A 59,642-nucleotide genomic window follows, 5' to 3' on the forward strand; every position below is an offset into this window, starting at 1 on the left:
TTCGACGCGCCTGAGCCAGGCGAACACGACGGTGCCAAAATCGCTGCTCTGCGGCCATTTTTTGCGAAATTATTTACCAAAAACCAAACCCTACCTTGGGCTTTTTGACTTGACCTTAGAGGTTACCGGTTGACCTGGGACCTTAAAATCGGGTATCAATCGTTCCGTCTTGCAACGGCGCACACGCTTGTTTTTTTCCGCGAGGCTCTAGCTCCATTAGGGGCGAAACGGCGAAAAGGGGTCGTACCAACCCCCCCCCCCTCGGCCGGCCGAGGGGGGGGGGGGTCCGACAATAGGCCCGTCGAGGGTTAAGCAGCCCCACTTCTTTTTTAGCATGTTTGCTTGTCACTGAGATCAACAATTCAATCACAAATAATTTTTAGCGCTTTTCCGGGTCGCTGGCCCAGTGTGCGCCGCCTCGCATCTCAGTGCGGCTATCTACGCGAAGCGGCGCCCCCTGACCACCGGCCAGTCCCGCGGGCCACCGGCGCGGCGGTTCGCGGGACGGGCCGGCGGCCCCCATATGGCGGCCCGGCCCGCCCACTGCACAGCAGATGCTGGGGGGCCGGGCACGGGTTAGCCCGGATAGGGTAGGGCGGGGGCCAGAAATCGCACGTAACGACCCCGCTCACGACACACACAGCCCAAGAGGGGCGAGACAGGCAGACGTGCGGGTGGGGGTGGGGGGAGACGATTACAACCAGGCACTGAAGGTAAGGCCATTTGCCGTTCACAAACGTTCCGGATGTTTGTTAAGTTTTCGTCACATTCGTCTGCACGTTGCAGAAGCATGCATTAAAAAGCTGCCAAATGCGCTTCAAATGAAGGAAGAAACAAGGTAAAAAAAGCATGCGAATTGGAAATGATACCTTCTGTACAGAATGCTTGCTTATAATAAATAGTAGTTTAGCTTAGTTTAGTTATGTATTGTTGGATTGGAGCTCATTTTCTTTGGAGAACTGTAAACCGGAGCATCCCCACGAGGTCAGTCGACAGGGGCCCATCATCGGCTGTTGCCTGTTCCTCGGGCCCGATGGCCTGAGCAAGGCCTTCTCAGCGGGCCCTTCCGTTTCTGGGGCCCGGCCAGGACAAGCTGTTCCTGAGACTGAGCCGGAAGTGAATATCTGGGCCCGCTTTCTTGATACATTGTCGAGGCCGAGGACCCATTACTCAAGCTCAAAAGCCTGGTCCAAGGCCTTCTAAGCGGGCCCTTCCGCTTTCGGAGACCTCCCGGGCCCCAGATTGTCATTGGCTTGACCCGTTCCGCTTTTGGGGCCCGGCCAGGGAGCACCGGCAAGGCCTCATGGGGCCCTTTTTGGACCCGAAAGCCTGGGCAAGACTTTCCCAGCGGGCCCTTCCACTTCTAGGGCCCGGACAGTCCCTGTGACTGGGCCTGGAAGAGGAGTTTTCGGATCCGCTTTTCATAGCCTCTCGAGGGCCAATTAGCTCAAAAGCGGGACCTTCGCGCCCGGTAAGGGACCCGTTTGGGGCCCGGCAGGCGGCAGGGCCATAGGAGCCCTTCCTCAAGCCTGAAGGCTCGAACAAATTCTTCTGAACAGGCCCTTCCATTTGGCCCTGCCGGCCCAAAACTGTCCCTGGTTTGGCCCAAAGCTCACGGGCTGCCTAGCGGGCCCGCTTTTGGGGCCCGGCAGGGCCCAGGGGGGGGGGGCGACCGCCCCCGTCGCCCCCCCCCCTTGGATACGTCCCTGATCTGCCTCCACAAAGAGATATAAAATTACACCTCTGATTGTCATACCATCAACCATGTTTGTCGGCATTATGACTGAAACAAACTCTTTCGGCAGCCAGGAAATCGTATGCGAGAGCCAATTCAAATTCACACATCGGTCTTTACACGCACCAGTCGCATGCGGTGGCATGCAGGTACGGGATCTGGCATACGATTTCCAGACAATCGAAAGCCTGTTTGGGCCGAAAGAATGAAGGAATAAATTTGTCAAGCTGAAAATAGAAATCTGTGTCAGAATGATGTTATTAGCTTAGTTATATGAATGTAGGTAAGTATCTTTTCAAAAGAGTGATTGACATTTAATCTAAGATATGCAATGTAGGTATTTCATTGAGAACAGATAATATAATGCGGTCGAATGCCTTCAATTTAGTAGTCGCCTTTTACTGAGAACGCGGCATACACGCCGCATATCACCACCAATGCCGCAACGCAGCTAAGATTCTAAAGTTGGCATTTATTATCACCCGTCCAATCGCAGCCTAGAGATCAAGACAGAAAAACGGCGATACTTTTGCATCCACTCCTCCAGTTCAACAAGAAACTTCCCAACTGCACCGGCTGAACCCAAGGCCATATATAGGATATATAGGGCTGCACCTACTATTTTTAGGGCCTTGGATGTACTGGTGCCGCAGCAATCTTGAAGTGTATTTTTTTGGCATCGCTGAAAAGAGACTTTTGCAATAGTTTGAGACATATTTCTCGCAAGGCGTGGCGTGGTGTTGCGTTATGCGCGTTAAACGGACTGCATACAAATATACACCCCACACGGACTGGCCGCGGCGATGATGCAGGAATAATACGTGGATTTTTGTCATACAGTGGATTTGTTCTTGGATTTATTCAGAAATCTGTCGTCTTGCGGAGGCCAGTGCAGGTATTTGTCATAATGTGTCTTCAATAATTGATTGAATTAGTGATTTATAATTGTGAAATGTGGGGAATGATATAGTGGGACCAGGGGTGGGACTGAGTTGACCAATACTAGCTGTGTTCAGAGGAAAAATAGCCGTCTGCTGAAATTTTTTTGCCTAATGACCGCTTCACATACGGAATGTAAACGGTAATGCCCTATCCACTAACGTGCCCATCACTTTTACGCTCCGTATGTGGAGTGGTCTTACAGCAAAAAATTCCGGCAGGCGGCTAAAAAAAATGGTAAAAGTATACATTGAGTCCAAGTGACTGTTCAAAGATAAAGTTTTCATATTCTTACATTATTTGACATTCTGAATCGAAAAATTATACTTATATGTCTTGGAAATAAAAGAGAAAACATAATCAAACCTGACCTAACCTTACCTATTTACCTACAACCTACCAACCTACAACCTACAAACCTACAACCTAACAACCTAAAACATACAAACCTACCAACCTAAAACCTACAAACCTACAACCTAACCTAACCTAGGCTAAAACCTAAATTTTTTGCTGTTACATATTTGTATCAACAGCGTCACAATTGTCCACTCTGACCTAACATATACTAATACCCAAAAAATTAATAACGCACCCCAGTGGGCATGTATGTATGTATTATGTATGTATTGCTGATCAGATTGGTGGCATACGTCCAGCCAGGGCCTTGGCCCTTGACTAACATGTTAACTACTGGGGCAAATGCCCCATTAGATTCAAGGAATGCTCCAGTAGTGATAACGACTGCCCAACTTCCACAAAAGGAACAGCTTCCTCGAAATGAACGCACATTGTTCATCTCGGGCGCGATTGAAAACGTTTGTGGCAAGAAATCAGGGCCGGCAGGAGAGGAGGTGGCAGGGTGTGCAGCTGCAAGCACAAGGTGGGAAAACTTGTCTCTCCACAAAAAACAATAAATAAGTGAAAAATCTATAAGCTCCCCTCAAATAACCGTGGATCCACTCAGTTCATTTGGATATTTTTGAATAAATACGTGAAATATTGATTGGGTCTGGGGAAACAAGAGCCGATGTGAAACTATCGTAAGTCCATTTGCAGATGCGCCCCACGCCATGACCAGTCTCTGGGGCCCCGGCACAGGCTTTTAGGGCCTCGCACCAGGTTGGTGCCCCATGCTGGCCCAGAAGGCAGGGCCTCCACAATGGACTATGAAGCTCATGCAGGCTCCTGGGACCCACTATTGCCTACAAATGAGGGCTGTCAAGAGTCGTCCAGGCTCACCTCAGATAGCCACATGAAGGCCTCTGAGAGCCCTCAGCACGACGACCTCTGAGGGCCTTCAGGACGCTTTCTAAGGGCATCATGACAGCTTCTGAGGACACTCACGACGGACACTAGTGCTTATTGCAGTCTCCAAAGGTCCACAATGGCCTCTGACTTCTGAGGGCTCCCTTGATGGCCTTTAAGTTCTTCAACCCAGGCAGACTCCAGGAGCCATGCTAGCCTTTGAGGTCTCTGCGATGGTCTTTGAGGGCCCTCATGACGACCGCTGAGGGCCCATGCAGACCCCCATGACAGCCTGAGGGCTCGACAGCTTCTGAGGGCCCTCGCCGACGGCCTCTAAGGCCCGACACAGACTCCATGGGCCCACAATGGCCTCTGGGCTCTGAAGATCCCAATGCAGCCAGGCTCCATCGACCATGCTGGTGTCTGAGGGTCCGCAACTGTCTCCGAGGGCTTTATAAGGCCTCTGATGGCCCTGCAAAAGCCTCTGAGAGCCTCTTACAAAAGCCTCTTTTTAGGCCTTATGAGGGCTCATCGAGGCAATATAAAGGGGTCCCGAAATTGATGCGCGGTTGTTTTATCCTCAATAACTTGTAAAGTACTTCAATTTGTTTCACAATTTATATGTTATCATAGTCCCCATTCAGTCGCATACCTATGTATGTGCTGTGCATAGATGTCGCAACTGTAGCGACACATGCAGTGCAAATGGTAGCAGACAGCAGTAGTTTCCCCTACCAAAGTAGTGGTTTTCTACTACAGACGCTCGTCGAGGTCGGAATTTCCAAATACGCGTCGCATACACGGCCTATTGCAATCTAGCGTGTACGTTTCAGGTTGTCAAGAGTCTCTTCTTTGAAACTACGCCATGCCGTTTATAACTTCTGAAACAGCTTCTTCTCTGAGCTAGCCGGTGGAAGCTTGCCGAGCTCTTTTCTGACGATCGTCCAGATATTTTGGATCGGGGACAGGTCTAGACTGCATTGCCAGTCCCAGTCCCCCATGTCCCCGTCTTCCAGAGGCCTGGGAGTCTCGCTCGGCGCCAGTCCTGGGTCTTCCTGGCGTGTTAAGCTCGAGCACTTTCTTGCTTGAAAATGGCCCTGGACATCTCCGACAAAAGTTTGACTCTGGTTTTTGAACCATTTTCCTTTTTCCTTTTGTGGCAGCAGTCTTCTTCAACACCTCGCTGACATACCTAGTAACCAGCAGTCACGGTCTGTCCCCGCGGCACCTCGTGAAGCTCAGAGAACCTCTGTTGCTCATCATGCTCCAAATGAGATTCTTCAGCAGATGTTTCACCGTCTCGACAGCAGACTCCTCAGAGCTGCTGTTGGCCCACATTTCGATCGTTCTGGCAGTTAGGCACTTAGAGAGCACAAAGGGCGCCTCGTCACTGAAAAGGACGCATCTCCAGTCCTGATTGGTCCAGTTTTTGTGGGTCTTGGCGAAATCCAGCTGCTTACACTTCTGGACCACGGTAAGCCAGGTCTGCATCCTGAGGCAGAGCAACTTCAGCTTCAAGGTAGTCTTCAAATACTGGTGGTGGAGGTTCGATTTGGATGCTGGGCCATGCATCTCGTTCAGTTTTCTTGTCAGTGCTTATGTTGCATGGTGTTTTTTAAAGGTCGACTTTAAATCACGATCTTCGCCACTCGGCTCAAGGTAGTCTTCCGCCCTCGAACTGTGCCGTTCTTGATTGTCTCTCCTGATCGTTTGCGGTCCATCCAGCGTTTAATCGTTGCAGAGTTGACGCCCAATTCTCTGGCATCCTGGACCTGGGTCACACCGTCCTTGACCATCCCCACCGCGCGGCAGCGGATCGGTAGCTTGTGGCTTTTCCCTTTTGGTGATATGCAGTTTCTCCACGTTGCCTGTCTGGACGAGAGTGGCCTCTCATGCCCACTACCGGCCGAGGTCGGGTTAGCCGCTTGGTTCACGTGATCGTATAACCAGCAAGGTGTCAGTGGTGCCAGAGACAGTAAAATTGCATTTGTTCAGCATTCGGGAGGGACAACAATAACATAACATGCGGCACCAACCGCGCATCAATTTTGGGACACCCTGTAGGCTGGTATCGAGGCCGTATCCTCTCTAGGCATCGCCGGCCTCTTGTGGGTCCCAACGCCGCAATTTTAGGGCTCCGCACCGGCTTTCAGAGCCTTCACACCATTTCTTCGGGCCCACAAAGTACGAACTGGCTCTTACTGACACCGCGCAGGCTTTTGAGGCCCATACACCGTCTCATGGGCCCTGGGCTCCTGGGGCCTCTACCTCAGCTTTTGAGGGCTCTTCGAGAACGATGGCGGTCTCCGAGGGCCTCCAAAAGACTTTCGGGCCCACACCGATTTCTTGGACCACTCACCAACTTCAAAGGGACTTTCCAAAAAGGTGGCTAAAAGCTCGTACAGTTCGAATTAGAATGCTAACACTGACGTGGTTGTAAATTTTCACCACATTCGTCGATTTTCTTTTGTCACAATTTTACATATAACTGAACGAAATATGCGTCTTTCGCAAACGGTGTTTTCACTTCGGTTGCCTTTGTCATTCCTGGGCAACTTCGACGTTTTGATTATTTACTCCAGTAGCCAAAATGCCTTAGCCGAGGCCCTGATACGTCAACAATTATACCCTTATAGAAGACCAGGGGCTTTGCTTCAACCGTGTTAAAATTTAAATTGAATCGGACTTCAGATGTGTAACTGTCATGGATGAAGCATTCCTAACCCATGGTACTGTCACGGAATATATAGTTTACGACATGTCGTAGACTATATATTCCGTGGTACTGTGCAGGAATTCCGTCTTTAACCATTAGCCCGCGCCCCACTGGGGGGGGGGGGGGGCTATTCGTAGCCCCCCTCCCGTTTTTCTGCAATAACTTCCAAACCACTTGACGTATCGACGCCAAACTTTCAGTACCTTCGGCTGCATCAATTTGACACCTTGTGTTAAAATTTGAACTTCGTAGCTACCATAGGTCGGCCGGAAATGACGTCAGAGTGACGTCATGTTCGGCCGATTTCGACGCAAAACATTGAACCACGGCAATCGCTCCCAAGAGCTCAGTTTTTAAGCTAGATCCAATTTCTTTGCATGAAAGGACTCAGAATTGACCGCGCTATCAAACTGCTATCTCGGATTTTCAAAATTTTGAAAATTTCGAAACTTTTATATAATAATATTCAAAATTTATGTATTTATATTTTTTCAAAAAGTTTTTGACTTTTCGAAAAAACCGGAATATATGTGACAGAGCGCATGCTTATGACTAACTCTAGCAAATTTTAGCTAAATATCTTCAAAAATGGCCAAGTTATACGCATTATTGCAAAAAACAAATCAGGATTATTAATTTTTCAAATCAATTTTTCAGTACGTATTTGACATTGTACACCAATATAAATAGCACCATCGTGTTCCTGAGCTCAAACTGCATCCAATAGACACCTTTTTTGTTGAAAAATTTAACTTCAAAATTTGACTTCTTTTGACCTGAAAGTGACCTGACCTAAGCTAAATTCGACTCAAAATGACCTCGAATGACACAGACGACATCACATTCGAAATCTATGGCCTAAATGGACCATAAAACATGTGTCACGTGACCGACGCATGATATAATATTTCCGTGACCTGTGATGACATGACCCTGACCTGAAAATCAAAGTACAAGTTTGGTACCCTCAAGGTATCTAGAGCATCTATTCAAGAGTGTGTAAACCAAAAATGAGCCTGATCTGACTTGTAAGACGGCGGCCAGAGCCCAAAATGTGAACAAGCCGAAATGCTAATTTTTACTTTGACCTGACCCGTGACGTCATCGGTGACCTCGAGGTCAATGAAATTACGTTTCGCTCGACAGTTTTTCCGGGGCTATCAGACGCCGTTTGAATTTTGACGATCGGCCCAGTAGTTTTGGAGTTAGGAGGGGGGGGGGCTATGGAGAGCCCCCCCCCCCAGTAGGGCGTGTTATACGCAGACCCCAGTGGGGCGCGGGTTAAGTATACCTACAGATAATCAGACATGTGCATGGATCCGAGAAAATGGATTTGGGATCTGGATTTGGGATCTGATCCCACGGATCCTGATCTCGGATCCAATGGGATCATAGATCCAGCTCTGTAATTTATCGAGAGATCCATAGGAATCACATATCCGAGTTTCGTTTTTTGCTTGAGATCCAGTGAGATCATAGATCCTCACTTATTTTTTGTCAACACATATATCCCAGAAAAACACTATCAGCTCACAGACGTTCTATTTTAGTGATTTTATGTGATCGCACGTCATAATCCATAGTTTTGTGTCACTTATTAGTTATTGGCATAGAAACCCTTTAGCCCTCGCCGGCCGAGGTGGGGGGGGGGGGGAGCGGGTGCCGCCCCCCCCCCCCATAGGGTTTTTTTCGCGATAGCTCCGAACACGCTGGCGATAGAGAGCTGAAACTTGGCATACCTGACCTTTGATTCAAGCCGGATCTTTTGACACCAACCGCATTTTTGGGTCAGGTCAGGTCACTGACCTATGACATCATAAGTGAACCTCTGCACGGTCTTCAGATGTCGCAACATCGCAACGCCCTCACTGCCAGAGGAGATGTCACAGGGAAATGAAACTTGCAGGATCTAGTATCCATTATGAGTCTCACAACTTGTATATCTCGGATTTTTCCTAAAGGTCATATGAGGTCAGGTCATTTTCGTGACCTCACAATTATAAGTCAATGGGGAAAAATGAAAACTGCTATTCTGGCGCCGGGAACGATCTCCAACTATCTCAAGCACACATAATCGTGATTTGATGCACTCCTTGCAAGGTTAGATGCGTCACTTTTGCAATGTTGACCTTGCGTGACGTCATTTATGACGTCATCAAGGTCATTCTAGTTTTTCGTCAATAACTCTTGATCAAATTGAGCTAGCGAGTCGGAAAAGCCACCAATGGACTCAGGAAGACCTGCCGAATCGAATGATATGCGACATGACCTCTTTCGACCAACTTCGTGACCTGGGGGTGCTGACCTGACCTTGACCTGAGGTCAACACCCCAAGTTGACCTGACCCGAACAAAAAGTATATCATTCGACGCGCCTGAGCGAGGCGAACACGATGCTGCCAAAATCGCGGCTCTGCGGCCGTTTTTTTGCGAAGTTATTCACCAAAAACTGAACCGTACCTTGGGGCACTTGACCTGACCTCAGAGGTCACCGGTTGACCTAGGACCTTTAAATCGTGTACCAATCTCTGCGTCTCGTAACGGCGCACACGCTCGTTTTTTTCCGCGACGCGCTAGCTCCACCAGGGGCGAAACGGCGAGGGGTGGTCCGTACCCGCCCCGCCCCCCCCCCCCCTCGGCCGGCGCGTATGTAGAAAACCAATCGGTCCGGCGAGGGTTAACCCTCGCCCGCACATGGGGGGGGGGGGTGGTTGCCACCCCCCAGGTAGTCTTTCTGCTCTGCACTCAACATTTTTAGAGCAAGAAGTCTGATTTTTGGTATAGCTGCTCCTCTATCCTTTCTTGATGTCCACTGAAAATTTCAAGTTTCTGTGGTTTTTGGTTTCGGAGATATGACCGTATTTTTCAGGTCATGTCATGACCCAAATGACTAATTCTCAACATCTTCCGTTGGCTATGGACCTTGTGAGCTTTTGATACCTTGATTTCGGCCTTTTTTGCCAGTCTTACCTCCCACTCATCATGGAACATGTTGTTCGACGATGTACAGATGTCAAGGTCAGGGTCAAGGTCAACCTAGGTCATCTAAAATAATTGCGTTTTAGGCAAGCGTAATTTACTTTTCGTGAAGTTTTTTGACTGCATTTTTGGTAAAAGTTTCTCAGATCATGATTTCATGTAATATGGACACATAAACACTCGGTAGTCGGTGCACACATCAGTATACACACAGACACACACAAACATACAAACACATATCATTGACCTTGACCTAACTTGACCTGAAATGACTTCAGCAGCAAAAATCTGGTCGCGTAGTGTTACAAAGAGGTTCTAGCTGGCTTGGCACCAGAAAACGGCATCGTCATCGGTATATGCTAAGCAGCGCACTTGATATCCAACGGTGACCCAAAACAGCAACATTTTTTAGTTTGACCTGACCTGGAAGGTCAATGACTGACCTGAGAAGGTAAAACTGGGTATCATTGGATTCGTCTCTTCCCAAAGAATCTTTTTGGTCTGTACCGCGTCTATCTCCAACAGGAACGAAATGGCGCGGGGGGTGGCAAGTGGCAACCCTCCCCCCCCCCCATGTGCGTTCTAGGATGGGAAAATGGCATGTGCGGGCGAGGGTTAAAACATGGTTTCAAATGTGGTGCATGGTGGGATCCTCTCAGATCATAGATCCATGTTCTTAATTTATCGTCAGATCATATGAGATCATAGATCCAATATGTATTTTTTACGCCGGATCCGGTGGGGTCATATATCCCAACCTGTACTTTGCTTCGAGATCTACTCAGATCATAGATCCATCACTCGGATCCATGCACATGTCTGCAGATAATGCATCGGCCTGAAAAATTACGAAAACAGCTACCCACCTACTTTTGTGTTTTTAGTTGCCCATATCACCCCCTCCCCCTCCTTCCACATAAAGAATCCGTGGCGACGCCCCTGGTAATGTACTTTTGCTACCTCGTCTCTCTACACCTATCCAAGGACTTTCGGGGGAATGTTGAAGACCTAATTCAATATACCTTGTGTTAACCCGCGCCCCGGTGGGGGTCCTGGATTTCCACGCCCTGCTGGGGGGGGGGGGGGGGGTTTGAACACCACCCCCTTCTAACTCGGCCCCTGGGCCACGTAGCGGTTATACGCGGAAGGCGGCGTTCGAAAGAGCGCCAAAAATAACGACGAAATCACTTCGGTTTTTTGTCAGGTCAAAGGTCAGGTCATCAGAGGTCATTGAAGGCAGAATTTCACGGATTTTCAGGCCGAATGTCATCAATTTCCAAGAAGCCAATGCATAACTCGGGAACCAATAGAGCTACAGCGCCGCGGAAAAGCGCATTCGATAGCACTATTAACACCCTTTCTGAGTAATTCTCTCAGATTTGACCTAACAACCGTTTTGCCTGCAGGGGACAAAAACTGCCAAAATAGCCGATTTTTTCGTTTTTTTTCTGCATTTACTTTTGACCCAAGCCTTGCACGAGTTTACTTTTACCGGCATCGTGTTCCTCTCGTCAAGACGAATCGAATGAACTGTAACTTGACCTTGAAAGGTCAACATGAAAATTTGACCTCAGGTCAAGGTCATGACCTGATCGGAAATGGTCATTTTGCATATCAGTCGATCCGTATCGTCGAGCTGAACACATCTAAGGCGTTTTCATCGCTCTAGCATGCCTCTATCAAAAGCTATTTGTGAAAAACATATACCACTCGTGACCTGAGATGACCTCAGGGGCCAAACAGGGGTCACGGACACCATTTTCATGTTAAGTGTGTCGAAGTTACTTGTAATTCAGTGTTTGGGCTTGGGAGTGTTTATAATGGCTTTCGTCCAAAAGCGGCGCATTTCAGTTTTCTCCCATTTTATAATGGGGAGGTCACAAAATTGACCTGACCGTAGGTCATTGATATCAAAATTCTGAGATATACATTTTTTACATGCTACTGCTCTTAGCAATCGCTGAAAGTTTCACGGCGATCGGTTACTCGGTGTAGCTATGGCAGCCATGAAACTTTTTATGAGGTGAGGTCACTTCAAGTGACCTGGTGACCTGGCCTTGAATGGCCTTGGTCAGAAATTTTCACAACATGTGTAGAATTGATGTTTGATAAGGTGTGCCAAAAACGGCTTTTGAGATATTCGTGAAAAGCCACAGGGGGTGTTCAAACACCCCCCCCCCCCCCCCCCAGCAGGGCGCGGGCGGGAAAGAAGTGTGACTGTTGGGTGAGCCGTGAGGTGACTGTTGGGTAAGGTAGGGGAGAGTGGGGCAAAGCGGCCACCCTAACGCTTCTTACGATGCCGACGCTTGATTTTTAAACTTGGAAACATTCTTTCTATACAAATATGATCCCTATTAAATTGTCTTTTATTTCAACTGCGTTTCATTCCCAAAGGCGTTCACATATGGGAGATATTGACAAACCTTTTAACCTATGCATATTGGCCGCTTTGCCCCATACCCTGGGGCAAAGCGGCCACCGGCAACTACTCAAGTCCCGATGTGAGAAACAGAATAGTTGCCTCATGTACGACTAGGGTATTTGATGGTGACAAGGTTTAAGCAAGAATGGATGTTTACTTTGTCATCATCCCACCTGTAGGTAAACAAAGAAAGGATTTTCATGGAAAAACATTTAGTTGCATTATTTGGTAACTTATGTAACCGAAAAGTGGCCAAGATGAATGCATGACGACACATTTGAACATAAATAATATTTTTATCCAGATGGAAACAACTTATGGCTAATTGGGGGCTGGCCACTTTGCCCCGGCCACTTTGCCCCGTGCATACCGTCCGAGACAAAAATATTCCAGCTCAGGTACTAGTGGGACAAAATTGGTTGAAGATATGTACGATGACCACGTAATGCATGGACAAGAACGCCTATAAAAATTCCAAACGGTTATGGAATAAAATAACATTTAAAAAATGTAAACATTGTTGGTAACCTGGCAAGAAATGCTTTTCCGTGTGTCACCGAACAATGGCGATGGGCTGGAAACCCCGGTCGGGCTCATTCGAACGACCACGAAGAGAAGTATAATCGGAAACCATAAATTGGAACTGACGCCAGCTGTGGACGGCTAAAACAATGGGTGACCGCTTTGCCCCGGGTGGCCGCTTTGCCCCACTCTCCCCTATTCTCCAAGGAACGGTCGGCGATCAGCTGACGTCACCAGCAGGCAGTGGCGGCGCCACGAATTTTCGCCAGTGGGGGCAAGCTTGAGGTGACCCGACTGTTGTCTGATACGCCGATCTGCAAAATCCATGAACACCTTGCCCCTAGATGTTGCCATTCAAGTTATTATGGTTTCAGGTTTCATGCATGCGTATTGAGCTGAACCATTAACCCTCGCGGGCCCGCGCTGAAAGGGGGGGGGGGGAGCGTTTTTCGCCTCCCATTGGCGAATATTTGCGATACCTCACGAACGCTTAGGAATAGAAAGACGAAACTTGTCTTATCCCCACTTGTCTTAGACGAAACCTTATCCCCCATTAACTTGACATCTTTTGAAGCAAAAAATTTGGACCTAGCATCCTTGATAACGTCTCAGGGCCGATTTCTCTAGGCAAACTTCGACGCCACAGACGTGAACTTCAACCAGCTGCCAAAAATAGAGTTTTAGAGATAAAGACAAATTACGAGCACGGTTGTGTAGCATTTCACCCAGAAAAAAATACGCAAGTAACTTTGGTGAACTGAGGTCAGAGATCAGGTCAACGACTCCGAGCTGGGACTTGAGTTTTTTTCGCAAATAACTTCAACAAAAATGATGGTCCTAGAGCTACGACAGTGGTACCTTCGCATCCGTCTCGTCGAGTCGCGTCGAATGACATATATATTGTTTGGAAAAAGTCAAGTTTTATGTTGACCTCATGTGACCTCGAATGAACTTTTGTTTACTTTGGCACATGAAAGGTCGTTTGTGATTATTTCGTAGCCGCTGATTACGATTCTGGCATCCATTTTGCTCAAAGCATTTGCTTAGAGCCTCAGGATGGCAAAACGTGTCTTAATTATTATGCCTGTCTTGAATAAGTGAAAGAGAAAAAGTATAAGAAAAAGTGCAAAGTTTGTGGTCAATTTTGAGCAGGACCGTGACCTTGAATTTTAATGTTATGCACATCATGGGAATTCCAGACTCGCTTCTTTCGTTTAACATCTGCATTTTAGCCGGTTTTATGCACCATGCCGTCCTCTGGAACACGTACTTTGAGACCACTACAAAAGGACCGGTTTTTGCCTTTGACCTTGACTTCTGACCTTGAAAATTGACGTGAGGTCAAAAGGTTTAGGTGCTTTAAGAATCTTCTCGTAGATATCTTTCGTCTGTTACCATTTTTGTTTCCGTAACTGCCTTATTTACGGAGTTAGACAGGTGGGGGAGAGGGGCTACCCCCGGGCTGCGCACTGCGGTGCGGTGGTCGGGATTACCCCCGGGCCCGGCCGGGTTAAGGTCGCGAGCAAATAAAACTAAAAAACAAGATGTAAAATGGTGTATTCTTCAAAACAATAGTCAGTACCTAGTTCTCTTTTTTCCCGTAGTACGTATGTACATGTGCGATTCTCTCACACACGATTGATATACCAGAATAAGCTCCATTAGTGCGACCCACATACATTTCCAGGTAACCCGCGGATATAACTACATACCTATCACATTTTGTCATACCTCCCTGAGCTCAGTCTCAGTCTAAGGGTTCCCAAAAGAGGGTGATCTCTTCTCTGGCCGACTTTTGACAAGCTGCCTCTCAACCTCCTCGAGGTCAAGCTCGAGGACAGCCTTCTGGTGCAAATGAAAAAGAGTAGGAGGAGCATGAGTGGGAGTAGGAGATATGCGACAGACGGTCCGAGAACGAACGTTCTGCTGATGCACTTGATACGGGGACCGTCAAAAACAGGCGTACTATTATGTTATTAACCGTCTATCATGAATGTTGCACCGGTCTTCTGTTCCCTTTTCAACATCAGCCAAATTTTGTGGGGGCAAAAACATAGTCTTACCCCCACGGCCTCCTGCCAGTGGGGGCAGTTTTCCCCCACTGCCCCCACGGTGGCGCCGCCCTTGCCAGCAGGGCGTTTTTTACGTATTGTAATTATTAAAGTTCTCCGCTTTTCCGGAAAAGCCGAGTACTTTAATTGTATTTCTATATTCTTTGCTGATAACTATATTGTAATTATAATACATTATTGCCTTATTGAAATAATTTTCGGATTGTATCTGACCTAAAAAATGGTATGTTATGTGCAGGTCACGGTTCGTCGTTAAGTCATTTCATCCACAAAAGAAACGAAATATACCATTCGAAAGCTGACGGTGAGCTGAATCCAAAAATGTAATTTTTATCAAAATCGTACGTTGGCCTTTTTCAAAAATTTCGTTTTTATAAAAACGTCATAATTTTTTAATCGAATTTTAGTCAAGGACATTCTTGGAATCATAGGCATGTTTTTCCCAGTGGAAGCTGAATGCCAAAGGAACAATATGCAGCAATAAAATATTCTCAAATATTAACATGCGCCTCTCACAGCCGGCAACAAGGCGCAATGACACAACTGAGCGTCACGATGGATCAATTTCAGCCACACAGAAGCGTGAAATGACCCTTATCGGCTCGCAGACCCGGCTCTTGGCCCGTCTGACCGGCCACGGAAGAAACGTTCGAGTCTCGTCCTGCTCAACAAGTGTCATATTTGTTTGTTTAACGATCCATATCGCTATCAAAGCCATTCAGGATACCTGCGCATAAAGTCCATTGTTCTGCTAGACCTATAACATGGAGGAGAGAATACTGGAGTGGCAACTTCACGCTTTTTTTGCGACAGACACCTTCCAGCTAGTACCGTTCATAGGTTCTTATCGAAAGCAGAACTACACCATTCAGCCAATCAGCGTTGCCAACCGTCCGTAATTCAACCAATGAGCGCGCTCGTAACCAGCTGACGAATAAAATGAACAGACTACATCGAGCAATATTTCAGATTGTTTGCGCGGCGTGGTGCGGCGATGATGGTTGATGTCGATTGAGTTGAAGTATTTTGTTTTATGAATATACAGTGAGGTATTTCAATTTTAGTATAAGAATTTGGTTATATCAAGTACATAGCGAAATCGAAATGGAAAAAAGGAAAGGAAGTCGTTCATGGTGTGGCGCGATCAACTGCACCAACTCGTCTCAAAGAAATCCCGAGAAGTCCTTCCACCGCTTTCCGCGTGACACAAAGAGGTAAATAGTTTGATAAAGACACTGATCATAACCATATATTGTGTAATCTGTAAGTTTTAAAGGGACCCTCCCACCTTTAAAAAAGTTTATGAATTGGCATGAAAGTGATGTCGCTCGGTTCAGAAAGAGCGAAAACGAATATCTACCAAATTTCACCGAAAAATATTCACCGGTTTTCAAGATATTAGACTTTTACTTTTGTTTACTTTTTGGGATCTCCGCTGTTCCTAGCGACTTTATTTAAAAGTGCGGCATTTGTTGCGCGCAACGCAGCATATACCACCGCGTGCTACAAAACGTTTTAGTCAAACATTTAACGGACGTTCGAAAGCCTGATGACGTCATCAGATTTAAGTGCCTATACCAATACATTGTGGCACTTATTTGCACAGATGTCAAAATCAAACTCAAATTTCTTTGCGATGAAGTAATTGCTGGAGAAACGGTTTTCACGGCACTGATTTTCAAAGAACGTCCATCAAGATGGCTATCTCAACTCAAATCTAATGTTAAGGTGGGACAGTCCCTTTAATGTCAATTTCAACGAGCCGGCGCCTGCCCGTTCTTCCCGTCCTCGTCTCCACTTCCAGCTGTAGATGTACCGCCCTTCGCGCACCGGATTTGAGATTAATCTGTGAAAGTCGCTAGAACTTGAATGTAACCATTGTCTTCTCCGTTTAATTTCCTGCTCATTGATGTACAAAAATCACACGTAGCGCCCAAAATAATCCTCCTACGCCCTTTTCTCTAAACCGCTGCACGCCATAGCCCGCCATTATAAGCCGACCGCCGCGACCCGCCGATACTAGCTGGGGCGTTTCGACCCGCTCCCGCTAGGTGGCCCGTGTCTGTCGCTAACGGCCCATGCTAAAGGCATGGAGTTGCCACTCCAGTATTCTCTCCTCCATGCCTATAACATGCTTTAACTTACATTTTCTTATACATGTTTTGCTCCGTATCGCTGCGCTCAATGTCCGCGCAGGGAATCTTAATCGTAATCGTAATCGTATGTACCTATTCATAAAAATCTCCACATCGTGGCTCTTTCGATTTTAGAGTCATTACAGTAGTTAAACACAGTGGACATGTTCATAAAACACGGAAAATGATGGTTTAAAAAAATCACTATAAATTGCTCAATGCGATAGAACTGAGCACATCTACTCCCCCATGTCTCGTGATTCACCTCCGTGGGTGACCCAATAAACGACTCCTCCTGAGCTCGGTTGGCAGGCGGTTCCTGAGCCCTGTTCGGGTCCGCGCAAAATATTTTGCTGAGTGTGAAGTCACACATGCGATGATGTCAGCCGCCTGGCTCCGCCCATGCTCCGCCCCGTCTCCGCCGGTTCGCAAAGCCGAGGGCCAAGCGACACGCGGCGAACCGTGGCGCGGATGGACTGGTGTGTTTCGTTCAGTTACTAAGTAAACTGCGTTCAAATGTGGTTAATAGCAATGTGCCACTGAAAAGAAAGATAATGATATCAAAACAACACCATACTAACCACTTACAATAAGAAATATATGAGGGTAAACTTAAATCCGCGCCACTTTCGCCTCCTGCAGCTACTATTTTCTTCTTGCGCAAAACTGAAAGATTTTGCGCGAGCCTACGTCACACGTGTGACGTCATACGCCGAAGGGCGGAGCTTGGCACCCGAGAGACCCCAACTGCGCATGCGTGGTGCAAAATTTTACAATAGGATGCGCTGCCCGAACAGGGCTCAGGCACGCGTGGAGTTTGCAGCACCATACTCTCCGATCCCCGCGTGGTCCTGTCTGACACCTCCGAACGGGACATAATCATTGCGCGCAGGTGCTCAGGCGACTCAGGTTACCCCAGAATCCGACAGAGTGCCGCTAAGTCACATTTAGACCTCTTTAGTCCGGTGATGATCCTGGCACCAAAATTTAGAACTTTCTGGATCCTATCACGGTGACTGATCCTATACTTTTGGGCTTTGGTGCAGCCGCCCCAAACGGTCAGACAGTATGTGGACAGTGATGTGGGGATAAACAAGCCCTTCGATGATAACTTTTTTTCTTTTGGTCTCGTGTGGTAGTCGCCAGTCGGTGGCTCAGCTTTGCAAGTCCCACCAACATACCATAAAAGTTTGCGGGTTTCACTGTCAGAGGCTGTACCAGTGACAGCTGTTCGGCTTTGCGACCGGTCAAAAGCTAGCCCCGCCCCGCCGGGCGCTACCCCCACTCCAGCCCAGCTGAGGCCGGTACAACCTCTGACAGCTCAGCGCGGCCAACTTTCCTTGTCTGGGCATAATGCCTAGCTGAATTGAGCAAAGAAGACATAAACTAATGCAAATTCATGCATGATGTGAAAATGAAAGAGCAATGAATCTTCCTCTCAGGTATCCTGTACAACTTTAGTACCGACTTGAAGCGTTTAACGAACAAATAGGTATGACGTCCGTTTAGTAGGGCGACAGCCAAACGTCCCTTCCGTGCCCCGTCAGACAGCCGAGAGCGCCGGGTCTGCGAGTCGATAAGGATGATTTTACGCTTTTGTGTGGCTTACTTTGATCCATCGTGACACTGAGTTGTGTGATTGCGCCTTGTTGCTGGCTGTGAGAGACGCATATTAATATTTGACATTATTTTTTCGCTACATATTGTTCTTTTGACACTCAGCTTTCACTGGAAAACGAAAAACACGCTAATGATTTCAAGAATGTTCTTGACAGCTCGATGAATAAAAATTAGTACGTTTTTACAAAAACGCATTTTTTTTTTAAGGCCATCGAACGATTTCAATAAAAAGTTACATTTTTGGAATCAGGTCACTGTAAGGTTTCGAGTGGTCATTTCGTTTCTTTTGTGAGTGAAATGATTTTCCGACGAACCGTGAGGCAGTAAGCATTTAGCTGTACTGCTGTCCAGCCATTAGTTGTAGCGTTTAGTTATCATTTATGATGATTGTGTCTCTCTTTCTTGCAGTGGTTGGTTCAGAAGTGACTAAAAGAAAGGGCTGCAAGTCTTCTCAATGGCTAGCGGATCAGAACCGAGAAATGTGGAAGACCAAAGCGCAAATCAAGTGGCTATATCAGTTACAGTAAAGACTCCAAAGGAAAAACAAACATTTACTGTGGCGCCTGACTGTCTCATAGCAGACTTCAAGAAACAAATAGCGGAGGGCTTCAAGGCCGTCTCTGCACAACTCTGCCTTATCTATGCCGGGAAGATTATGAAAGACCATGAGACATTGGCAACTCACAAGGTCAAAGACGGGCAGACTGTGCATCTCGTTATCAAGAACCCCAAGCCTGCGGAAACGCCGGCGACAGCGGGGGATTCGCCTGCGGCCAGTGAGTCAGCGGCCGGCCCACCGCCAGCCACCAGTAGCGCTGCGGGGGGACTAGGTCTCGGCACATTTGGTGGGCTGCCTGGCCTCTCCAATTTGGGCATGGGCTCGGCCAGCTTCCAAGAGCTGCAAAGAAGCATGCAGCAGGAGATGCTTCGTAATCCAGAGATGCTTCAGCAAATGATGGATAATCCTATGGTGCAAAACATGATGAGCAATCCCGACGTTATGCGCCAGTTGATGCAGTCGAATCCGCAAATGCAGCAGCTGATGGAGCGTAACCCGGAGATCACGCATATGCTCAACAATCCGGAGTTGCTGCGGCAGACGATGGAGCTGGCTCGCAATCCAGCCATGATGCAGGAGCTGGTGAGGCAGCAGGACCGAGCCATGTCAAATTTAGAGTCTATCCCCGGTGGTTTCAGCGCACTGCAACGCGTCTATAGAGACATTCAAGAGCCCATGCTAGACGCCGCCCAGGAGATGACAAGCAATCCCTTCAACAACCCGGCATCGACCGATGCTGGTTCTGGCTCAGGAACTGGTTCGACGCCAGCTGGCGCCCCCAGCAGCGAGCCACTGCCGAACCCGTGGGCTCCGCCGACTACATCTGCGCCTTCGGCGGCCCCTCGTCCTGCTGACGGCACGACGACGCCGTCAGCAGGCCTCGGCGCGTCCGGAATGCAAGGACTAATGCGGCAGATGGCAGGGAATCCCCAGGCACTTCAGAACATGCTGAATGCTCCTTACATGCAGCCGATGCTACAGTCTCTGGCGTCCGATCCACAGCTGGCGAGATCGGTTATCGCCAACAACCCGCTGCTCGCCGGAAATGAGCAACTCCAGCGTCAGGTGACCTCCATGCTGCCCACTTTCCTTCAGCAGATGCAGAACCCAGAAATGCAGCAACTATTGACAAATCCAGAGGCACTTCAAGCTATCCAGCAGGTGCAACAGGGTCTGAGCACTCTGCAGCAGACCTCGCCAGGGCTTTTCAGTTCGATGGGTATGGGCACAACACCCCCATCAACCACGACAACCACACAGGCATCTCCGACGTCGCCTGCCTCACAGAATACCCAGGCGCCTCCAACCGGCAGCGATCAACTCTCCCAATTCATGGCTCGCATGATGGGTCAGGTGGGACTTGGTGGAGCTGGGGCGCCGCCTCCCGAGGAACGTTTCCGATCTCAGTTGCAGCAGCTAGCTGCGATGGGCTTTGTTAACCGTGAAGCCAACGTCCGTGCCCTGGTTGCCACTTTTGGCGATGTGAACGCAGCCGTGGAGCGGCTATTGGGCGGAGGCAGCGGAGGGAACGGCGGTGGCGGTGCCCCGCCGTCCCAGTCGAGCTGAAAACACGTTGTCGTCATCCGTCATCGTCTCGCAGACCACTCGGCGGGCCGATGCCGACCAGTGGTGTAATTTTGGACGATGACAAGAGTCGGCGAGGAGCCTTCTACCGAAACGGGATCCACTGTTCAGTTCCGCGGTCGGTAACCAATGTGTGATTATTCGGATTAATTTTAATCGTTTGATTCAGGCGTGATCTAGCGACAGTGTATCGTCGGTGGCATTGGTTATCCATGTGGTATCGGATTTGTGCTTTAGATAGCTCCGATGTACCCTGTCAACGGGCAGGAACAGAATACGGCTTTCCACACTTCTTCAGTAAACATTGTTGAAGCGTTCATAGTAGTAAAGCATGGAGCGCAGGTACCCATTTAACGGACAACTGAGGATCGTTTAAACATATGAGCGACATAAACTGGAAAATAAAAGGATTTGTAGGTGCGACGCAATATCTTTATACCCCAACTGATAGCGGCGATCCTGTATGCTTAACTCTGTCACGTGACATAGCTCACGCTCTTTGAATTTAAATGCTTCTTGGCCATTGAAGTGCGAAAATGATGCATTCGTTAACATTTTCGGTATAGTTGATAATCAAGACAGCTAGAATACATTCATGGCTTATCTTTCGCATTTATTCCTTGTTTGTTTATGAATATCAGTAGGCAGGTAAAGTTATATCTATGTGGTGTGTGTCGTTTATGGTTCTGGTTAGTGTGTTCGGCTTCTTACTGGTGTCAATGTGTTGGTGTTCTGAAATATGGAATGCGAGCATTTGCTCACAGGAAATTGATGCAAAGTTTTTGATGAACGGGTGTTATTGATCTGTGGTTGAAATTGCGAGGCTGCATTTTTCCTTTCTTGGCGCGCATTATCTTCTAACTGACACTGGCACTGTATCTTGTCGCCTACGTACGCGCTACAACATGCGCCGATGTGATTGAGACGTAAAGCCACTGGTTGAATGGTGAACCGTGAATATGCCGTGAACTGTTACACTTCAGCGGTCCTCTGAAGTGTGTCTTTACACGCTGGCTCCTGTACGTAAGTTCTTAGTGCCGATGACGGCTGACCGCTAGTGGCCCCAATCGGGTCGGCGAGCGGTTCTGAGGGGCACCGGCCACCGACAGTACAGGTTCGCCTTGTATGGACGACGAACGACAGTTCCGTGTCTTTGGTCAATACAAATGGCATACATACAGAGATCTGGTGTTACAATTCTTCATGGGAATGGGATCGTTGGCGGATCCGCCGATCCGGAAACGAGGGTGGGCGGCGCTACATCTGGGGAATGCACAATGTACACAGCACTGACTGCTAGTAATTGTTTCCTTTTGGCGATTGCGATAGAGCTTAAAATTTTCTTGAGCTGAAAGTAACTTGACTTCTGCCTTGTGACCGGCACGTGACATACGGGATGAAAATTTCCACGTCCCTCGAAATAGTTGCTACAGTTATGTGAATTTTATGCTTAAAATGATCAGAAAAGAAAGTAAATTAAGTTTACTGAATTATTTATTTTTTTGAATATTTCGTATAGGAAGAACTACTTTCCGTCTTTGGTTGAGACTAATTAGTGTTTGCAGAGGTGAAGCTTATAACGCGTTGACAAATCATATCCCGCGCCGGGCCGGGAGGGGGGGATATGGTTTGAGCATTGCCCCCCTGCGGTTTTTGGCACACCTGTTCCTGCATCTTTTCCGCACATGTGAGAATTTTACACATAGGTCATGGTCAGGTCACCACGTCACTTTGAGTGACCTCAACTAAAAGGTTTCAATGTCTGTCTGAGGAACACCGAGTGGCTGATCACTTTGAAACTTTCGCCGATTGATCAGGCCAGCAGTCTGTACAAAATGTATATCTCGGAATTTCAATATCGGTGACCTAAGGTCAAGTCAATTTTGCGACCTCCCAATTCTAAGTCAGTGGAGGAAAACTGAAATACGTCTCTTCTGGACGGACGCCATTCTAAACACTTCAAAGCACCTTATAACAAGTCAGCATGACACACTGAACTGGAAAATTGCATTTGTTTGTTTGTTTTGTTGGGTTAGGCCCTTTCGGTCCAATTAGACCATTTCAGAGCCGGAAGGATGATAGGAATTAGGGGGAGACATTGGTCTGGGCAGGTACCCTAGTGAGTCACCGGGGCTGAGCCCATCCCGAAGGACAGGCCGACCAGCCCCAAGGTACTCACTACACCCGGCTACGGGGTGCGCTCCCTCGGGAGCAGCGGTGCCGCTCCAAGGGAGCAGCCCGCATGAGATAAAGTTGCCTGTCCAGCCCGGAGGGCCGAGGGGCTTGCGGCGCCGGCGTGGAGAAGGATTTCCGTACATAGGCGCGGGAGCCGGGGGGGCAGTGGGGGCAGCTTGCCCCCCCCCCAACTCTGGGGCCGTGGGGGCGGTGCCCCCACAGCTTTGAGACGGAATACCACACTTTTTTTGCAAATGTTTTCTTTTTTTGTTGAAAAAGCCGAGGGGTGAAAAATAAGTGGCCTAAAACCGGTGAGAAAACTAGATTTGGGGGTACCCTAGGTTAATCTCTATTATGGTGTGCCCCCCAGTCGGAAAGTAGTTCCCGCGCCCCTGTTTCCGTATCCTGAGGATAGAAGCATGGGAACGGTGGGAAAATGGCAACACGTCACTTCCTTATATCTGAGGTCATCTCAGGTCACAACTGGGGGTCGCCTTTCGCTAATAACTTCTAATGGACGCATGTTAGAGCGATGAAACACCTCAGATGTGTTCAGGTCGACTATACGGATCAACTGTATGCAACATGACCGTTTCCGGCCAGGTCATGACCTTGACCTAAGGTCAACTTTTCAAAATGTCTGTTTAATGTCAATTTATAGTTCATCCGACGCGTCTCGGCGTCTGAGTCGACGAGAGAAACACGACGCTGCCAAAATCAATATCGTTGCTCTCTTGAGTCAAAAGTTATGACAAAAACATTTTTCCCGGGTATTTTTAGTTTTTGCCCTCTGGACTACACTTTTCCATTTTCTTTTATGCATAAAAGTTGTCAGGTGAAGTTGCACAATGCACACGCAGGGTTATACGTTTAGAATGACGCGGGATAAGGAAAATGCTGCAAAATAGGCAATTCTAGCTACTCTAGCTATTCTAGCTAAGGAACATCTGCACCGGAAATGGGGAGTGTCTAAAAAGCAGACGAGATTAGCAGACGAGCCCGGCATGCAGACGAGCATGCCGGGCATGGGCTCGTCTGCTTTTAAAGGGACACTCCCACAGGAAACAGTCCACTTTCCTGAAATCAGTATTTTGCTATTGATTTATGATTTTTTATGCTCAAAATAATCATGAAATAAAATAAAACCTTTTTGTAAAAACAATTATTTTCTTTATTTTAATATAGGGCGAACTATATTCTATGTAAAATAATGTTTGACGCGGAAGCTTATTACGCATTGACCAATCATATTGCGTAGCTCAAACCTACGAATACTGCATTGGCTGTAAGCAGCACGCTGATTGGCTGACGATGACGTGGCTGCATTCCTGTGCAAGGCACGCATTCCTCTACAAGGCACTCTTTTCGGAACGAGAAATGGAATTTCTTCGTCTAGGGTGATCGCTGAGCCGTAAAAGCTCCTGATTTGTGCTAGTCTCAGCTCAAGCTACGAAACTGCTATTCCAGCTCAAAACCCCATGTTAACCCGCGCCCGGCTGGGGGTCCTGGATTTCCACGCCCTGCTGGGGGGGGGGGGGGTGTTTGAACACCCCCCCTTCTAACTCGGCTCCTGGGCCACGTAGCGATACGCGGAAGGCGGCGTTCGAAAGAGCGTCAAAAATAATGAGGAAATCACTTCGGTCAATTTTTTGGTCAGGTCAAAGGTCAGGTCACCAGAGGTCATTGAAGGCAAATTTTCGCCGATTTCCAGGTCGAATGTCGAAAATTTCCAAGAAGCCAACGCATAACTCGGGAACCAATAGAGCTACAGCGCCGCGGAAAAGCGCATTCGATAGCCCTATTAACGCCCTTTCTGAGTAATTTTCTCAGATTTGACCTAACGTCAACGGTTTTGCCTGCAGGGGGCAAAAACTGCAAAAATAGCCGATTTTTTCGGAAACAGTTTTCTGCAATAACTTTTGACCCAAGCATTGTACGAGCTTACTTTTACCGGCATCGTGTTCCTCTCGTCAAGACGCATCGAACGAACTATAATTTGACCTTGAAAGGTCAACTTGAAAATTTGACCTCAGGTCAAGGTCATGACCTGACCGGAAAGGGTCATGTTGCATATCAGTCGATCCGTATCGTCGAGCTGAACACATCTAAGGCGTTTTCATCGCTCTAGCATGCCTCTATCAAAAGTTATTTGCGAAAAACTGTTAGATACCATTCGTGACCTAAGATGACCTCAGGGCATAAACAGGGGTCACAGACACCATTTTCATGTTCAGTGTGTCTAAACCACTTGTAATTCAGTGTTTGGGAGTGTTTATAATGTCTTTCGTCCAAAACAGGCGCATTTCAATTTTCTCCCATTGACTTATAATGGTGAGGTCGCAAAATTGACCTGACCTTAGGTCATCGATATCAAAATTCTGAGATATACATTTTGTACATGCTAATGCTCTTAGCAATCGCTGAAAGTTTCAAAGCGATCGGTCACTCGGTGTAGCTATGACAGACATTGAAACTTTTTATGAGGTGAGGTCACTTCGAGTGACCTGGTGACCTGACCTTGAATGACCTTGGTCTGAAATTTTCACAACATGTGTAGAATTGATGTATGATAAGGTGTACCAAAAACGGCGGCGCTCCGCGCCGCCGTTTTTGAGATATTCGCGAAAAACCACAGGGGGGGGGTGTTCAAACACCCCCCCCAGCAGGGCGCGGGTTAAAAGTGAACTATTTCCTTTAACATTAGTTTTGAGTTGAGATAGCCAAATTGGTGGCCATGGCCTGCAAATACCGGTTTGGGCACTCACAACATCGACAAATGCTTTAATTCGGAGATATGGAATTTCAAACTTGCAGTTTTCGGATTCTAAGGGGCTAGTGCATTGGTATGCCCCCTTAGAATTTGTGACGTCAGCGGAGATCTAACGATTTTTAAATCTTTTACTAAAACGTTTGGTAGCACGCGGTGGTATATGCTGCTTTGCGCGCAACAAATGCCGGCGCCGCACTTTTAAATAAAGTCGCTAGGAACAGCGGAGATCCCAAAAAGTAAACAAAAGTAAAAGTCTAATATCTTGAAAACCGGTGAATATTTTTCGATGAAATTTGGTAGATATTCGTTTTCGCTCTTTCTGAACCGAGCGACATCACTTTCGTGCCAATTCATTAACTTTTTTGAAGGTGGGAGGGTCCCTTTAAGGGGGTGTATGGTTCTGGACCATTTTGGTCCGATTGGTCCAGTCAGAGTGAACCAATCGCCAAAAAACGAAAAACGGCACCTATATAATTTCCCTGCTATTAAATGATGAAAGAATTATCAAAATCGGTCCAGTAGTTACTGAGCATGGGCTCGTCTGCTAATCTCGTCTGCTTTTTAGACACTCCCCCGGAAATGTCTACCTGAATGAGAGAGCTCGGCTCAGAGCCCTGATCGGCGGCCGGAGCGCTGTTCGGCGGCCGGCTAGCGCGCTAGCCCGCGCACACATACGTGCACGTTGCCCCGGCAACGGGCTATTGACCAATGAGAAGCGCGCTACGGGGGGCACAGGTATATGAAAAATCGCAGTGACGTTGCACTTTCCTCGCTTCTCATTGGTCAATAGCCCGTTGCCGGGGCAACCAGCACGTATGTGAGCGCCGGCAAGAGTACTAGCCGGCCGCCGATCAGAGCCCAGCTAGTACTCTTGCCGGCGCTCACATACGTGCACGTTTCCCCGGCAACGGGCTATTGACCAATGAGAAGCGAGAAAAGTGTTACGTCACTGCGATTTTTCATATACCTGTGCCCCCCGGACGTGACGTAGTGTGCTCGCGCGCGTGCAGGGTCTCTGCGATCGAAAAAGAGCGCTAGCAGCGCGCCACTCGACGCCGCAATCGTCTAAAGCGGCGTGTTAGTATGCTTTATTATGAATGATGTATGTAAAAGTGAGTTTTTATGTTGTTAATGTGGAGGAAATGGTTGGAATAAAATAAGTTATTTTTATTTCTATTGGTTGGAGTTTTTATTCAAAAGATTTCGGTCTATAGCATTGATATTTACTGAAAATGCCTTCGTTTGAATAAATTGCAGATATTTGGCAACTTAAGTGTTAGGTAAGCCTAAATGATACCTAAAAAGGTAAGAGATACCCTGATTATCATTTGAGAAACGAAAATATATGAATTTCCCTTATAAGGCTCGCTCAACACGCTACTCCGCGGTTTATGCCCCGAGGGTGTCCGAGGGTTCCCGTTAGTTTGTCGTTGGCGCTCGGCTCGCGCGCGAGCCGACGTCATCGCCCGTGACGTCGGCTCGCGGAATGCGTCATACCCTGCACACAAAATAGCCGGCTGCCGAACAGCGCTCAGGAGCCCTGATCGGCGGCCGGCTAGTACTCTTGCCCGCGCTCACATACGTGCACGTTACCCCGGCAACGGGCTATTGACCAATGAGAAGCGAGAAAAGTGTTACGTCACTGCGATTTTTCATATACCTGTGCCCCCCGGACGTGACGTAGTGTGCTCGCGCGCGTGCAGGGTCTCTGCGATCGAAAAAGAGCGCTAGCAGCGCGCCACTCGACGCCGCAATTGTCAAAAGCGGCGTGTTAGTATGCTTTATTATGAATGATGTGTGTTAAAGTCAGTTTTGATGTTGTGAATTTGGAGGAAATGGTTGGAATAAAATAAGTTATTTTTATTTCTATTGGTTGGAATTTTTATTCAAAAGATTTCGGTCTATAGCATTGATATTTACTGAAAATACCTTCGTTTGAATAAGTTGCAGATATTAGGCAACTGAAGTGTGAGGTAAGCCTAAATGATACGTAAAAAGGTAAGAGACATCCGGGCCCTGATCGGCGGCCGGCTAGTACTCTTGCCGGCGCTCACATACGTGCTGGTTGCCCCGGCAACGGGCTATTGACCAATGAGAAGCGAGGAAATTGCAACGTCACTGCGATTTTTCATATACCTGTGCCCCCCGTAGCGCGCTTCTCATTGGTCAATAGCCCGTTGCCGGGGCAACGTGCACGTATGTGTGCGCGGGCTAGCGCTCTAGCCGACCGCCGAACAGCGCTCCTGATTATCATTTGAGAAACGAAAATACATGAATTTCCCTTGTAAGACTCGCCCAATATGCTACTCCGCGGTTTATGCCCCGAGGGTGTCCTAGGGTTCCCGTTAGTTCGTCGTTGGCGCTCGGCTCGCGCGCGAGCCGACGTCATCGCCCGTGACGTCGGCTCGCGGAATGCGTCATACCCTGCACACAAAATAGCCGGCTGCCGAACAGCGCTAGGGTATTCTGCTGATCTGCTGCTGAAGTTTTCGCCCATTCAAAATTGACAGAGGGGCGGAAGGTTGAAGGGGAGGAGGGGAGTGTCAGTGACTGGAGACATGATGATGCATTTTACAGGCGGTTTGTGAGCATAGATATAAAGACTTTATTTCTATCTTCAGGGTTTGTTTTTCATTAGTGTTTGAAACTGTTTTTTTATTTCTATGTTTGTGAAGCTATTGACGTCATGTTATTTGACCTTGACTTTGGCAGCAGGATTGAAGGGGTTTACTGAACAGCTCTCAGCATGGCCGAAAACATTCGCCTTGTACTACGTTTTAATTTCTAATTTGAGTTTTGAGCACGTTTTGAGCCTCGGAATGAGGAGTGGATTAATGCCGTGTAATAATTAGTATTCTATGACCGTGATAATTAGTGTCCACGGCTAAACAGATTGAGGTGTTGAGGGCTGCGATCAAGTAATTTTGGATTGTGGTTTAATCTCAATCTTCGAGGGGATAGCAATAGGTAGGTAGGTTGGGGAAGTTGAGATCACTGGCGGATCCGGAACAAGAAATGTGGTCTTGGACGCTGCGGGGGGGGGGGAGGGTGGTATACCATCCAAGAGTCCAAATTCCAAAAAAGAACACTGGATTTTGATACCTTATGTACTGCTGTGCACTTAAAAACACTTCCAAATAAACGTTTATTTTATCCATTCTTGAAAAGCCACACCTTTTGTTGATGCCGGTCCCGTAGCTCAGTTGGTTAGAGCGTTGGACTCCGCGTGGTGAGAGCACGCGTTCCCGGATGCGACAGTCCGGGTTCGAAGCGCGACGGGCGCTCGACATTTATGGGCCTCCTGACAGGTATGGTTGCGGTTGGTGGCAGGCCGTAGCCAGGCGAAGTCAGCGAGGGGACCGGCCGTGCGCGGCTTTGTGCGCACGTTAAACTTTGGACTCTAAATTCTGCCATAGAATCGGAATTGCGCGATCGGAGGGTAGAGGGCAGGGTCATCGCAACAAGCTGCGCTTAGCGGTGGCTCTGTCCTTGTGAATCCTTCCCATCAAAAGGTTCGGACTAAATTTCTAAAAAAAAAGATTTTGGGTGCCGCGGAGGGCATTTCCCTCTAAGCCCATGCCGCCTGGATCTGCCGGTGATTTGAGATAGCTGCTTAGGTAAATGTATTTGATTTTTTGTTGGGTTATGACTTCTATATTTTGCAGCATCATTTTTATTTTTTGAGCATATAGCTAAATTGATTTTTTATTAACTTTTTGATGCAGGGAACATGAAACTTTCCCAGTACCTATTGAAAGCCACAGGATGCAACATGGATCAAGGTTCTTTAATTTTGGTCAAGGTTCTTTAAATTCACCTTTGCAGGCCTCGTTACCATTGTGACCAAGATTCCAACTTGGCCCGTGGAAGGCATTGGGAAAACTAGTTAGTTGTCACGTGACTAGATATGGCAGTGTGCCATATCTCATGTCCTCTTTCACCCTGCTTTCACCGTCCACAAGAGAATGAACTCTTGGGGGCATTAAACTCTGTTGGGTTCAAGCTTGCAGCCGAAGTGCCCTGCTGAAAGCAGTGAGTGATTTCTGTATATACAGCTCTTACATTTTAAGAAGCAAATTCTTGAGCGGAGGAGTGATCTGCTGAAGAAACTCTGACTGCAAGCTTGATATGGAACAAACTATAGCTGCTTCTTGATTTCTGAAATCTGTGGCTTGTTTGGAAAATATTTTGTGGAATGTAATGATGACTGCTGCTTGACCTTTTTGCAAATTATTTGTCAAAATTGCAAGATAGTCAGTGCCTATATATTAATTAAGAGGACTGGCGTAGTGAAATGATGTATTGCTACCTTCTTAAACATTGAAAGTATAGAGTAGGCAGAAGGCACCCATTTTATATGATTCACCTGTGGAATGTCTGTTTAGCATTTATCATCATCATGGTTACGAGCGAGCAAGCGCAGCGAGCGAAGCGAATCTTTTCAATATAACAGAAAAATCTCAGTATGAGCGGCCCGGCCCGGCCCGGCCTGCAACGCTTTTGAGAGGCTTATATCTCAGCAACCGCTGGACCGATTAGCCTGCGGTCTTTTTTGCTGGGTAGCCCCATCCCTTCTACCCCGTCATTGACTACTTTTGATGCACCTCAGTGACCGTCGTGGCACGTGCCACGTGAAAAGTCAAGGGTGTTCAAGCTGTTTTGCAAAAGTAGTGATTTTGAGAGGCTCATATCTCAGCAGCCGCTTGGGCGATTGACTTGCGGTAATTTTCGTAGGGTAGCAGCATCCCTTCTACCAAAAATAGGATACTCTCGATGCATGTGGGTCACCCCCAGTGCACGTGCAAAATACAACAATAAGAGGTGTCAAATTTGTTCCCATTTTAATAACTCGGTAATTACTGGGGCGATTTCGCTGAAACTTGGCATACAGGTAGGCACCCACCAGGCAATGCATTCCCATGTGTTGCGGTTAAGGTGCTACTGCACGTGCGCACGTGCAGGGGGCGCTTCCAGATCTCGAGAACGGCTGGACCGATTGCGCTCAAATTTGGTACACGGTTGGGGACCAGTTAGTAGGGTGCCGTGCAAAAGCCAGTTTGGACCCCGTTTGCACGTGCGCACGTGCAGAATGCCGCTTCCAGATCTCAGGAACGGCTGGGCTGATTGCGTTCAAATTTGGCACACGGCTATCGACCGGTTAGAAGGGTGCTTTGCGCAAGTCCGTTGGAAGTACCCTCTCGCCCTTCCGCACGTGCAGGGCTCACTATCTCGCTCGCTCGTTCTTCGCCCAAAAGGCGTTTTACTGGTAGGTAGGCACCTACTTTTTAAGATAGACGTAAGAGCTCAGAACGGTATAAGCATGACACATTTACATCAGCATGACATTTTTTAATCACCCACGTCATCCCAATATTAATGAAGTCATTAGCATTATCTACAGTGGTACTTGGTAGGCTTTTGTGGTTAAATGTGACTGAAAATACCTCTGTGTCTCAGAAGTTACAAGTTCATGCTGATGCCCCCTAATGGAACTTTGTGCCTACAGGTGCTCCATTATCTGAGTCCTGTTTTGTCTCTTCATAGGCTTGAAAGTCTGAGGTGAGGCTGAAAAACTTCAAGCAGCATGCTCTTCTGACTGTCACATGCCTTATTACTATTCGTCTTCTGGATTCTGAAGAAATACATTTTAATATCATTGTTAGTTGTTACGAGCCGGAGCGAGCGAGCGCAGCGAGCGAAGCGAGTCTTTTCATTATAACGGAAAAATCTCAGTATGAGCGGCCCGGCCTGTAACGCTTTTGAGAGGCTTATATCTCAGCAACCGCTAGACCGATTGGCCTGCGGTCTTTTTTGCTGGGTAGCCCCATCCCTTCTACCCCGTAATTGACTACTTTTGATACATCTCAGTGACCGTCGTGGCACGTGCCACGTGAAAAGTCGAGGGTGTTCAAGCTGTTTTGCAAAAGTAGTGATTTTGAGAGCCTCATATCTCAGCAGCCGCTTGGGCGATTGTCTTGCGGTAATTTTTGTAGGGTAGCTGCATCCCTTCTACCAAAGGTCGGATACTCTTGATCTATGTGAGTGACCCCCACTGCGCGTGCAAAATACAAAAAGAAGAGGTGCCAATTTTTTTCCCATTTCAGTAACTCGGTAATTACTGGGGCGAATTCGCTGAAACTTGGCATACAGGTAGGCACCCCCCAGGCAATGCATTCCCATGTGTTACTGTTAGGGTGCTACTGCACGTGCGCACGTGCAGGGGGCGTTTCCAGATCTCGAGAACGGCTGGGCCGATTGCGCTAAAATTTGGTACACGGTTGGGGACCGGTTAGTAGGGTGCCGTGCAAAAGTCATTTTGGACCCCGTTTGCACGTGCGCACGTGCAGAATGCCGCTTCCAGATCTCAGGAATGGCTGGGCCGATTGCGTTCAAATTTGGCACACCGCTAGCGACCGGTTAGAAGGGTGCTTTGCACAAGCCCGTTGGAAGTACCCTTTCGCACTTCCGCACGTGCAGGGCTCACTATCTCGCTCGCTCGTTCTTCGCCCAAAAGGCGTTTTACTGGTTGTTGAGTTGCAGTGGTGTGGCCAGTAGGTAAGTGGCATATAAGGGGCACATGCCCTCTCCATTGGGTTCAGTGATGGAGGAGTGGGCACATAACAATCCAATAGGCCAGTTGATATTGTGAGGGCATTGATCTGCTTTGGGGTTCATGCTTTCCTCCAAAGGCCCTGTTCCAGATCTTGAGGCCCAGCAAGGAGTCTTGAGGACCCAATGCAGGTTGTTGAGAGTCCTTTGCAAGCTTCTGATGAGACACACTTGTTCTTTCCCACACAGGCCTATGAGAGCCACACACTGGCCCATGTTGACCTTCAAGGACCACTTCCAATGAAGTCTGAAAATCTGCCTAGATCTATGAGTGCTTCTAAGCTGGCCTCCAAAAACCCTTATCCACCTCTAATTACATCACTCTGGCCTTTGATGGTCCAGCCAGGTTCCTCAGGCCCCACATGGACCAGTGAGGGTCAACATTCTGCATCTGAGTGGCTGGTATTCCTCCAAGGGAGGGTGCCAAGCAGCATGTGATGACCACAAGAGAGCTTCTGAGGGATTTATACTCAGGTACCTGAGTATTTTATATTTTGGTCTCTAGCTGGGGTCCACATAATTGATCTCTGAGGGCCCTTGCTCTTTTTATATGGCTGTATTGTTAATTATTATAGTTATGGGATCTCTGCTTTTCACTTCTGCTCCTTATATAATGTTGATGTTTTCCAGCCATGATCTTTTTAAAGATGATAATTTATCAAATAATCAAATTTTTACGTGACACATATCAGAACGAATAATGCATATGCATGATATTTTCATTATTTTAGCAGACAAACTGCTTGTTGGACTTACTCTTACCTTTGTTGTTTTTGGTTTAGGTTGTGATTTAGTTTCGGCGATTGTGGGCGGTTTTTTCTCTGAGTTAATCTGATATTGTCTGATAAATTAGAGGGAACAAAATATGTATTTTGAGCGTCCTCCTGGTAGAGCCTCCTGAGGTCAGAACCTTGGCCAAGCTAGTTCGACGCTCGCTTTCTTTTTCTGGTTGAGACGACGCGCGTAATCGTTAGCTTATACATAAATTCAATGTACGCATGAACTTTCAGAATGTGTCGATAACAGTCCACGTTACGTCGTTGACAAATGCCCACCTTCCAATCTCCGCTCATCCGTAACACAAATTCTGACCTTTTGAACTATGCTCGTAGAAAACTGATGAAGGCAAAGGACATGCTCCCATTTCACAAAATCCGTTCTGTTTCCTAGGTGTCATGCTGATTGGGTCAAAATGTTCGCGATCCGCCACTGCGCTTCCACACAGACGGCATAAATGCCGAAAGGCTGAAATTATTGGACGTCGACTCCTATGAAATCATTGATCATTCGTTATGTTAGAACGCTCATATTATTGTAATATTATTGTAATTGTCTTTTTGAGCTATTTCTGTATTTCAATTCTGTTCCAGGCTGCTGTTAAAACTTGGTTCGTCTTCAGCTACAATATGCCCTCAAAGCTGCGAAAGGTGGCGGTTCTTGGTTTTCGTTCGGTCGGTAAGTATTTTAACCCGCGACCTGCTGGAGGGTATTTGAACACCACCCCCCCCCCCCCCGAGGTTTTTCGAATGTCTAAAAACGGCGTATTTTTCGGTCCTTTATGTTGTTTTGGGCATAACGCTGTGTTTAACCATCGTATTTGGCACACCTTATCATGATTTTTTTTTTCTGCATATGTGAAACTTTCAGACCAAGGTCTCTCATGGTCAGGTCAGGTCAAGTGACCTCACCTCATAAAAAAGTTTAATTGCCTGTCATAGCTACAACGAGTGATGGATCGCTTTGAAACATTCAGCGGTTGGTAAGAGCAACAGTAGGTAATGTACAAAATGTATATCTCGGAAATTTGATATTCGTGGCCTAAGGTCAAGTCAATTTTGCGATCTGTCCATTGTAAGTCAATGGGATGAAATTGAAAGGCGCCTCTTTTGGAAGAAAGTCATTCTAAACACTTTTTATAGTCAATGTGACACAATGAACGAGAAAATGGCACCCGTGTACCCTGGTCAATGGTCTTCTCACTGAGGTAATGTCGGGTCACAAAAGGTATGCAACAGTTTTTCGCTAATAACTTTTGATAGGGGCATGCTAGAGCGATGGCAAAAAGCTATTATAGTGTTGAGCTCGACGATACGGATCGACTGATATGCAACACAAGCTTTTCCGATCAGGTCATGACATTTACCTGAGGTCAAATTTTCAAGTTTATCTTTCAAGGTCAAAGCATCGTTCATTCGACACGTCTTGACGAGAACACGATGCCGGTAAAAATAAGATCCTGCAAGGTTTGAGTCAAAATTTATTGCAGGAAAATCGTCTCCGCAAAAATCGCCTATTTTGGCAGTTTTTTACCCCCTGCAAGCAAAATCGTTGATCTTAGGATAATCGGAGAGAATACTCAGAAAGAGCGTCAATAGAGCTATCAAGTGCGCCTTTCCACGGTGCTGTAGCTCTATAAGTTTCCGCGTTATGCTACGCTTTGTTGATAATTGTTGAGATTTGGTCTGAAAATCGGCGAAATTCGGCCTTTGATGACCTCTGGTGACCTGACCTTTGACGTGACTAAAACGTGACTAAAGTGATATCGTCATTATTTTTTAACAGATCTTGACTATACTTAGACAACTTATCGACTAACGACGACCAACGAATATTTCACATCATGATCAAGCGGAACCATTCGTTTTGGTGAAAGGAACTATTATATGCGATCACATGATGTGTTTGCTTTTCAGGTAAATCGTCTCTGTCTATTCAGTTTGTAGACAACCAGTTCGTCGACTCCTATGATCCAACTATTGAAAACAGTAAGTGTCACCACTCATCAGTCGTCAGTTATATCTTTTTCTTCTCGATGCGAACACAATAGCAGCAATTTATTTTACACAGTGGTGAATTGTTTTATTAATCTTTGGTCATAAATTTAGGATCTTGTTGAAAACGCCTGCTGAGGTTTCAGCCAAGGCGATTAGTCCAATAAATTATAATCATAGTGCCTAAGAAAATTGATTTTTCTTGTGAGGGAACTCAGTCGGCTTCATAATAAAAGACCTTACATGGTTTATGGTAGGACAATCATCTTCCTGGACTGGTGGATTTATTCATAACTTTTTACCTATGGTCCTTACCCTCTAGGGGAGACCTGGGAGGTATGGGCCGGTTTTGTAAAAAGGCAATTTTCTTCCAGTTGGCAGTGGCTAGACCCGGTTTTTCACTCTGTGCACGTGAAATTGCCTTTCGCCTGCAAAGTGTGCCTGCTGTTAGGCATCTCGGATCAACTATTTTGTCTCGAGATAACTTTCAATAAATAATGTGCCTTTTCGATCCACCAAAATACACCGGGAGGTATGGGCCATGGCCCGGGAGGTATGGGCCGGTGCCATGTTTCATATTCTTTTCTCGACAATGAGAACAATACTCGTAGCTGGTATCTACTTTGATCTCTCTTAGAGCCCAGGAACCGCATAATCGGCCAACAGCTTACTTCATGGAGGTCACTTGGGCACATATTTGTTTTGGTAAACTCAATCATGCACCATGAAATAAAATAAATAATGTTTTTCTGTTCGAATGAAATTTGAAGTTAAATTTTTAACCCTGCACGACAAAAATAAAACTTATTGAAGATGACACTCAATGAAAGTATCTTTTTATTGATTTAGGATCAACGGGGGTGGGTGGCCCGAACCTCCCGGTTAGGATGCCAGCATTTGCGTAGCGTCTCAGTTCATAATCTTGCAAGAAAGCTTCAAATTGTCTATCCAGTCTTAATTTGCATGCTTTAAACTTTATGGTAGCATTGGTCTGACATAATAAAACGAGTCTGGTTCAAATTTATCATCAATTTTCTGTATGTACATTGTACAGTATTTTACTCGAAGAGGGCAAAGACGCTTTATCACCGCTCATTGCCAAAGAAGACTGAGGAAGATTTTGAAAATCACGTGGGTTGTATAACGGAATGGCTGCTACTTTACGCGGTCAAGTGTGTAAAAATACGCAACACTTCTTCAAAACTGCGATGGCCCATACCTCCAGGGGGCCCATACCTCCCGGGTCTTTCCTACTTATTAGTGCTGCTTACTCAAATTTTATTTTACTAGTAAAACGCCTTTTGGGGCGACAAACGAGCGAGCGAGAGGGTGAGCCTTTCTCATGCGGAATTGCGAGGGGGTACTTCTAACTGACTTGTGCACGGCACCATACTTCCCGGTCTCTAGCGATGTGCCAAATTTGAGCTCAATCGACCCAGCCATACTGATGGCTGGGTCGATGTCGGAGTGGAAAGTATATTCCTTGCAAGCCATCAGTATGCCATACTGATGGCATACTGATATATTTCGAGATATGGAAGCGCCCCCTGCACTTGCGCACGATAACACATGGGAATGCATTTCCTGGTGGGTGCCTGCCTGTATGCCAAGTTTCAGTGAAATCGCCCCAGTAATTACCGAATTATCGAAATGGGAACAAATTTGACACCTCTTCTTTTGGCATTTTGTACGTGCAATGGGGGTCACTCACGAGCATCAAGAGTATCGTTTGTTTCTTAGAAGGGATGATTACCGCATGCCAATTGCCCAAGCGGCTACCGAGATAGAGGCCTCTCAAAAGTATGAGAGTATGAGTATGAGTAAAGTATGAGATGTATCAAAAGTAGTCAATTATGGGATAGAAGGGATCGGGCTACCCAGCAAAACATGCCGCAGGCCAATCGGTCCAGCGGCTGCTGAGCTATAAGCCTCTCAAAAGCGTTACGGGCCGGGCCGGGCCGGGCCGCTCATGCTGATATTTTTCGATAAAAAGTTAATTGTTTTCAAAACGGGCTTCGCTGAGGAAAACTAAATATTATAACAAAATAGTTCGGCTTTATTTATCAGCCTTGTTCACTGGCAACATCTGATATTTTTCGGTTATATTGAAAAGACTTCGTTCGCTCGCTCGCTCGTAATCACGTATTTGTGAGACATGATGTCGCTGCGTTGAACGTTAGATAACAATTACAAACTGAGGCCTGTTTCACTAAAAACTTGCGATTACAAGTGTTTGAACTTTACAATTCATAAGTATTTTTGCAAACTATGTAAAATCGGATTTCACTAAACTTCATCACCAGCGGCACCTCCGATAAAAAGAGTTGGTAAATAAACTTGTAAACTGTAAAATTGTTTTTAATCAAGAACTATAACATGTTACAGATATTGCTTCTTTTTATCAAACTATGTCTAGTATTCATGTCAGAAATTGCAGGAATAAATTAAAAATAATGATGCTGTTTCTGAATGGTATAAACTAGGGTTACCCGCGTGCTCCGCAACGCAAAGGGGGGATTTTTTGACCCGTGGGTATTGGGTTGGTCTGTGTCGATTTGGTTGGTAGATATCCATTTCGTTCGATTGCTTTTTGACGGCCAAGCATTTTGTAAGAAAACAAAAAGATACATCGCATCGAGGTGCCCGTGTCGTATTATCATGCGTTCTACTTTAGAATGATTCGAAAACTGGCGTGAAGTCTTTTGAGGGCCATCGATGAATTTCGCTAAAAATGACAATGTAATGGTTTGGAACATTTACATTTTTAAGGATACTGTTGCTAATCATGCAAAAATGAAGAGTGAATATTGGACAGAATTGAATGCTCTATCCAATGGGACCATATTCAATTGCCAAAGGTATCAGGTTATGCAGCAAACCCCGTGTGATTAATAAAGTGGCACAAAATTGACAAACACCATTTTCTCCTGTGATTTGCACCACCTTGATTTGGATCAATCAGCTTTTCACAATTTTTATATGAGAGGCGGTACCTTTCTCTTGCAAAAAGGCGTTGATTCAACTCACTCCGTTTAACGGTCACCTAAAAATAAAATTAATTCCAAAATCCCTCAAAAACCGCAATTTTTCAAATAAAAGTGCCCTCTCCGGTGCACGTGGCGCGTGCTATCCTCTGCATTGCACACCATTCAATAGCCCGTTCAATTCTGTACCTACACGATGCTGTTTTCCTCGTGCCGGTCGGATCCCTGGTCACCAAGATATTGCACGGGGACTGGACCCGTGTCGGCCAAAATTAGCCGTTTTCGCCCGATTTCGCACGCCGATTTATACATGTAAAGTCTATGACGCGAATTTGCACTTTTTGAGCACGCGCCTCGCGCTCCCTATCAATCCGATCGAGCTGAGACCCCTCAAAGGCACGTCGCGCATCCTTGATCTATAAGTTGTGCAAATTTCAGCGCGGTAGGTGCAACGGTCTGGCCTGTAGTCCACGCAAAGCAGCACCAAGTCGGGACCTCGGTAACGGACAGACGCACCCTCCTCAAATAGTAATATAGATGATAGTTCACCATATCTTATTATTGAAAGAAAATAACACGCAAAATATTTGACAGCAGAAGACTGTTGAATGCAATTATGGCGCGCGAATGACAAAACATGACGATATTTATTTATTGCTCGCAGCTGGTTCGTAGGGATTGTGCTAAGTAAAAAAGAGCATATAATGACTCAGCATATCATATTTGTTTTAAATAATTGATTGCTTTGCATCATTGCGCGAAAAGTAATAAAATTCCAAACGTAAGGGCCACTGGAATTACGGGTTTGTAAGTACAACGTTTTCTTTCAAGTTTTTGGTCTTCGTGAAACAGAAAGTTTGCGATTTCGATGTTTCTTACAAACTTTTTTCTTGTAAAAAGTTGGTAAATTTTAAACTCAAAATTCATGTCCGAAGGTTTCGTGAAATCCAAATTTCAAATGTTGGTAATTATTTCTTTTAAACTCAAGTTTTTTCTTTGTAATTACACACTTTATTTGTTAGTGAAACAGGCCTCAGCTTGCAAAAAGATCGCGAAATTATTTATATTGCTTGCGAGGAATATACTTTGCAACTGTTAATTCCTACCTTCTTTCCACTCCGACATTCACAAGATACTCTAGCTTGGGACACTGAATGTTCATAATTACCGATTAGCTTCACCGTCCGGTTAAGCTTATTCTTTGTTCGTGATTCGGTGTTTCTTTTTACGGAGCGAGCGAAGCGAGCGTAGTCTTTCCTTAAGATTAACGGAAATTTCTGAGTATGAGCGGCCGGCCGGCCGGCCGGCCGTGGTCACGATTTTGCGAGGCTTATATCTCAGCAACCACTTGACCGATTTACATGCGGTAATTTTTGTAGGGTAGCCTCATTTCTTCTACCAAGTATTGGACTATTCCTGATGCATGTGGGTGACCCCTTATGCACGTGCCACGTGCAAAACGAAGAGGTGTCAGTTTTGTAATTGTTGCAATATCTCGGTAACTACTGGGCCGATTGTGCTGAAAGTTGGCAGTTGAAAGCAAAGTTGAAAGCAAAGTTGAAAGCAGTTAGTAGGGTGCCGTGCACAAGTCAGTTGGGACCCATTTTGCACGTGCGCACGTGCAGGGTGCCGCTTCCAGATCTCGAGAACGGCTGGGCCGATTGTGCTCAAATTTGGCACATCGCTAGAGACCGGTTAGAAGGGTGCCGTGCACAAGTCAGTTGGAGGTACCCCCTCGCAATTTCGCACGTGCAAGGCCCACCCTCTCGCTCGCTCCGTTAGTCGCCCCAAAAGGCGTTATACTGGTATTACGGAGCGAGCGAAGCGAGCGTAGTCTTTCCTTAGATTAACGGAAATTTCTGAGTATGAGCGGCCGGCCGGCCGGCCAGCCGGCCGGCCGGCCGTGGTCACGCTTTTGCGAGGCTTATATCTCAGCAACCACTTGACCGATTTACACGCGGTAATTTTTGTAGGGTAGCTTCATTCCTTCTACCAAGTATTGGACTATTCCTGATGCATGTGGGTGACTCCTTATGCACGTGCCACGTGCAAAAAGAAGAGGTGTCCGTTTTGTAATTGTTGCAATATCTCGGTAACTACTTGGCCGATTGCGCTGAAAGTTGGCATGTAGGTAGGCACCCACTTGGCACTGCATATCCACGTGCCAGAGTTGGGGTGCTGCTGCGCGTGCGCACGTGCAGGGGTCGTTTCCAGATCTCGAGAACGGCTCGACCGATTGCGCTCAAATTTGGTACACAGTTAGGGACCGGTTAGTAGGGTGCCGTGCACAAGTCAGTTGGGACCCATTTTGCACGTGCGCACGTGCAGGGTGCCGCTTCCAGATCTCGAGAACGACTGGGCTAATTGTGCCCAAATTTGGCACGTCGCTAGAGACCGGTTAGTAGGGTGCCGTGCACAAGTCAGTTGGAGGCACCTCCTCGCAATTTCGCACGTGCAAGGCCCACCCTCTCGCTCGCTCCGTTAGTCGCCCCAAAAGGCGTTATACTGGTCTTAGCTTAGGCAGACCTCACTTATTTCGTTCATTTCTTTCTCCACAGCGTTCTCAAAGGTGGTGAAGGTGCGAGGTCAGGACTACGAAATTAAGATTGTGGACACGGCTGGTCAGGACGAGTATTCCATCATGCCGAGTCAGTACACGATGGACGTTCACGGCTACGTGCTGGTCTACAGCATCAACTCTCAGAAAAGCTTCGAAGTAGTCCGCTCGATCCACGATCGGCTGCTCGACCTCACCGGCGAAGTCAAGTGAGTCGCCTGATCTAATCAGGTCTTGCTATTGGAATTCAGGTACACAAGGCAGTCACCTAAAGCATAGGCCATTTGAAGCATAGATAGTGTTTAATGCACAAAGCAATAGCAGTAGGCGCCGCAGCTCTAGCCAGTGCTCGACGGGGCTGTTGGTACCATCATCAGTCCGCTGATTGTGCGGGAGAACACGTCACCATACGATAAGGATTGGTCACTGTCGGTCGCGTACTCAGACATAGATATCGTGCACGGCAATCCTGTCCGACAGGGGAGGTGGGCAGGAGCTGTGGGTGGTAGGTGGTGGCTGGTAGGCGATGGGTGGTAGGTGGTGGGTAGTGGGTTGTGGGTTGTGGGTTGTGGGTAGTGGGCGTTGGGCAGGAGCTGTGGGTGGTGGACGGTAGCTAAGCTACAGATGCCTACAGACCATGACGTGCAAACAAATTTGATACGAATTATCGTCTAACTTGGAAGCTTTATCGTATTTGTTTAAAATGCATCACTGCTATCTATCATGCTATGGTGCTATCTATTTAATGCACACAAGCTATCTAAGAGTGTTGTCACATTTAGCTTTCCTCGCTGCTGTTAACCACCCCACGTGTTGATTTACCTCCCCAAAAAGCATTTAATGAGAATATCTTGGCCGGGGTATCTGGTGATTCATATCAAAACAAGATAGTGACATCAGTGGCATTATTTATTTTTCCCTCGCTGGTTCGTCTCGGAGGATATATGGTTACTGTTTGGCCGTATAGCGGGCAAAAGTAAAAATTATTGTCCGATGTGACGTTACTGTAGCCCGAGGGTGGCGACCGAAACATTCTTTATTGTCCGAGGCGTAGCTGAGAGCAACTCGTTGACGTTGAGGTCTTCGCCCAGGGGCTACAATGGGTCACATAGGAAAATGTGTTTTTTTTTCTGCCCTACCCCTACCACTTTATCATATGGCCAGGCTCCCACTCGCTAATAAATGTCGCTAAATATGTCGCCCGGATCAAAGGAAAATTGAAAAAGGTTAGAGCACGCGCGGATTACTATTGCCCGTTGTCATGGTGTCATAGATAAAAATATGCAATCCCTCAGAGGGAAATCAAATGTGAAAAATGCGGCCAACAGTCATAATTATCTCTCACCCAGTTAGTATACGAGCCATGTAATAATGAGGGATTTTGCACAGCTAATTACAAACGTTTTTCTTATCATAAACGTTAACAACTATATATTTGATAAAAAAAAACCTCTTCGCAGCCTCCCTATGGTTGTTGTTGGAAACAAAACGGACCTTCATCGTGAGCGTGAGATCACGTACGAGGAAGGCAAACGACTGGCCGATCAGTGGGGTGCCCTCTTTCTCGAGACGTCAGCAAAGCGAAATGAGGTGAGTTAAGTTCGTATATCACTGTAGATGTCAAATTTACCTTCATGGCGTTTTAAGCTCCCTTTACGCGGTCATGTAATGGACTATAAATACCAACTCTCGACGAGTTACAACTGCTTACCAATGAGTAACAACCATTTGATGTACCCAATGTCTTGTTTTACCAATTCGATATTCGGTATCTGAATTAAGGTTATTGTCGATGTGGTTTGGCAATCAGTTAACTTTAACCATTTTGCTTTCATATGAAAAGCTCCATTTCTAATTATTATAATGGAAAGAGTAATTAACAAGTAGGCGAATAAATAAAATATTCACGGGCCAAATGTGATGCATACCTATATGAAATATCCATGGTGAGTGATGCCACTTGACACGAGTTCGTTTTGGGCTGTGTGTGCCGACAACAGTCGGTGGCGGATGTCTTCAGCCAGCTCGTTGTTGAAATGGAGCGGGCCGACGGCAACGCCCCCAAGGACTCCAACTGTGTCATCCAGTGAGGCAAGCTCTCCTCGGCGGCAAGTAGTGATTTTGGCGTCCCGTGGGAGGACGCTGGCCCGGCCGTGTCAGATTCAGTGAAGTCGATATCGCGGCGCGGGTCGGGCGTTGGCGTGGGAGGGTATGTATGTGTGTGTGCGGGTGGTTGTTGGTATGTATGCATTATGTGCGTATATGTGTGTGTGTTTGAGAGTATGAGCGTTCGTATTTGTTTGTACGCGCCCGCCCAAGGACGCGAGCTGTCGTGGAGCAAGTAACAAGGCGGAGCTCGTTATATCGTTGACATATTCAATCGAGCCGAGATGTTCCGCTGCACATGTCGGTGCGTAGATGGGAAGTGGGGTTCATGCATTTTTATGATACTAATTCAATAGACTTTTCCTTGTCTTTGAATTATTCGTCGTGGGTTCAACACACTGGAGCACCACTAATTGTGTGGTGGAGGCGGCTGATGTTATTTTAACTCCAGTGCTTTGCATACTGTGACTGACGAATGGATATCGCACGACTCTTACTAGTGATGAACGTCGTGCCGCAGTCTTGTGCTAGACATTGTCGGCTTTGTGCTTGGTCAATGTTCCGGATAAGACTCTTATAGTTTTTTTTTTGTGGAAACATTGAGATGAATAAATAAATATATGGTGTGCCACCTTTCCTTGAATTTTACGGTCGCATTGAGGGAAATTCGCTTTTTTCAAGGGTCATTTAACCATTGAAGAATATGTAAAATGAGTTCGAAATATGTCACATGTGTATACTGTGTACAGCGCAGAGAGTACCTCACAGGAACGACTCCCGTGTTTTGTCCACTTTTCTCCCCTCTTCCCCCCTCCAATTCAAGCTCTGGTTTGAAACAGAAGGGACTCCCGGTGCTTCTCCGGAGTTTGTTGTAATGCATCTCTACCTGATGACCATCGCATATACATATTGTCATACTTGTAGGCTGTAGCACATAGCAATGTCTTCCTTCAGCAACTGCGTAAGTTATCCAGTCTCTGTCAGCCTATCGTCCCTTTCTTGGTCATAAAATAAGTGGTGTACCTACGTTTGATCATTCGTCGATCATGGCCAGTGCGAAACAGAACTCATAAACGAAGCAAACAAGGTTCAACATGGCGACACATTTAGAATTTAGATCACAGTGGGCACTCAGTTCTTCGATACCAATTTCCAAGAGATAGCAATGCTATTGTCCCGAACGACGATTGCTGAGCTGTGGTGGACTCTGGGCGGTTTTGTTGGACGGCGTGTAGTTGCTCTGAGCGGTCGGTGTCTGCTGATCGCAGCTCGCCAGCACCAGAGCAGCTCAGCAACCAGTACCAGCAGGCTCAGCAGGTGTCCGCCAGCCAGTAGCGCCAGCGCCGACACCACGCTGGGCAGACCGAGACCCTGCAAAACGCACAGTGACCTCAGTAATAAATAGGTACACGTCTGCCCTACAGACAGGCGGCCCGACAGTCTTGACTAAATCAGGGGCGGATCCAGGAATTTTCGGGAGGGGGGGCGGCAAGTCAAAATAGGGGCGACCTGGCAATTCGGGGGCGCTTCATACGAAGGGGCGCCAAACCGTCGTCAAACCCGCGCCGTGCTGGGGGACGTTGTCATGCTCCCCCTCAGTTTTTTTTTCTGCAAATATCTGAAAAACAGTTGTGCGCAGCGCCGCCGTTTTTAGCACACCTTATCATGCATCTTTTCTGCACATGTTGTAAAAATGTCAGGCCCGGGTCATGCAACGGCAGGTCACCAGGTCATGCCAAGTGACATAACCCCAAAAAGTTAAAATGCTCACCATTGCTATACCGACTGAACGGTCGCTTTGAAACTGTCAGCGATTGATGAAAGCATCAATATTCATGAAATGTATCTCTCGGAATTTTGATATTTGTGAGCTAAGGTCAGGTCAGTTTTACGACATCTCCAATCTCCATTAGGTATATACCTAAGTTTATGGGAGACAACTGAACGGCATCTCTTTTGGACGAGCGCCATTCTAGACAATCGCAAGCATTAGGATACATGTAAAATTAACACACTGAATAAGAAAATTGCACCTGTGACCGACCATTCATTATGTCCCACAGGTCATCCCAGGTCATGAAAGGTCCACAACAGTTTTTTGAAAATAACTTTTGATAGATACATGCTAGAACGATAAAAACACCTCAGTTGTGCTCAGCTTGACGATACGGATCGACTGATATGCAACATGACATTTCCCGGTGATGTCATGACCTTGACCTGAGGTCAAATTCTCAAAATTACCTTTCAAGATCATCCAGCATCCTATAGTGCATTCGACGCGTCTCGACGACAGAAACGCAATGCTGGCAAACGTAATGCCGAGACTCTCTTGAGTCAAAAGCTATTGCAGGAGAACATTGTTCGTAAAACTGCTATTTTTAGAGTTTTGCCCTCTGGAGGCTAATCCGTTGACCAGAGGTCAATTTTGAGGGCAGTTTACAGAAACACCTTTGAAAGGGCTATTAAATGCGCTTTACCGCGGCACTATAGCTCTATTGGTTTCCGAGCTAGGTTTGTGCCGGTGTTTCGAAAAATGTTGAAATAGGCAACATTTTACCTTTGATGACCTTTGGTGACCTGACCTTATTTGACCTAACCTAGAAAACCGCTTACCGCGTGTCGCTACGCGACCTAGGAGCCGAGTTAGACGAGGGGGCGTGACCTCCCCCCCCCCCCCAGGACAACGCGGAATTCGGAAAACTCAGACCACCAGCACGGCGCGGGTTAAAAGTCGTAGCTGGGCGCCGCTACGTTAGCAAAAAAATATTAGCAAAAGGTGGCCTCCATTTGCTGGTGCATCCTTCTTCTCCCGGTGATTTCCCTCTTTTTTTCTGGAGGCGTCTCACTTATGCTGGTTTGCCTCACTTCTCCTGGGGGCGCCCAGCCTCTGCTTGGATCGCCCAATCCCTCATGGGGAGGCCCACTTTGCTTGAGTCGCCTCATTTCTTGAGAACTACCAATTTGCTGTAGGCGACCCACTTATCTGGGACGCCCATCTTCTGCTAGAAGCGCCCTTCTTCTTCCTGATGCGTCACACTTCTACTTGGAGTGCACCTGTTCTGTTAGGGCGCCCCTTTGCTGCTGGGGAGTCCCTTTTTCTACTGTGAATGGGGCGACCCTCTCTTGTTGGGCGACCCCTAATTATGCTGGAGGCGCCCCATTTCTGTCCAACGTTTGCCTGTTCTGCAGGGGGCACTTCTCTTTTGCTGGAGACACCTCTTCTGGGGGCGCCCTTCCACTGCGGGGGACGTCTCTTTTCTGCCAGCGACACCCTTTTTCTTCTTATGGGGCTCCTCTTTTTTTGCTGGGGCGCCCCTCTTTTGTTCGGAGTGGGGCACCCCCTCCTTTTTCTGGGGCACCGCTCCTCTGCTGGGGCTGCCCTTCCGCTGTCAGGAGCGCCCCCTTGCGCAGAATATGCTCCTTTTCTTCTTGTAATGAGGCGCCCCTCTTCTACTGGGGGCACCCAACAACTGCTACCTGCTGGGGCGCGCATCTGCTGCCGGGGCAACTCTCTTCTGCCGGATAATGTCAATGGGGCGCCCCTATCCTGCTCGGCGAGCCAAACCTCTGCCGGAGACTCCCTATTTCTGATCAACTTTTGCTGTGGCGCCTCTCTTCTGCTGGGGCGCCTCTCTTCTGCTGGGGCGCCCCTCTGCTACTGGGGGCGCCCATCTCCTGCTGGAGATCATTCTCTCCTGCTGGGCCCCTTCCGCTGCCGGGGGCGCCCCTCTTCTGCCAGTGGCACCCATTTTCTTCTTATGGGGCTCCTTTTTTGCTGGGGCGCCCATCTGCTGTCAGGGCGCCCCACTTCTTCTCGGAATGGGGCGCCTCTCTCCGTTCGCTGGGGTGTCGCTCCTCTTCAGGGGTGCTTTCTCCTGCTGGGGGGGGGGGGGCCCTTCCGCTGCCAGGGGCGCCCCTCTTGAACAGGAGGTATCTTTTTACTCTTGTAATAAGACGCGTGGGGCTCCTTTTTTTTGCTGGGGCGCCCATCTGCTGTCAGGGCGCCCCTCTTCTTCTCGGAATAGGGGCGCCTCTCTCCGTTTGCTGGGGCGTCGCTCCTCTTCAGGGGTGCTTTCTCCTGCTGGGGGTGCCCTTCCGCTGCCAGGGGCGCCCCTCTTGAACAGAAGGTATCTTTTTACTCTTGTAATAAGACGCCCCTCTTCTGCTGGGGGCGCCCATCTGCTGCTTGGGCGACTCTCATCTGCTTGGAATGGGCAATTGGGCGTCGCTCTTCTGCTTGGTGAGCCCAACTTCTGCTGGAGGCGCCCTATTTCTCCTCAACCTTTGCTGTGTCGCGCGCTCTTCTGCTCGGGTCGCCCTCTCTGCCGCGGGCTATGGGCGCCTTTTCGGATGGAGGGGGGGGGGCGGCCGCCCCCGCCGCCCCCCGCTGGATCCGCGCCTGGACTAAATAGACTAGCAGACATACGGACACATTCAGAGGACTAACAAACAGGTTCTACGGCCCACAGTTTGGCAGAGTATTTAACAGACTTACGGACACATTCAGCAGTCTGACAGTCGCACAGAACGGACTATCACACGCACAGCGGTCAGCGGACTTACAAAGTGACTTGCAGCGGCCCAACAGCCTGACAGAGTGAACTAACAGACGGTACCGCGTCCCGATAGTTGGGACAATTCAGTCTCGCAATTCCATTGACACTTTTTTGTTAACAGCAATAATCTGACCATCTTAGCCATCGCGCGAGTCTAAACTTTCATTTGTATTACACGAGACTGAAGTTCATTTCTGACCTTCATCTCCCGGTCATCACACGATTCCCTCTTGGATAGCTCTCGGTCGGCAGTGTGTTTCAGCAGGCCGCTTTCTATGAGGCGAAACAGGCTGCGGGGCAAGAGGTGAAACTGTCCTCAGCTGTGGCATGAGACCTTGGAATCTAACGAGTGAGGACTTATGAGTGAATACTTTTTATCTAAATCATCAAAGTTGACTATGGTACCTATGGATTTACCGGCCCTTACCGCTTATTTCGAGACTCGACTCGCGACTGATGACTGAAGTTGTGTCGGGAAAATTGCAGAAGGCGTGGTCGGCTAGCAATCGGGAAAAGTAAAGTATGATCTACTTTACCTATAGGTACTTACTGGTAATCGAAGAATTGCTTATATGGCGAATGCTTCTGAACTCCAAAGGCGACATTGTGTTTGTAATATTCGTCGTCGAGTTTGACAATATCGCACGTAGCTTCCACTGAAAATTGAAAAGGGAAAATGTTTTCATATTTTTCGCTTCTTTTTGTAGCTGTTACCTAATTCACAATCAAAATGTTACAGACACGCCTACATAGCGGTCTGAGTCCGTCCAGTTGTGCGACCATGGTACGACCAAATAACCGTGAACAGAATTCGTACTAAGTGGACAGCTTTGCTAATAAAATTCATCTGAGAACTCGGCTTGCGACTCCGAAACGTACCGCTTCCTGTCCAGGCGAAGTATGCCATCTTCTCCGCTCTGGCGTGATCCCAGCCTTCCTTGTGATCGTGTAACGGCCAGACGTGTCTCTTGAACACTTGGCGATGCGTCGCTGATCTCGAGTACTGGAACAAAAATGAAAAATATTCAGGTCGCTGGTATTCTTTCTAAAAAAAAGATGCATAGGTAAATGTAGTATAAATCTTTTACGGTCTCCATCCGTTTCTTTGGGCGACCGGCTGATCCCACCACACACTCCATAACTGCCACCCGGCGAGACCAAGGTCCTGTTTCACCGGTGACAGCAGCACGCTGCTCTTACACGTGTCAAATTGGGTTTCCATGGAGACGTCAACAAGCCTATTCCTCCAACCAAGATACCTATAATAAACAGGTAGATCCGATGTTTTGAGTAAAGCCCTGGTGACGTCACTGATATTTCTTATATGGAGAATTTCACCCGTAAGGAAAATATTTTACATACAAAAATTTGTATGCTATTAGGAAAAAATACAATCTTTCAATTCCACCATGAAAATTATATAATTTAATTAATAAACTCGAAATCCTTTGAGTGTTTGTCCCAACCCCCTGTTATACCTTTGGTCACGTGACTACCATGATACACTTTGCATTTTACAAGGTTATGACTTAAACGGAAGTAATAAATGCTGCAAATGTATTATTTATGATGTTTTAGGCAGCAATCGTGTGAATATATCCTGAAATTATCAATAATCTGCTGAAAAGAAGTCACGTGATGTTACCAGATTGTGCTCGGACAGCATCTTCTTGAATTTCGATTTTGAGTACTTTGTACCTTCATTGAGGCCTAATAACGGACGTTTTTAGTTATAAAATGAAGCACTGAATCTAATGAGGGCAAAATTTATTCAGTTTTGCACTTTCAGGCCGGGCTATCCTGGCATGAACTTCGGCAAGTTTGTGTGTAAAGCCTATGGTGAAGGGAAAACTTCACGCCCGGCTGACGTCACAGACCTCGGCTACCAAATCGTGTCCGGTGGGGGCTGCCTCCAACACTACATGTCCATAAAGTTAGCGTCGTATTCGTATTCGGATTCAAATTCGAGTAATGATTTCGCTCAAAATTGGCATACAGATAGCCCATGGCACGCTGAGTTCGAAAATGGTGACCTTTTTTTCCTAGGTCAAACCGTTTGACCTTGAGAGGTCAAAATACTGCGTACCCTGTAGAATCTTTGTTTATGGTCCGATTTGAAAAATTCGACCACCAGTATGTTGGTCTCATCCAGAAGCAGTAGCACATTCAAAAAAATCCGAGGTCAAGGTCATAGGTCAAGGTCAAGGTCACTTTAAAAATCGCCGTACCCTATAAAATCTTCATTTTTGGAGCTATCGGAAAATTGCGGCCACCACTGTGTTTGTCTCATCGAGAAGCAGTAGCACATTCAAAGAAATCCGAGGTCAAGGTCATAGGTCAAGGTCAAGGTCACTTTAAACGTTAATTTTAGTCCCCGTACCCTGTAGAATCTTTGTTTATGGTCCGATTTAAAAATTTCGGCCACCACTGTGTTCGTCTCAACGAGAAGCAGTAGCACATTTGAAAAAATCCGAGGTCAAGGTCATAGGCCAAGGTCAAGGTCACTTTAAACGTTACTTTTAGTCCCCGTACCCTGTAGAATCTTTGTTTATGGTCCGATTTGAAAATTTCGGGCACCACTGTGTTCGTCTCATCGAGAAGCAGTAGCACATTTGAAAAAATTAGAGGTCAAGGTCATAGGTCAAGGTCAAGGTCACTTTAAACGTTAATTTTAGTCCCCGTACCCTGTAGAATCTTTGTTTATGGTCCGATTTAAAAATTTCGACAACCACTGTGTTCGTCTCATCGAGAAGCAGTAGCACAACTGAAAAAATCCGAGGTCAAGGTCATAGGTCAAGGTCAAGGTCACTTTAAACGTTAATTTTAGTCCCCGTACCCTGTAGAATCTTTGTTTATCGTCCGATCTGAAAATTTCGGCCACCACTGTGTTCGTCACATCGAGAAGCAGTAGCACATTTGAAAAAATCCGAGGTCAAGGTCATAGGTCAAGGTCAAGGTCACTTTAAACGTTAATTTTAGTCCCCGTACCCTGTAGAATCTTTGTTTATGGTCCGATTTGAAAATTTCGGCCACCACTGTGTTCGTCTCATCGAGAAGCAGTAGCACATTTGAAAAAATCCGAGATCAAGGTCATAGGTCAAGGTCAAGGTCACTTTAAACGTTAATTTTAGACCCCGTACCCTGTAGAATCTTTGTTTATCGTCCGATCTGAAAATTTCGGCCACCACTGTGTTTGTCTCATCGAGAAGCAGTAGCACATTCGAAAAAATCCGAGGTGAAGGTCATAGGTCAAGGTCAAGGTCACTTTAAACGTTAATTTTAGTCCCCGTACCCTGTAGAATCTTTGTTTATGGTCCGATTTGAAAATTTCGGCCACCACTGTGTTCGTCTCATCGAGAAGCAGTAGCACATTTGAAAAAATCCGAGGTCAAGGTCATAGGTCAAGGTCAAGGTCACTTTAAACGTTAATTTTAGTCCCCGTACCCTGTAGAATCTTTGTTTATGGTCCGATTTAAAAATTTCGGCCACCACTGTGTTCGTCTCATCGAGAAGCAGTAGCACATTTGAAAAAATCCAAGGTCAAGGTCATAGGTCAAGGTCAAGGTCACTTTAAACGTTAATTTTAGTCCCCGTACCCTGTAGAATCTTTGTTTATCGTCCGATCTGAAAATTTCGGCCACCACTGTGTTCGTCTCATCGAGAAGCAGTAGCACATTTGAAAAAATCCGAGGTCAAGGTCATAGGTCAAGGTCAAGGTCACTTTAAACGTTAATTTTAGTCCCCGTACCCTGTAGAATCTTTGTTTATGGTCCGATTTAAAAATTTCGGCCACCACTGTGTTCGTCTCATCGAGAAGCAGTAGCACATTTGAAAAAATCCGAGGTCAAGGTCATAGGTCAAGGTCAAGGTCACTTTAAACGTTAATTTTAGTCCCCGTACCCTGTAGAATCTTTGTTTATCGTCCGATCTGAAAATTTCGGCCACCACTGTGTTTGTCTCATCGAGAAGCAGTAGCACATTTGAAAAAATCCGAGGTCAAGGTCATAGGTCAAGGTCAAGGTCACTTTAAACGTTAATTTTAGTCCCCGTACCCTGTAGAATCTTTGTTTATGGTCCGATTTAAAAATTTCGGCCACCACTGTGTTCGTCTCATCGAGAAGCAGTAGCACATTCGAAAAAATCCGAGGTCAAGGTCATAGGTCAAGGTCAAGGACACTTTAAACATTAATTTTAGTCCCCGTACCCTGTAGAATCTTTGTTTATCGTCCGATCTGAAAATTTCGGCCACCACTGTGTTCGTCTCAACGAGAAGCAGTAGCACATTTGAAAAAATCCGAGGTCAAGGTCATAGGTCAAGGTCAAGGTCACTTTAAACGTTAATTTTAGTCCCCGTACCCTGTAGAATCTTTGTTTATGGTCCGATTTGAAAATTTCGGCCACCACTGTGTTAATCTCATCGAGAAGCAGTAGCACATTTGAAAAAATCCGAGGTCAAGGTCATAGGTCAAGGTCAAGGTCACTTTAAACGTTAATTTTAGTCCCCGTACCCTGTAGAATCTTTGTTTATCGTCCGATCTGAAAATTTCGGCCACCACTGTGTTCGTCTCATCGAGAAGCAGTAGCACATTGGAAAAAATCTGAGGTCAAGGTCATAGGTCAAGGTCAAGGTCACTTTAAACGTTAATTTTAGTCCCCGTACCCTGTAGAATCTTTGTTTATGGTCCGATTTGAAAATTTCGGCCACCACTGTGTTCGTCTCATCGAGAAGCAGTAGCACATTTGAAAAAATCCAAGGTCAAGGTCATAGGTCAAGGTCAAGGTCACTTTAAACGTTAATTTTAGTCCCCGTACCCTGTAGAATCTTTGTTTATCGTCCGATCTGAAAATTTCGGCCACCACTGTGTTTGTCTCATCGAGAAGCAGTAGCACATTTGAAAAAATCCGAGGTCAAGGTCATAGGTCAAGGTCAAGGTCACTTTAAACGTTAATTTTAGTCCCCGTACCCTGTAGAATCTTTGTTTATGGTCCGATTTAAAAATTTCGGCCACCACTGTGTTCGTCTCATCGAGAAGCAGTAGCGCATTCGAAAAAATCCGAGGTCAAGGTCATAGGTCAAGGTCAAGGTCACTTTAAACGTTAATTTTAGTCCCCGTACCCTGTAGAATCTTTGTTTATCGTCCGATCTGAAAATTTCGGCCACCACTGTGTTCGTCTCAACGAGAAGCAGTAGCACATTTGAAAAAATCCGAGGTCAAGGTCATAGGTCAAGGTCAAGGTCACTTTAAACGTTAATTTTAGTCCCCGTACCCTGTAGAATCTTTGTTTATGGTCCGATTTGAAAATTTCGGCCACCACTGTGTTCGTCTCATCGAGAAGCAGTAGCACATTTGAAAAAATCCGAGGTCAAGGTCATAGGTCAAGGTCAAGGTCACTTTAAACGTTAATTTTAGTCCCCGTACCCTGTAGAATCTTTGTTTATCGTCCGATCTGAAAATTTCGGCCACCACTGTGTTCGTCTCATCGAGAAGCAGTAGCACATTTGAAAAAATCCGAGGTCAAGGTCATAGGTCAAGGTCAAGGTCACTTTAAACGTTAATTTTAGTCCCCGTACCCTGTAGAATCTTTGTTTATGGTCCGATTTAAAAATTTCGGCCACCACTGTGTTCGTCTCATCGAGAAGCAGTAGCACATTTGAAAAAATCCGAGGTCAAGGTCATAGGTCAAGGTCAAGGTCACTTTAAACGTTAATTTTAGTCCCCGTACCCTGTAGAATCTTTGTTTATGGTCCGATTTGAAAATTTCGGCCACCACTGTGTTCGTCTCATCGAGAAGCAGTAGCACATTCGAAAAAATCCGAGGTCAAGGTCATAGGTCAAGGTCAAGGTCACTTTAAACGTTAAAATTCGGATTCAAATTCGAGTAATGATTTTGCTCAAAATTGGCATACAGATAGCCCATGGCACGCTGAGTTCAAAATTGGTCACCTTTTTTTCCTAGGTCAAACAGTTTGACCTTGAGAGGTCAAAATACTGCGTACCCTGTAGAGTGTTTATGGTCCGATTTGAAAAATTCGACCACTAGTGTGTTTGTCTCATCGAGAAGCAGTAGCACATTTAAAAAAATCCGAGGTCAAGGTCATAGGTCAAGGTCAAGGTCACTTTAAAAATCGCCGTACCCTATAAAATCTTCATTTTTGGAGCTATCGGAAAATTTCGGCCACCACTGTGTTCGTCTCATCGAGAAGCAGTAGCACATTTGAAAAAATCCGAGGACAAGGTCATAGGTCAAGGTCAAGGTCACTTTAAACGTTAATTTTAGTCCCCGTACCCTATAAAATCTTTATTTTTGGAGCTATCGGAAAATTTCGGCCATCACTGTGTTCGTCTCATCGAGAAGCAGTAGCACATTCGAAAAAATCCGAGGTCAAGGTCATAGATCAAGGTCAAGGTCACTTTAAACGTTAATTTTAGTCCCCGTACCCTGTAGAATCTTTGTTTATGGTCCGATTTGAAAATTTCGGCCACCACTGTGTTCGTCTCATCGAGAAGCAGTAGCACATTCGAAAAAATCCGAGGTCAAGGTCATAGGTCAAGGTCAAGGTCACTTTAAACGTTAATTTTAGTCCCCGTACCCTGTAGAATCTTTGTTTATCGTCCGATCTGAAAATTTCGGCCACCACTGTGTTTGTCTCATCGAGAAGCAGTAGCACATTTGAAAAAATCCGAGGTCAAGGTCATAGGTCAAGGTCAAGGTCACTTTAAACGTTAATTTTAGTCCCCGTACCCTGTAGAATCTTTGTTTATGGTCCGATTTAAAAATTTCGGCCACCACTGTGTTCGTCTCATCGAGAAGCAGTAGCACATTCGAAAAAATCCGAGGTCAAGGTCATAGGTCAAGGTCAAGGTCACTTTAAACGTTAATTTTAGTCCCCGTACCCTGTAGAATCTTTGTTTATGGTCCGATTTAAAAATTTCGGCCACCACTGTGTTCGTCTCAACGAGAAGCAGTAGCACATTCGAAAAAATCCGAGGTCAAGGTCATAGGCCAAGGTCAAGGTCACTTTAAACGTTACTTTTAGTCCCCGTACCCTGTAGAATCTTTGTTTATGGTCCGATTTGAAAATTTCGGGCACCACTGTGTTCGTCTCATCGAGAAGCAGTAGCACATTTGAAAAAATTAGAGGTCAAGGTCATAGGTCAAGGTCAAGGTCACTTTAAACGTTAATTTTAGTCCCCGTACCCTGTAGAATCTTTGTTTATGGTCCGATTTAAAAATTTCGACAACCACTGTGTTCGTCTCATCGAGAAGCAGTAGCACAACTGAAAAAATCCGAGGTCAAGGTCATAGGTCAAGGTCAAGGTCACTTTAAACGTTATTTTTAGTCCCCGTACCCTGTAGAATCTTTGTTTATCGTCCGATCTGAAAATTTCGGCCACCACTGTGTTCGTCACATCGAGAAGCAGTAGCACATTTGAAAAAATCCGAGGTCAAGGTCATAGGTCAAGGTCAAGGTCACTTTAAACGTTAATTTTAGTCCCCGTACCCTGTAGAATCTTTGTTTATGGTCCGATTTGAAAATTTCGGCCACCACTGTGTTCGTCTCATCGAGAAGCAGTAGCACATTTGAAAAAATCCGAGATCAAGGTCATAGGTCAAGGTCAAGGTCACTTTAAACGTTAATTTTAGACCCCGTACCCTGTAGAATCTTTGTTTATCGTCCGATCTGAAAATTTCGGCCACCACTGTGTTTGTCTCATCGAGAAGCAGTAGCACATTGGAAAAAATCCGAGGTGAAGGTCATAGGTCAAGGTCAAGGTCACTTTAAACGTTAATTTTAGTCCCCGTACCCTGTAGAATCTTTGTTTATGGTCCGATTTGAAAATTTCGGCCACCACTGTGTTCGTCTCATCGAGAAGCAGTAGCACATTTGAAAAAATCCGAGGTCAAGGTCATAGGTCAAGGTCAAGGTCACTTTAAACGTTAATTTTAGTCCCCGTACCCTGTAGAATCTTTGTTTATGGTCCGATTTAAAAATTTCGGCCACCACTGTGTTCGTCTCATCGAGAAGCAGTAGCACATTTGAAAAAATCCAAGGTCAAGGTCATAGGTCAAGGTCAAGGTCACTTTAAACGTTAATTTTAGTCCCCGTACCCTGTAGAATCTTTGTTTATCGTCCGATCTGAAAATTTCGGCCACCACTGTGTTCGTCTCATCGAGAAGCAGTAGCACATTTGAAAAAATCCGAGGTCAAGGTCATAGGTCAAGGTCAAGGTCACTTTAAACGTTAATTTTAGTCCCCGTACCCTGTAGAATCTTTGTTTATGGTCCGATTTAAAAATTTCGGCCACCACTGTGTTCGTCTCATCGAGAAGCAGTAGCACATTTGAAAAAATCCGAGGTCAAGGTCATAGGTCAAGGTCAAGGTCACTTTAAACGTTAATTTTAGTCCCCGTACCCTGTAGAATCTTTGTTTATCGTCCGATCTGAAAATTTCGGCCACCACTGTGTTTGTCTCATCGAGAAGCAGTAGCACATTTGAAAAAATCCGAGGTCAAGGTCATAGGTCAAGGTCAAGGTCACTTTAAACGTTAATTTTAGTCCCCGTACCCTGTAGAATCTTTGTTTATGGTCCGATTTAAAAATTTCGGCCACCACTATGTTCGTCTCATCGAGAAGCAGTAGCACATTCGAAAAAATCCGAGGTCAAGGTCATAGGTCAAGGTCAAGGACACTTTAAACATTAATTTTAGTCCCCGTACCCTGTAGAATCTTTGTTTATCGTCCGATCTGAAAATTTCGGCCACCACTGTGTTCGTCTCAACGAGAAGCAGTAGCACATTTGAAAAAATCCGAGGTCAAGGTCATAGGTCAAGGTCAAGGTCACTTTAAACGTTAATTTTAGTCCCCGTACCCTGTAGAATCTTTGTTTATGGTCCGATTTGAAAATTTCGGCCACCACTGTGTTCGTCTCATCGAGAAGCAGTAGCACATTTGAAAAAATCCGAGGTCAAGGTCATAGGTCAAGGTCAAGGTCACTTTAAACGTTAATTTTAGTCCCCGTACCCTGTAGAATCTTTGTTTATCGTCCGATCTGAAAATTTCGGCCACCACTGTGTTCGTCTCATCGAGAAGCAGTAGCACATTGGAAAAAATCCGAGGTCAAGGTCATAGGTCAAAGTCAAGGTCACTTTAAACGTTAATTTTAGTCCCCGTACCCTGTAGAATCTTTGTTTATGGTCCGATTTGAAAATTTCGGCCACCACTGTGTTCGTCTCATCGAGAAGCAGTAGCACATTTGAAAAAATCCAAGGTCAAGGTCATAGGTCAAGGTCAAGGTCACTTTAAACGTTAATTTTAGTCCCCGTACCCTGTAGAATCTTTGTTTATCGTCCGATCTGAAAATTTCGGCCACCACTGTGTTTGTCTCATCGAGAAGCAGTAGCACATTTGAAGAAATCCGAGGTCAAGGTCATAGGTCAAGGTCAAGGTCACTTTAAACGTTAATTTTAGTCCCCGTACCCTGTAGAATCTTTGTTTATGGTCCGATTTAAAAATTTCGGCCACCACTGTGTTCGTCTCATCGAGAAGCAGTAGCGCATTCGAAAAAATCCGAGGTCAAGGTCATAGGTCAAGGTCAAGGTCACTTTAAACGTTAATTTTAGTCCCCGTACCCTGTAGAATCTTTGTTTATCGTCCGATCTGAAAATTTCGGCCACCACTGTGTTCGTCTCAACGAGAAGCAGTAGCACATTCGAAAAAATCCGAGGTCAAGGTCATAGGTCAAGGTCAAGGTCACTTTAAACGTTAATTTTAGTCCCCGTACCCTGTAGAATCTTTGTTTATGGTCCGATTTGAAAATTTCGGCCACCACTGTGTTCGTCTCATCGAGAAGCAGTAGCACATTTGAAAAAATCCGAGGTCAAGGTCATAGGTCAAGGTCAAGGTCACTTTAAACGTTAATTTTAGTCCCCGTACCCTGTAGAATCTTTGTTTATCGTCCGATCTGAAAATTTCGGCCACCACTGTGTTCGTCTCATCGAGAAGCAGTAGCACATTTGAAAAAAATCCGAGGTCAAGGTCATAGGTCAAGGTCAAGGTCACTTTAAACGTTAATTTTAGTCCCCGTACCCTGTAGAATCTTTGTTTATGGTCCGATTTAAAAATTTCGGCCACCACTGTGTTCGTCTCATCGAGAAGCAGTAGCACATTTGAAAAAATCCGAGGTCAAGGTCATAGGTCAAGGTCAAGGTCACTTTAAACGTTAATTTTAGTCCCCGTACCCTGTAGAATCTTTGTTTATGGTCCGATTTGAAAATTTCGGCCACCACTGTGTTCGTCTCATCGAGAAGCAGTAGCACATTCGAAAAAATCCGAGGTCAAGGTCATAGGTCAAGGTCAAGGTCACTTTAAACGTTAAAATTCGGATTCAAATTCGAGTAATGATTTTGCTCAAAATTGGCATACAGATAGCCCATGGCACGCTGAGTTCAAAATTGGTCACCTTTTTTTCCTAGGTCAAACAGTTTGACCTTGAGAGGTCAAAATACTGCGTACCCTGTAGAGTGTTTATGGTCCGATTTGAAAAATTCGACCACTAGTGTGTTTGTCTCATCGAGAAGCAGTAGCACATTTAAAAAAATCCGAGGTCAAGGTCATAGGTCAAGGTCAAGGTCACTTTAAAAATCGCCGTACCCTATAAAATCTTCATTTTTGGAGCTATCGGAAAATTTCGGCCACCACTGTGTTCGTCTCATCGAGAAGCAGTAGCACATTTGAAAAAATCCGAGGACAAGGTCATAGGTCAAGGTCAAGGTCACTTTAAACGTTAATTTTAGTCCCCGTACCCTATAAAATCTTTATTTTTGGAGCTATCGGAAAATTTCGGCCATCACTGTGTTCGTCTCATCGAGAAGCAGTAGCACATTCGAAAAAATCCGAGGTCAAGGTCATAGATCAAGGTCAAGGTCACTTTAAACGTTAATTTTAGTCCCCGTACCCTGTAGAATCTTTGTTTATGGTCCGATTTGAAAATTTCGGCCACCACTGTGTTCGTCTCATCGAGAAGCAGTAGCACATTCGAAAAAATCCGAGGTCAAGGTCATAGGTCAAGGTCAAGGTCACTTTAAACGTTAATTTTAGTCCCCGTACCCTGTAGAATCTTTGTTTATCGTCCGATCTGAAAATTTCGGCCACCACTGTGTTTGTCTCATCGAGAAGCAGTAGCACATTTGAAAAAATCCGAGGTCAAGGTCATAGGTCAAGGTCAAGGTCACTTTAAACGTTAATTTTAGTCCCCGTACCCTGTAGAATCTTTGTTTATGGTCCGATTTAAAAATTTCGGCCACCACTGTGTTCGTCTCATCGAGAAGCAGTAGCACATTCGAAAAAATCCGAGGTCAAGGTCATAGGTCAAGGTCAAGGTCACTTTAAACGTTAATTTTAGTCCCCGTACCCTGTAGAATCTTTGTTTATGGTCCGATTTAAAAATTTCGGCCACCACTGTGTTCGTCTCAACGAGAAGCAGTAGCACATTCGAAAAAATCCGAGGTCAAGGTCATAGGCCAAGGTCAAGGTCACTTTAAACGTTACTTTTAGTCCCCGTACCCTGTAGAATCTTTGTTTATGGTCCGATTTGAAAATTTCGGGCACCACTGTGTTCGTCTCATCGAGAAGCAGTAGCACATTTGAAAAAATTAGAGGTCAAGGTCATAGGTCAAGGTCAAGGTCACTTTAAACGTTAATTTTAGTCCCCGTACCCTGTAGAATCTTTGTTTATGGTCCGATTTAAAAATTTCGACAACCACTGTGTTCGTCTCATCGAGAAGCAGTAGCACAACTGAAAAAATCCGAGGTCAAGGTCATAGGTCAAGGTCAAGGTCACTTTAAACGTTATTTTTAGTCCCCGTACCCTGTAGAATCTTTGTTTATCGTCCGATCTGAAAATTTCGGCCACCACTGTGTTCGTCACATCGAGAAGCAGTAGCACATTTGAAAAAAATCCGAGGTCAAGGTCATAGGTCAAGGTCAAGGTCACTTTAAACGTTAATTTTAGTCCCCGTAACCTGTAGAATCTTTGTTTATGGTCCGATTTGAAAATTTCGGCCACCACTGTGTTCGTCTCATCGAGAAGCAGTAGCACATTTGAAAAAATCCGAGATCAAGGTCATAGGTCAAGGTCAAGGTCACTTTAAAACGTTAATTTTAGACCCCGTACCCTGTAGAATCTTTGTTTATCGTCCGATCTGAAAATTTCGGCCACCACTGTGTTTGTCTCATCGAGAAGCAGTAGCACATTGGAAAAAAATCCGAGGTGAAGGTCATAGGTCAAGGTCAAGGTCACTTTAAACGTTAATTTTAGTCCCCGTACCCTGTAGAATCTTTGTTTATGGTCCGATTTGAAAATTTCGGCCACCACTGTGTTCGTCTCATCGAGAAGCAGTAGCACATTTGAAAAAATCCGAGGTCAAGGTCATAGGTCAAGGTCAAGGTCACTTTAAACGTTAATTTTAGTCCCCGTACCCTGTAGAATCTTTGTTTATGGTCCGATTTAAAAATTTCGGCCACCACTGTGTTCGTCTCATCGAGAAGCAGTAGCACATTTGAAAAAATCCAAGGTCAAG

At 46.3% G+C, this 59,642-nt stretch overlaps 3 protein-coding genes across 13 annotated transcripts; 2 read left to right on the forward strand and 1 right to left on the reverse strand.

Annotated features, from left to right (window-relative positions):
* Positions 1–2,280: 2,280 nt before the first annotated feature.
* On the forward strand, positions 2,281–21,712 carry LOC122386847 (ubiquilin-4-like). Of its 5 annotated transcripts, none has more exons than XM_043376513.1 (2): positions 2,281–2,322; positions 18,796–21,712. In XM_043376513.1, exon 2 carries the CDS (start codon positions 18,842–18,844, stop codon positions 20,510–20,512), a length of 1,671 nt encoding a protein of 556 aa, XP_043232448.1. In that variant the 5' UTR covers positions 2,281–2,322; positions 18,796–18,841; the 3' UTR covers positions 20,513–21,712. The 5 variants fall into 5 exon arrangements, with proteins under 5 accessions (XP_043232448.1, XP_043232447.1, XP_043232445.1 ...); XM_043376512.1 differs by lacking the exon at positions 2,281–2,322 and adding an exon at positions 2,543–2,620; XM_043376510.1 differs by lacking the exon at positions 2,281–2,322 and adding an exon at positions 15,587–15,846.
* LOC122386848 (GTP-binding protein Rheb homolog) lies at positions 2,502–43,128 on the forward strand. 6 transcript variants are annotated; one of them, XM_043376517.1, is made up of 7 exons: positions 28,190–28,442; positions 30,982–31,034; positions 33,455–33,539; positions 34,778–34,849; positions 40,398–40,605; positions 41,857–41,986; positions 42,397–43,128. In XM_043376517.1, exons 3-7 carry the CDS (start codon positions 33,491–33,493, stop codon positions 42,484–42,486), a joined length of 549 nt encoding a protein of 182 aa, XP_043232452.1. In that variant the 5' UTR covers positions 28,190–28,442; positions 30,982–31,034; positions 33,455–33,490; the 3' UTR covers positions 42,487–43,128. The 6 variants fall into 6 exon arrangements, with proteins under 6 accessions (XP_043232455.1, XP_043232454.1, XP_043232451.1 ...); XM_043376520.1 differs by lacking the exons at positions 28,190–28,442; positions 30,982–31,034 and adding an exon at positions 2,502–2,630; XM_043376519.1 differs by lacking the exon at positions 30,982–31,034 and having other exon boundaries at positions 28,187–28,446.
* A 389-nt stretch (positions 43,129–43,517) lies between these two features.
* LOC122386850 lies at positions 43,518–48,216 on the reverse strand. Of its 2 annotated transcripts, XM_043376521.1 has the most exons (4): positions 47,941–48,211; positions 47,612–47,717; positions 47,261–47,351; positions 43,518–43,873 (listed from the first exon to the last, which is right to left on the reverse strand). In XM_043376521.1, exons 1-4 carry the CDS (start codon positions 47,966–47,968, stop codon positions 43,634–43,636), a joined length of 465 nt encoding a protein of 154 aa, XP_043232456.1. In that variant the 5' UTR covers positions 47,969–48,211; the 3' UTR covers positions 43,518–43,633. The 2 variants fall into 2 exon arrangements, 1 of the variants encoding a protein (XP_043232456.1); XR_006257440.1 differs by lacking the exon at positions 47,261–47,351 and having other exon boundaries at positions 47,941–48,216.
* Positions 48,217–59,642: the final 11,426 nt, after the last annotated feature.

This window comes from Amphibalanus amphitrite, unplaced genomic scaffold, assembly GCF_019059575.1.
Source record: "Amphibalanus amphitrite isolate SeventyFive unplaced genomic scaffold, NRLGWU_Aamphi_draft 000264F_arrow, whole genome shotgun sequence".
Lineage (NCBI taxonomy): Eukaryota > Metazoa > Arthropoda > Thecostraca > Balanomorpha > Balanidae > Amphibalanus > Amphibalanus amphitrite.

Bases quoted from the DNA above. Each gene is read 5' to 3' on its own strand.
- LOC122386847 (XM_043376513.1), top strand. From the start codon at position 18,842: ATGGCTAGCGGATCAGAACCGAGAAATGTGGAAGACCAAAGCGCAAAT.
- LOC122386848 (XM_043376515.1), top strand. From the start codon at position 28,222: ATGGCCGAAAACATTCGCCTT. The intron at 28,243-33,454 runs GTACTACGTTTT...ATTCTGTTCCAG, and splicing joins TGGCCGAAAACATTCGCCTT to GCTGCTGTTAAAACTTGGTT. The intron at 33,540-34,777 runs GTAAGTATTTTA...TTTGCTTTTCAG, and splicing joins TCTTGGTTTTCGTTCGGTCG to GTAAATCGTCTCTGTCTATT.
- LOC122386850 (XM_043376521.1), bottom strand. From the start codon at position 47,968: ATGGCATACTTCGCCTGGACAGGAAGCG. The intron at 47,718-47,940 runs GTACGTTTCGGA...TTCAATTTTCAG, and splicing joins CTTCGCCTGGACAGGAAGCG to TGGAAGCTACGTGCGATATT. The intron at 47,352-47,611 runs GTAAGTACCTAT...CTTGCCCCGCAG, and splicing joins AAGCAATTCTTCGATTACCA to CCTGTTTCGCCTCATAGAAA.